The 72089-nt window shown below is 41.1% G+C and overlaps 3 long non-coding RNA genes across 3 annotated transcripts; 2 read left to right on the top strand and 1 right to left on the bottom strand.

The window, feature by feature from the left end:
• Window positions 1-42605: 42605 nt before the first annotated feature.
• LOC143741035 (uncharacterized) lies at window positions 42606-70349 on the bottom strand. Its single transcript, XR_013204933.1, has 3 exons — window positions 70323-70349; window positions 63960-64084; window positions 42606-42616 (listed from the first exon to the last, which is right to left on the bottom strand). It is a non-coding gene; the product is annotated as an uncharacterized LOC143741035 (long non-coding RNA).
• Window positions 63712-64743, top strand: LOC143741028 (uncharacterized). The gene is made up of 2 exons (XR_013204932.1): window positions 63712-64075; window positions 64361-64743. It is a non-coding gene; the product is annotated as an uncharacterized LOC143741028 (long non-coding RNA).
• On the top strand, window positions 70037-70694 carry LOC143741025 (uncharacterized). The gene is made up of 2 exons (XR_013204930.1): window positions 70037-70422; window positions 70521-70694. It is a non-coding gene; the product is annotated as an uncharacterized LOC143741025 (long non-coding RNA).
• The last annotated feature ends 1395 nt before the right edge of the window (window positions 70695-72089 follow it).

Here is a 72089-nt window from a genome sequence, read left to right as displayed (position 1 = left end):
ACAAAAAGTTTATCTCATAAACTTTATCCTCTTCAATAAATTTTTCTCTCTATTCTTCGAAATAACGATTGTATCGCATAAGTAAAAGTCTTTCGAATCTTTTATCTGACAGCCTGTTCCTCCTTGGGGTCAGAACAATACTGCCCAGGCTGAAAAGCCTTTCAACCGGTGCACTTGACGGTATTGGAGTGTTGTACTGCTTTGCAATTTCCTTAATCCTGGGGAACTTGGAGAGAACATCCCACTCAGATCCAGGCAATTTTAAGTACTCCATGACTTCAGTCTCTGCTGTGTAGGAAAACTCCTCTTCAAATTCAAAAAAGTCATTGTGACTGGAGGTGGCAGGGCTCTCAACTGCTCGACTCATCAGTGGCTCTTCAGGAATCCGGCCACGACACTCAGAGATTAGCATGGTTTTAACAGCATCTCTTCTCTTCTCATCTTTGAGCCAGCGGACCTTGAATTTGGGCATTGTGGCAGCAGCCATCAGAGCATCCTTGCTGTCCAAGACAGATGCAAATCTGTCTTTGATCGCCTGTGATATGAAATAGTAGGCTACATTAGACAAACATATACAGTTCAATTATCAGCTTTTACAGCCTCATAAATTTGGGCTACATCAGCTATATTAAACTGTAGGCCTATAGCCTACACTGCAAGCTATTATTTATGGCGGCACTGAAAAAAATGATTTTGTGGTGAAGTAAATACTACAGAAAATAAATCATGTAATAAATTTACATGAAAAAGTTAGTTCAGGCAAGAATAAAAAAACTAAGTAAATTATTAATTCAATGTTATATTGTTTGAGTTAAATGTATTAAAAAAGGAAACTTCAACTAAATAGATTTTCAACCTTTTTCTAGCCAAGTTAAATTTTCTTCATTTCTTTTTTAGATTCATTTAACGGTTAAGTAGAGTTTACTTAATTCCATATGTGAAATTTACTTTAAAAATATCCGTGCAAAAACTTGCCAAAGAAAAATTAAGTAAATTTAACTTTTTTTTTTTCGTGTAGGGCCAATTAATTGTAATATTCAATATGTGTTTACCTGTACAATAGCACCAGGCATGCCAGCTGTCATCTGGGAAAGGCCATCCTTCAACGCAAGCAACTTTGACATGAGAATCTCCAAGGTTGGCAGGAGGGTGCCGTAGTAGCAATCATCTTCTCCTTGTAGTATATCTAATGCGGTAGCAAGAGGTTTTGACACGGCACAATATTCCTTCAGGAACTGATACTCTCGCTCAGTGATGCCCTTTACACTCAGTCTAGAGAAAATGGTGTTTAAATCTCTGATTGGGATTTCTGTGATGAGAGACAAGGCGTCATGAGTCGAGTTCCAGCGTGTAGCAGTGGGTATGATGAGCTTTCTTTTTAGCACATCCTCAACCTGGTCTGAAGCCAAAGTAGATCGACTAGTTTTTGTCCAGAGAGCTGCACACTTGGCGAGAGCATTTCTGTAAACTGCTTTACAGTCATTGTTACTGGTCAGCCATTTCTCCAGGTCATTTTTTGAGATTAGGTTTAGTGTATGTGATGCACAGCGCAGATGAGGTGGCAGTGAAAATGTCTCATCTGATTCTGTGGAGAGTGCTTCAGCAACATCAGTAAAAGTGACCTCCTCCTCCTCCTCATCAGATGGCTCGTCAGAGTCAAACCCATCATCAGGATGGGATTCAAACATTCTAAAGGCTTTTACAAAATTGCTGCCATTATCGGTGACACATGCAGTTACTTTATGTGAAAGTCCAAAAGCTGAATGAACCTTTTCTATTTCGCTAGCTATGACATCGTAAGTGTGTCTTCCTCTCACCCTCTTGCAGGCAAGAGCAGCCTTCTCGCGTTTAAAACTAACGCTGTTTATCCAATGCACCGTCATTCCTAAGTAACTTTTGTTATTGGCTGACCAAATGTCCGCGGTGGTGGACACATGATCCAGGGACTCGAAAGTTCTTTTGAGCTTTGATTCCATGTCGGAATAACACTTGTCCAGGTAATGGGAAAATGTTTTCCTGTCGGACGTTGGCTTGCGAGTCGCGGGTATTTTATCGAGTATTTTTCTAAACCTGGGCGATTCAATGGTCGACAGGGGAAGCATGTCTTCTACAATAAACCCTGCAACAAGCCTGTTCATTTCATTCTGGGTTACCTGCTGCGCTCCAAGACTTGAGAAAAGCTTAGCCTGTTTAGGCGGGGTCGGCTGATCAGTGACTTCAAATGACCGGCGAGCAGGATCTTTCGCCACAAGTTTGGTATTGCCATGCTGGGCTGACAAATGCTTCGACAGGTTGCTCATTGAGTTGGCTGCAGTTGAAAGACACTTGTCGCCTGGGCATAGAGTGCATTTCACACGAATATTTTTATCCTTTCGAGCAATAAATTTAAAGTAATGTGCATATCGCCACTGGCCGAAACCCCCTATCTCCGTCTCCGTCTCCATTTCCCTCTCTCCTTCACACCAGTAGCTACGTCACTCAAATCGATCTCTATGGCAACGGTGCGCAGGCAAGCACACACACAGCACGCACGCACGCGCCACTTAAACAGACAGAACTTTACACATAGGCAAACACGGCTTGGGTAACGCAGGAAAGCGCGTTCCTATAGTATAGTAAAGTAATGTAGTTACCGATATTTTTACTGTACTGCGTTACTTTACTTCGTTACCCAAAAAAGTAATATCGTTACTGTAATCCGTTACTTTGTAATTCGTTACCCCCAACACTGCTCCTGGACAACAGTGAAAAACCACCTACTCGTCTGTCAATCAACCAGAATTAAGTATTAAACAATACACACTGTTACAATAACGTTCAAACTATTATGATGATTTTTTTTTTTTATTCAGACTGATGCATTAAATTGATCAAAAGCGACAGTAAAGACATTTAAAATAATATAAAAGACTATGTAAAAGGTGTTCTTTTGAACTTTCTATTCATCAAAGAATCACCCACAGGTGGGTGGAGGGGAAGATGATCACGGTTTTCAACACTTACAATTATGGAAAATATTTATTTAGCACCAAATCCGTGTATTAGTATGATTTCTGATGAATCGTGTGACACTGAAGGTGTCCATTAGAGGATATACAATTTTTTTTCTTTTTTTTTAAAATATTTGCAGCTTAACCAGCTAAATGCAGATTGGTGAGGCTAGAAGACCAGTTTAAATCATATAAGACCAACCTGAACCAGCTGAGACCATCTGTCTTAAGAGTTTGGCTAAAAAAACATCTATAGTAGTCAACATTTGAAGTGGATCAAAACCTTTCAAAGCTATTCATGAATTTTGAACAATACCCATTCTTGGCTTAGGAAAACTTTGATGAACTTTTTTGATCCAATTCAAATCTTTACTGTAAATAAAAAATAAACAATAAAAAAACTATATCAAGTGAAAATTGCAGAGGCAAAATTCAGTTAACACAGCTGCTCAAGTAAAATAAAAATAAGCATCCAGGTCATTATTTGGCTAAAATTAAAATTAAAACAAAAATAGAGCAACAGTGAGTTGATTTTCTTGTGTGATTTTTGCACTTATTAACATGCAGCACATTGTTAAAGTAAGCAATGTATGTATTCATGAAATCAAAGACTTTCCCTGATTAAATCTGATTGGTCACAGTAGACACATTTGAGATGCATTGGTGTAAACATATATTTTTCAATTACATGAAGTTTATTTAATCATTTTAAGGCAACAGGTTTCCTCACTTTTTTTAAGTTAAGTCAGCTGATCACTTTTTATAGTGTATCAGGACCACCCGTGTCAGATGCTAATACTGTAAAGAGAGCGATAGACTCATTTGACTGTGATTCAGGGTTTACAAACACAAACATGCATTTCTGCAAAATCAAGTCTACACTTACACATGAAGGCCATATGAATGTCAATCAAAAGCCTAGCAAAGCACTGCTGTGTCTGACTTTATAATCAATTTAGACATAGACAGACAAACAATAATCCCTGAAGAGTTGTTCACACTTCCCTGACTGGCAGTTTTTTTGAGAGAGACACATCTCACCCACTTAGATAATTGAACACTTAAAGCTAACATTTGTATTGCTTTTGTGTTAGGTCAAGATTTATGTTTCATCCTCATTAGCTAAGTAAAGAGGGACAAAATACTAATAATCTCTCAGATGCAGTCGTGGTGTGATCACTTTAATGGTATTTGACCATAAAGAGTAAATTCATTTGTGGTTATGACAAAGCTGCGCTAAATTAAAGCAATTTTGAAAGCATGTAAATATGAGCTTTTCGGTAACACTTTACAATATGGGTGCACTAATAAGCATTAATTCATGCTTAGCTAATGCACAGATAATACTGAATTAATGTGTAACTAATGATTATCTAAGCTATTCATTAATGATTACCACATTAGGAGCTAATTAAGAGTCTGTATGGTTAATGTATTAGTTCATACATGAATTGTTATTAATTAAATATGTAATTGTGAATTAATTCCCTAATAACTAATTTTTTTAACTAATAGTGTTAATTAATATGCTAATTACCAGAATGAGCCAAAGCCTTGTATTTCAACTTCCAGATAATACAGGTACACATTAATACATGATTAATTACTTCATTGTTAGTGCAAATTCATGTGTAAATTACTACAATTACTAAATGACTAGTTAATAATGATGTGGCTCAACAAGTAAAGTCATAACATAATGATACCTTTGCAAATCATTAGCTAATGATTAATTAAAGCAGACAACTGGTAGTTGAAGTGCATAGCTTTGACTAATTGTGGTAATTAACACATTAATTTACACTATTAGTTAATAAAATATGTTATTAAGGAATTAATACACAATGACACATTGAATTAATAGCAATTCATGTATTACTTAATCTATTAATCATATAGACTCTTTTTTAGTTGCTGATGCAGTAATAATTAATTAATGGTTTAGTTCTTCATGAATCATACATTAACTCATGATTATCTGTGCATTAGTTAAACATTAATTAATGCATATTAATGCACCCGTATTGTAAAGTGTTACCAGCTTTTCTTAAAAATAACTGCAAAATACATCTCAACTTGTCAAAGATAACACAACAGAATTACAGTCTTGTATTTTCATTGAGGTCCTTAAAATAAATAGTGTCTGAATAAGATATTGTCTAGCTGAGATTAACAGATAACTTATGACTGCTCAATAATTCTGCTCTGCAGCTATAAAACGATATAAGATTAATTGGGTTCACAAAGAGCACAAACCTAGGCCCATTCTTGATAGTCTAAGTGAAAATGACGGCAAGACAATTTAAGCCTAATTTAATTAAAATGCCCTTAAGTACCATCGCAATAAAGACGAATTGTAGAAGTGAGTAATTTAGAAATATCACTTCAATCAGCAAAGGGAATTGATTCTGCAACAAAAGTCTTAGAAAACGCCCTTGGTCAAGTTAAATCAAATGACATCAGTGTCCTTTATCACAGTGATACCTACTGTAAGACAAATGTGATATTAAGTGATACAGTGGAACACAGGTCTAGTTGTCTCAGAGTCTAAGAAATACATACTTTTCTCTTGCTGGTCTTCAAGCAACAAGTTCAAGTTACTACACTTCACTGTTAAAAATAAAGGTTATTTATTGTCATCTATGGTTCCATGAAGAAACGTTAACATGTATGGAACCTTTCTATTGCACAAAACATTATTTGTAATGGAAAAAAGTTTATTTAGATGTTTAAAATGTTCTTTGTACCAAAATGGTTCTTCTATGGCATCACTGAAAAAAAAACAACCATTTGGAACCTTTAGCATAATTTTAAGAGTGTACCATTTATATTTTCTACAGAAATTAATATTTTTATTCTGCAAAGATGCATTAAATTGATCAAAGTTTACATTAAATACTGTACATTTATATTGTTATAAACAAATCCAAACAAATACTCTTCTTTTAAACTTTTAACATTGATATTAATAAGAAATGTTTCTTGAGCAAATCAGTATATTAGAATGATGTCTGAAGGATCATGTGACGCTGAAGTGCCAACTAGCCTCTCCCTATGGAGGATCCCTATACCACTCTACAGATAAAGCGTTGTGGAATTTTTCGGTTCGCGTACCTACCCAAAGTGATAAGATAAAATAAAATTCTGCATCAAAATTTATAGACAAGACAAGTAGTTTGTTTAGGCATGGTTTGTAAGGAATTACAAACCTGCACACATATATTCAAACGCACATAACTACAGAATCAATTCTTAATGCGCGTGTGTGCAAAAGTGAATCAATCAAAACTAACTTTAGCTGGAAAAAACATTTTTCAAGAACCACTATAAAACCAAACCAATCTCTGTTACCTTACATTATATGTTTATCTCTGTAAAGCTACTTTGAAACAATCTACAATGTTAAAAGCGCTATATAAATGAGGATGACTTGACTTGACTGAAGACTGGAGAAATGATGCTGAAAATTCAGCTTTGCATCACATGAATACATTACATTATAAACATTTTAAAAAATGCAGCCTTGGTGAGTATAAGAGGTTAATTTCAAAAATGCTTTAAAGATCTCACAGACCACAACATTATGAACATTAGTGTACATTATTTATTGGCAAAAACAATGGTTTGATATGTTCTGCTACCCTTCCAAATTACATTAAATTTAGCTAAAAACCCTACACTACCCATTTACCTCAAACGTTTGACACTATTGGAGCATGTTGCCACAAAAGGTCAATGTGTATTAAATCAACTTGTACTTTTAACTTACAGCACAGCTGCCATCTGGGTATGTTATCACAAAAGGTCAATGTGTCTTCAATGAACTTAGATTTATTTTCCTGAGCAGAAGCAATGGTATGTTTTAAGGTATGTACCTAGACATTTGACTGAGAATGATTCATTGGAGAGAGCACCCTATTCAATTCTATTTTTTCTGGAACCACAATATGAACATGACACAAAAGCACTGGAATGGACCATAAAATGTTCCAGTAAAAATATATAATAGGCTCTATGCACGATCGCTTTCGCGTTTTGTCTCAGCCCGCCCAGTTACATCCGGTGCTGCGTCAGAAGCCGGTTTTGCATTAGGTGGAGATAATGGCAAATTACACTCGCTGTTTACAAAAACTTCCTGCGGTTAACGTGAATGATGTTAACAACACTGTGAGGCAGTTAGCTGTCACACATAAGAGTAAGAAAGAGAAGGGCTTTAAATTATATATTTCGACCTACATCGACAACTTTGTGGTTGAGTATTCTCTCATATCGTGCGAAATCCGACTAGTGAATCAGTTTCTAAAATCGTTGTCTCCGTTTCTGAGAAAATGAATTTTCTTAAATTTTTGCCGCTATACACTTAGCTATAGAACGCGCTATGCGGAAGTAAAGATGCTGGCTGAGATCCTACCGGAAATACGTCAGCAGTGTTCGTGCATAGAGCGTATTAGGGAGAAATTGAGATGACTTAGAAAAAGTGTCCCAATCAACCTGAATTCACTCCTATACAAGAAAGCAATGAGTGCAAAACACAGCATTGATAAAGATCAACTTTGTCCATGGCACAAAACTGAAAAGTGCAGTGAAGTGGCAGTGTATAAATAGAGTCACAGGCAGCGTACATGCATGAGAGGGGGTTCTGCAGAATGATTAGCTCAGACAGCTTGAGTAGGAGTTGTTGAGCAGTGTGACAGCCTGCAGGAAGAAAACTGTTACTTGGTCTGCTTGTTTTGGTCTGAAAGCCCCTTAACCTTTTTTTTTTTCTTCCATGTAATGGACAGATCATGTGGCAGGTAACAGGGATGCTGCAAGTCCTTCATACACACATAACAGCGTAGATGTCCTTGATAGTGGGAAATCGGCGACAGTGAAATGAGTCATGTTCATCGCTCAGCTTTCCTGTTTCATAGTAAATGCTACAGAACACAGAAAACAACAATTTTTTTCTATATTCACAAATGACAGAGATAAAGTAGTTCACCCAAAGATGGAAATCCTGTCATTATTTAGGCCTACTCACCCTCATGTTGTTTCAAAACCAATATGCTGTTATTATTAGATTTTTTTTTTGTCTTGTGGAAAGCAAAAATATATATTTCAGTGCAGTTTGAATCATTGATAATATTGGTTATGAACTCTGATATGCCAATGGAATGGATGTTCATCAAATAATGACTTCATATAATATATTTATTTAATATATTAAAGAAAACATCCTGAAAGCATCATAAAAGCTATAATTAATAGCTTATAATTAATAAGTCTTCGGTCACTGTACAAGGACTTTGGACCAAACCAAAATTTGTGAATGAATCTGTCAGATTTGGAAAACCTTTAGAACAAGTACAGGTGCTGGTCATATAATTAAAATATCATCATTTATTTCAGTAGAATATTGTGAAAAGGTTCAATATTGAAGACACCTGGTACCACACTCTAATCAGCTAATTAACTCAAAACACCTGGAAAGGCCTTTAAATGGTCTCTCAGGGCACTTTCACACTTGGTTCGATTGCCTGTTCCGAACCCGAGTTCGATTTCCCCCCCATCCCCCTGCCCCCCGATGGACTGTGTTCACATTATATTATTTGTATCCGAACGGTGGTACGCTTGCGTCATCCAGCTGCAGCTGGGCGTAATCGTGTTGCTTGGTAACCGGCGCCGCTATGAATAAAAAGGCGTCAAAATGGATAGAATTGCTCGCTTCATATTTGTTCTTCTTTTTTTTTAACCTTTAGTTTTGTTTTCAAAGAAAACACACTTGCGTCTGTCTGCCGCAAAAGTACTAAAATTGTTCCAAAGACAGCTGGCTGTCCGCCCAAGACAATTTTTGCGGAGGCAAGCATTAATCATCTCTCTGCTTGCAGTGCGTCAATCATGCTTTTCCTCAAGGTAAGTGTATATACACACACACCCACACACACACACACACACTGACGACTGTCCTGTCGACCACATTATACATTATACGCCGTCAATAGCGGTTCACTTACGCGGTTTGGTTCGATTGCGTTCATATCAGCAGCGAACCTTACTGGGGTTCACATTAACCGTACCCCAGACCACCTTTTTAAGCGGACCCGAGTACGGTTCGCGGGTGCGCACCCGAGTTCGGAAGACAGCGTTCACATCATCCAAAAGAACCGAACTCTGACGTCATTCGAACCCGGGTGCTCACCAAAAGTGCTAGTGTGAAAGCCCCCTCAGTCTAGTTCTGTAGGCTACACAATCCTGGGGAAGACTGCTGACTTGACAGCTGTCCAAAAGACAAGCATTGACATCTTGCACAAGGAGGGCTAAAGAGGCTGGCTGTTCACAGAGCTCTGTGTCCAAGCACATTAATAGAGAGGCGAAGGAAAGGAAAAGATGTGGTAGAAAAAAGTGTACAAGCAATAGGGGATAACCGCACCCTGGAGAGGATTGTGAAACAAAACCCATTCAAAAATGTGGGGGAGATTCACAAAGAGTGGACTGCAGCTGGAGTCAGTGCTTCAAGAACCACCACGCACAGAGGTATGCAAGACATGGGTTTCAGCTGTCACATTCCTTGTGTCAAGCCACTCTTGCACAAGACACAGCGTCAGAAGCGTCTCGTCTGGGCTAAAGACAAAATGGACTGGACTGCTGCTGAGTGGTCCAAAGTTATGTTCTCTGATGAAAGTAAATGTTGCATTTCCTTTGGAAATCAAGGTGTATTGGAGTATTGTGAAGAGGAAGATGCAATACGCCAGACCCAACAATGTAGAAGAGCAGCTGAAGGCCACTATCAGAGCAACCTGGGTTCTCATAACACCTGAGCAGTGCCACAGACCAATTGACTCCATGCCACGCCGCATTGCTGCAGTAATTCAGGCAAAAGGAGCCCCAACTAAGTATTGAGTGCTGTGCATGCTCATACTTTTCATGTTTCATGTTTCAGTTGGCCAACATTTCTAAAAATATTTTTTTTTGTATTGGTCTTAAGTAATATTCTAATTTTCTGAGATACTGAATTTGGAATTTTCATTAGTTGTCAGTTTTAACCATCACAATTAAATTAAATAAACATTTAGTCTGTATGTAATGAATGAATATAATATCCAAATTTCAGTTTTTGAATGAAATTACTGAAATAAATCAACTTTTTGATGATATTCTAATTACATGACCAGCACCTGTACATCGAAGAGAACGATACTCGGTTACTAAACGTAACCTCGGTTCTCTCTAGAGAGGGAACGAGTATTGCGTAAGTTTAGCTTACGCTACAGGAAAGATTCATCTTCTCGAGATATTGAAGCCAAAAAATTATCTTTAATTTTGTATTCATTGTCAACGCAGTGCAGCAGCTAGCAGACCTAGAGCAGGCCATCTCGCGTGCTCATTGGCTGCCCTGCGGGCAACTGCTGCAGCCTACCAGTGAGCCCGGCGTGACGTCACGCCCAATGAAGAGCGCCCTCGCCTTCATAGCGTCACAGCCCGCCGGAATGAGCGTGGCTTAGCGTATAAAAGTAGGGGCTGTGGGCTGACTTCCCTGGTTTTTCGTCGACTGAAGCGAAGTCGCTCGTGGCGCGAGCATGGCTGGTTACGCAATACTCGTTCCCTCTCTAGAGAGAACCGAGGTTACGTTTAGTAACCGAGTATCGTTCTCTTACAAGAGGTTCTCTCGTATTGCGTAAGTTTAGCTTACGCTACGGGAACACTTTGTCAACGCCGTGCGCGCCAAGCATCCACCATGAGACCCAGAACTTTCAGGGGAACCCTATAAGTGGAAAAAATAAGGTGGCCAGCCACGCGGGCCATCACTTGTACATAAGCTCACATAGGGAATACAGAGCAGCGCGCCGGTCTGTATAGGCACATGGCACATACCCTACTAGTGCAGCTCAACCAGGAGAGCTGACTCACGTGAGAGTGATCTGAGCAGGAAGATCTGGGCAGAATACACCTCTCCTTCAAACTGACAAAAGTTTACCCTGCAAGGCATGAACTTCTAGGTTATGAAACCTGACAAAGGTAGACGGAGAGCTCCAGCCCGCCGCTACACCTATGTCATGGATAGAAATCCCACTGGACCACGCCCACGACGAGGCCACGCCTCTCGTGGAATGAGCCCTGATGCCCAGAGGGCATTGCAGACCTTTTGACGCGTAAGCAGCTGCTATAGCGTCCACTATCCATCTGGAAAGGCTCTGTTTCGAGGAGGCGAGACCCTTGATACGCCTACCAAATGAAACAAAAAGCTGTTCTGAACGCCTGAAGGAGGCGGAGCGCATAATGTAAAATCTTAGTGCCCTGACAGGGCAGAGGAGATTCACCTCACTTTCGCTGTCAGATGCTGGCAGAGCTGACAGCGAAATAACTTGCGCTCTGAATGGAGTTCCCATTACTTTAGGAACATAGCCATGTCTAGGTCTGAGGATGACTTTTGAGTCATTCGGCCCAAACTCAAGACACGATGGGCTGACAGACAGCGCATGTAGGTCCCCCACACGTTTTGCTGACGACAGTGCAGTGAGAAAGACGGTTTTCAGTGATAGATATCTCAACCCCACGGAGTCTAGTGGTTCAAATGGAAAGGCTTTCAGGACCTCGAGGACCAATGAAAGATCCCACATCGGAAATCGAAAGGATGCCAGATTGCGCCGCGAGCCTGAGAGAGGAGATCTGCCCTCACTGGAATTGGCCACGGAGCTGTAAGTGACAGCCGTGCTAGTTCCGGGAACCAAATCTGATTCTCCCAATGCGGGGCTATGAGGAGCACCGAGTGGCGCGTTTTCCTGATTCTCTTGATCACCTGTGGTAACAGAGAGACCGGAGGGAAAGCATATAGCGGGAGGCTGGGCCAAACCTGGGCCAGCGCGTCCTCGTCCTTCGAGAAGAACGTCGGGCATTGAGCGTTGTCTTTTGACGCAAATAGGTCGACTTCCGCTCTGCCGAATAGGCGCCACAGCTTCTGGACCGTTTGGGGATGCAGGGACCATTCCCCTGGGGGAACATTGTCCCTGGATAGTTTGTCTGGGCCGTCATTCAAATGGCCAGGCACATGCGCCGCCCTCAGCGAACACAGGTGCATCTGAGACCAAATTAGGAGGCGTTCCGTCAGATTGCAGAGATTTCTGGATCTGACACCGCCCTGACGGTTTACATAGGATACCACAGACACGTTGTCCGAGCGGACAAGAACATGTTGGTCCTGTATGAACGGGAGGGCTATCATTTCCAGACAGTTTATGTGAAAACACTTATCTTGGTCTGACCACTGGCCGAAGACGGGTCTGCCCTCGAACAGCGCGCCCCAACCCGAGTTGGACGCGTCTTGTGACGATGTCATCAGGAAATAAATAAATAAATTGTAATTTAATTGTTCTACATTTATTTCCTCATTATTCATCTGTTCATAACATTGAGCTCATTATTTACAAAAATCAAAACATCTCCATCATTTATGAAACTACAGTCATGGTACCTTTATGTAACTACAGTCATGTAATCTGTGTGCCGAGTCAAGATGGCGCTGTCTTTAGTCCAGCCCCTAGTTATCTGGATGACGTGCATCGCTTATGAAAACATGGTGCCGGCTATCGAGATATAGTGAGTACCTCGCGGAGCTCCTCAGAAGACTCCCGCGGCTGTTATTTGTTTTATCCGTTATTTTTCGGCGTGCGTGCTAAGCAGATCGCGTTATGGATTACTAACAGGAAATTATCCTCGTCGTTGTGTGACCTGCTGATTGTCGTTGAGATACTGCAGAGGAAACCGAACGAGTGAGTAGCCTAATTCCAAAACATGAACTGGATTGACGGATGAGGAGCCTAGAGCCTATATATTCACGTCTGAGAAGCCAGGGAAAATGTGGACAAGACTCTTAAGGGGAAAAGGAGTCGTGAGTACAATTTAGCCAGTGCTGACATGACATGACCTGACTTAACTTTGACTGTTTTTGAGTGGGGAATTGTATTCTTTTTTCCTCCTACTGACTATGTGAACTATTTTTGCTGTGGATTACTGTGGTGATTACTGATGGACCATTTATGAACTGTTTTTTGTTTTTTCACTTTCACTGCTGAATATACATCTTTGAATGCAATTCTATGTGTCCTGTCGTATTGAATGGTTGGTGGTCTATTTAAGAGTGATTATTATGGGTATTATTGTATTGATTATTATGGGTATTATTGTATTGAGTATGGGTGTATAATCTTTATCTCATTAAGTGTCGGGTTTTGTGACAGAACAAGACAGATGCACAAGATCTTTGTACGTTTCCCTAAAGTGAACTTTAATTAATGACAGAAATCCTGTCTGGCACCCCAGCCATTAAAAACCCCAAACAAAGAGTGTGGGGAAACGTTACATAAAAGTGGCACCCCAGATGGGACCCAAATATTAAAAACTTGTGAGAAAGAAAATACACTCAAACTACCCTTCATCATGCAAACAACCAATCCTACAAACAAAATGGCTGCCTCTCCAAGCAGGTCTTGCCATGAAATGGAGGGAGCTCAAAACCAAACTCCGCCCAAGGCCTTTAAAGATGATCTTATGGATGTTATGGCTTTAGATCAAGATGGAATTCAACCCTCTCTTCCTAGCAGTACCTTGGAAGGTTTTCTGGCCCTTTCATCTCAACATATTCTGCTGGATATGGACTTAACTGGAAGTTTTGCTCTCAGACCCCAATATCACCTTCATCTCAGCCCTCATTAGGATTAACTGGATTCATGGACACTCTGACACTTCAGCAATTGAGTGAAATGACCAGAACACAATACCAGAGTCTAAAAGACACCTTGTTCACTGAAGTTGGAGAGCTCAAAAATTCCATAGATACTTTCACTTTGAATGTGGATACTGCATCTGTGAAACAAACAACTGAAATAAAACAGCTTATGAGTAATCAGTTTGAGCATTTCAGGAAAGAGTTTAATAACATGCTGCATTGGCGACTAAAGAATCATCATGCAGAGGTATTGAAGGATTTCAATACAGTCATGGAACCAATGGCTAATACTCTGGATCTTATACAAAAGACCACTGATCAATATACTCAACAAATGAACATCTTTCTAGCTCAGAGTTCCGATGGGGATTTACAGAATGAACTCCACCAGTGCACGCAACATTTTCAGCAATTGGCTACAGACATTGAAGCTCTCAAGTTATCACAGCAGAGTTCAGTGAAAGCAACTGTTTCTGTACCAACAATTCCGTCACCATCTGCTTCTACTATGGTGGAAATGCCGGGGGGGAATACCAGATTACAGCGACCCCATTCAACATTTCAAGGTGGACTGGGTGACTCTGATCTTAATCCCCCAAGTGAAAGGGTTACTATTGTTGAAGGCAGAGGACGTTTTTTGGGGAAACAGCCTGTGAAAATTCAGTACCCCTGCTTTGGTCGACTAGAAGACTGTGATGATCCTTTGATCTTCTTGGAGAAATGTTATGATTTCATGGCTCTCCACCCTCTTTCTGATGAAGAATTAATAGCAACACTCAGGAATGTGCTCCATGGAACAGCTAGAGACTGGTGGGATGTTGCTCGACTTGAGACAAACACTTGGCAGGAGTTTGAATCTAAGTTTCTTTCTGCGTTCTTGTCAGAAGACTATGAGGATGAGCTGGCAGAGAGAGTAAGAACACGTGTACAGCAGGGTGGTGAGAGCATAAGAGATTTTGCTTATATGTACCGAGCTCTCTGAAAACGCTGGAAGCCACAAATTGAAGAGGATGGCGTTATTAAGCTGATCTTGAAGAACATCAATCCTCAGATGGCAAGTCAACTTCGAGGTAATGGAGTTACCTCTGTGGATGGTTTAGTCCGTCTTGGACAACAGCTAGAAAAAGACAAGGAAAACCAGCTACAATATGAACAACGGAAAAAACCTTGGAAACTTAGAGTATCCAGCCCTGCTCCGGTTCAGTTGAATAACCCAGTAATCGCTTCAGTACCACAGGACTCTGCTAAATCTCCCTTCTGTTGGCGGTGTAAGGGCCCTCACGCTCCGAATTCTTGTCCTCAGGGCGGTCCTGCAAAGAACAAAAACTATAAAGGTCAGCAAAGTTCACATCCTGTTAAAGGTAACCATGATAATCATCCTACTGTTAGCACTGTCACTCATATGGAGTCTGTATCCTCACCTACTCATCCATTTTCCGCATCTCTACCACAGCAGTTGATTGTTCCTGTAAATATTGACTCTTGGCAAGGTCAAGCTTTGGTTGACACAGGATCTTCATATACACTGTTACATGAAAAGCTGTGGTTAACCCTGGGTTATCACACTCAACAGCTCAGACCCTGGACTGAGGGTCCCATTTATCTGGCTGATGGAGGAGCTCGGCAACCATTAGGATGGGGTGAAGTACAAATTACAGTGCAAACATTAACAGTCACCTTACCAGTGGTTGTCCTTGCCCCACAGATGCTTGCCTTTCCTGTTGTGTTGGGATTAGATTATCTTTTCTTCAGTGGACTGCAAATGGACATCCGGAACAATGTCTATTGGTTTCATCCTGATCAAAAATATTATTTTCTGAAAAATGATGATCACTTCCATGATTGGCATAATTCTTCTCCTCTTGCTCTTTTTTCTGCTCTTCCCCCTGGTACAACAGAGGAAGAACCAAACCATCTGCATGTAGCATGCCAAAACACCTGCCTAGATGAAAGGGGAAAGGAACGTTTTCTGACACAACTCAAACAGAATTCTGATGTCTGCACAGATGTTTTGGGTAAAACAAGTGTTTTGACACACAGAGTTTATGTTACCCAAGATGTTCCTATAAGACAAAAGCCTTATCGTGTTTCTCCTACGAAGCAGAAGGTTATCAAACAGCTCATTGATGAGATGTTAGCTGCTGATGTCATCGAGCCTTCCTCCTCAGCATGGTCTTCTCCCGTGGTATTGATTCCTAAGAAAACAGGAGGATATAGTTTCTGTGTAGACTACCGAAAGGTAAATTCAGTCTCTCAATCAGATGCCTATCCGCTTCCTACCATCCAAGAAATCCTTGAGTCCTTGAGTGGTGCTGTCGTTTTTTCCACCCTGGACCTAAACAGTGGATATTGGCAGGTTCGTATGGAAGAGGAAAGTCAAGATAAAACTGCCTTCATTTGCAGTCAGGGGCTATTTAATTTCAAGGTCATGGCTTTTGGCCTCAAAAATGCACCAGCGACCTTCCAGCGGTTGATGGAGAGAGTCCTGGGAGTGCTACAGCGTAAGAACTGTTTCGTCTATTTAGACGATATAATTATCTACTCTTCATCAATGGAACAGCACTTCCAGGACATCCAGGCTGTTTTGGATAAACTCAAAGACGCAAACCTGACTGTTAATATGAAGAAAACACATTTCTTCCGTACTTCTCTGAAGTTTCTTGGCCACATTGTGACTGCTACAGGAATTAAGGCCGATCCAGAAAAGACCAGAGCAGTCCAAGAATTTCCTGTGCCAAAGAACATGAAGGAAGTCCAGAGATTTTTGGGCATGGCCGGTTGGTATCATCGGTTTGTACCGAACTTTTCTCAAGTGGCCGAACCCCTGAATGCCTTAAAAAGAAAAGGTGCCCAATTCCTTTGGACTTCGCAATGTCAATTTTCCTTTCAAGCTCTAAAACAGCTCCTTGTGTCTCCACCTGTGTTGGGACTGTCACGACCTGGCCTAGAACTCAGGTCTCTGGTGTCAGAGCTAGGCGGTAATACCACTGAGCCACCAGAAAGCAGGGGTTGGATCCAATCGAAACACAGGATACGAGGTCTCAGGTAAGATAGTTTAATAAACAAAAGATGGTGTCAAAAAAAATTACAACAAAGAATCTTCTCACAATGGAGGTATAACAGAAACACAAAATAAAACTCCATGAGGGGAGAAAAACAAACAGATGCAAGAGAACTTCTAAAAATTACAACAAAGAATCTTCTCACAATGGAGGTATAACAAAAACACAAAATAAAACTCCACGAGGGGAGAAAAACAAACAGATGCAAGAGAACTTCTTCAAATAATTTAAACAACAAAAACTTTGCTTACTCACAGGGGCTCAAAAATCCAAAGAAACTCAGGACACCAGGCAGACACCTCATGCAAAGACCAAGTAACAAGAGAGAACCAAGACAGAGCTAAAATACACAGGGGGAAACGAGGTGCAGGTGAAGATGATTACACAAATGAGAGGCCACAGGTGAGTGGCATGACATCTAGTGGTAAAACGAAGGAAACAGCAGTCCCAAATGCTGACAGGACCCCCTCCCCTAGGGACGGCTCCTGACGTTCCTTCCAGAACACCCCGGTCTCTGGGCACGAAATTCCCGAATCAAGCTGCGGTCCAGGATGTCCTTGGTCGGAACCCAGGAGCGTTCCTCAGGCCCGTAACCCTCCCAGTCCACCAGATACTGCAAGGAGTTCTGGACCCTTCGTGAGTCCAATATCCGGCGGACCGTGAAGGCTGGCTGGCCGTCAATGATCCTGGGGGGCGGAGGGGGTCTGCATGGGGGGGCAAAGGGAGAAGACAAAACAGGTTTTAACAAAGACACATGAAAGGTAGGGTTAATTCTAAAGGAACGAGGAAGGTACAACTGGTAAGACACAGGGTTTACTTTCCTGGCAATACGGAAAGGGCCAATGAACTTCTGGGCAAGTTTCTTAGACTCAACCCGAAGAGGTAAGTTCTTGGTAGCCAGCCAGACCCGTTGGCCAGCCCGGAAGCTGGGAGCCCTTTGTCGATGACGGTTGGCCTGATGCTGGTACCTCCTGGAGGTCTGCAGAAGAGCACGTCTAGCCTTCTTCCAGGTCGAATGGCAGCGTCGGACGAAGTGTTGGGCAGATGGGACACCGACCTGTGCCTCATCCTCAGGAAACAGAGGAGGGAGATAGCCAAACTGACACTCGAAGGGGGACAATCCCGTGGCAGATGATCGGAGGGTGTTGTGGGCATATTCTGCCCACATGATGAAGGTAGACCATGAGGTGGGGTTGTTGGCCACCATGCAGCGTAGGGTGGTCTCGAGGTCCTGGTTGACCCGTTCTGTCTGGCCGTTAGACTCAGGATGGAACCCAGATGACAAGCTGGCAGACGACCCGACCAATTTACAAAAGGCCCCCCAGAATCGAGATGAAAACTGGGGACCTCGATCGGAGACGACATCCTGAGGAATTCCAAAGACTCTGAAGACGTGATTCATCAGGAGCGCGGCAGTCTCCTTGGCTGAAGGCAGTTTGGGTAAGGGGATGAATCGGGCGGCCTTCGAGAACCGGTCCACAATAACCAGGATGACAGAGTTGCCCTTGGGATGGAGGAAGGCCTGTGATGAAATCCAGAGATATGTGCGACCACGGTCTATGGGGAACAGGCAAAGGGTGCAGGAGTCCTAAAGGCCGCTGGCGCCTTGACTTCCCTTGGCAGCACACTGGACAGGCCTCCACAAAGCTCCTTACGTCCTCCTTGATGGAAGGCCACCAGAACCGCCGCTGGAGGAAGTCCAGGGTACGTGCAATACCAGGGTGGCAAGTAAGGGGAGAGTCATGACCCCACTTAAGAACCCGGGCTCGGACGGTTCGAGGAACGTAAAGGCGACCTGGGGAACCACCTCCTGGGACTGGTTCCTGGGCTTGGGCCTCAAGTATCTCCCTTTCCAGTTCCCAGCGCAGCAGCGCAACGATCCTAGCCTTAGGGATGACAAGTTCTAGAGACTTCTCATGTGACTCAGGAGAGTAAGCTCGGGACAAAGCATCGGGCTTGACGTTCTTGGTGCCGGGCCTGTAGGACAGAAGGAACTGAAAACGATTAAAAAATAAAGACCATCTAGCTTGGCGAGGATTGAGTCGCTTAGCCTGCTGCAGGTACTCAAGGTTCTTGTGGTCTGTGAGAACCTGAAAGGGGTGTTGAGCCCCCTCAAGCCAGTGGCGCCACTCCTCCAAGGCGAGCTTCACCGCAAGAAGTTCCCGATCCCCAACGTGCTAATTGCGTTCTGCTTCTGACAGGCAACGGGACATGAAGGCGCAAGGGTGCATCCTACCGTCCTCCCCTCTCTGAGAAAGGATGGCCCCAACTCCTGCGTCCGATGCATCCACCTCTACCACAAAAGGTCTTTCAGGATCGGGAACTGAGAGTATAGGTGCCGATGTGAAGCGACGCTTGAGGTCACGGAAGGCTCCCTCTGCCTCTGAGGACCAGCGGATCTTGGTGACACCTCCCTTAGTCAGTGCAGTCAAGGGTGCAGCCACTGAGCTGAAGTTCTTGATAAACCTCCTATAGAAGTTAGCAAAGCCGATAAAGCGCTGAACCTCCTTGACTGTAGTAGGGGTAGGCCATTTCAGGACTGCCTCGACCTTCTTGGGATCCATCTCAACATGACCTGGGGTGATAATAAAACCGAGAAACTGAGCCTGGGTGACGTGGAACTCACATTTCTCAGGTTTCACATAGAGATGGTTATTCAGGAGGCGTTGGAGAACAGCACTGACATGCCCTTCATGCTCCCTGAGAGATCTCGAAAAGATTAAAATGTCGTCCAAGTAGACAAAAACAAACTTGTTTAGCATGTCCCGGAGTATGTCATTTATTAGGGCCTGGAAGACCGCTGGAGCGTTGGTGAGCCCGAACGGCATCACCAGGTACTCATAGTGACCCGTGGGAGTGTTGAAGGCCGTCTTCCATTCATCCCCTTGCTGAATCCGCACAAGATGGTAGGCGTTGCGTAGATCCAGTTTGGAGAAAATGGAAGCCCCTTGAAGCAGCTCAAAGGCGGAGGCCATCAGAGGAAGGGGATAGCGATTTCGAACCGTGATTTTATTAAGTGCCCTGTAATCGATACACGGCCTGAGTCCTCCATCCTTTTTCCCCACAAAGAAGAAGCCCGCTCCTGCCGGGGAAGTGGAAGCACGGATGATGCCAGCCGCTAGGGACTCCTTGATGTACGTGTCCATAGCGATGCGCTCGGGCGGAGACAGGGAAAAGATCCGACCTCTAGTGGGACAGGTGCCAGGGAGAAGGTCGATGGTGCAATCATAGGAGCGGTGTGGTGGTAAGGAAGTGGCTCGGGACTTACTAAAAACAGCCTGGAAGCAGTGGTAGACACTAGGGACTCGAGACAGGTTGATAGCTTCTTGAGACTCGAGACTCGGGTCTGGGGGACTCGAGAGGGAACAGGTAACCTGGCATGCAGTACCCCAACTCAGGATGGTTCCAGCTAGCCAGTCGATGCAAGGGTTGTGTTGGTGCAGCCAGGGATAACCCAAGATCACAGGGAACTCTGGAGAGTCAATTAGATAAAACTCTTCCATTTGTTGATGTTGGAGAACAGTGAGACGAAGAGGGTAAGTGATCTCCGTAATGCAGCCCGGTTCCAAGGGTCTGCCATCAAGGGCAGTAACGGTTTGGGGTCGAGGAAGTAATTGGGTAGGTACACCAAGTCTCCTGACCAGAGACCGGTCCAGGAAGTCGCCAGCCGCCCCAGAGTCGATCATGGCTCGGACCTGATGTTGATGGCCCTCCCAAGAAAGAGTAACAGGAACAGAAAGCACTGCATTGGGAGGAGGAGCACTAATCTTCCCCATCACAGCCCTCCTGTAACTGGGCGGGGACGATCGTTTCCCGGAAGCTCTGGACAGAGGAGACGGAAATGCCCAGATGCACCACAGTATAGGCAGCGATTCTCCCTCATGCGGCGTTCCCTCTCGGCAGGTGAGAGTCTGGAACGCCCCAATTGCATCTCCTCCGGGGGCTCGAGTTTCTCAGAAATGGGTGAGGAGAAGCGTGCAGGATAGGGTTGTCTGTTTCCAGACAATTGGGGCGGAGACGTCTTGCGACGGGTGGACTCTCGCTCTCTTAGCCGATTGTCCAGACGGATAGCCATGGTTATCAAGGACTCGAGATCAGTTGCGGGTTCGCGAGTAACTAGCTCGTCCAGAATGGGTCCGGACAACCCTCCCTGGAAGCAGGCCATTAGGGCTTCGTTGTTCCATCCACTACCGGAAGCAATGGTCCGGAATTCTATAGCGAACTCTGCAGCGCTACGTGATCCCTGCTTAAGGGTGAGTAGTTGCCTGGAAGACTCCCGACCACTCCCTGGATGGTCGAACACCCGCTTGAACTCCTCCACAAAGAGAGCATATGTGCCACAACAGACATCCTGAGATTCCCACACCGCAGAGGCCCAGGAAAGTGCCTTATCTGCAAGGAGAGTGATGATGTAGGCAATCTTAGAGCGGTCAGTAGGGAAGCTTGAGGGCTGGAGTTCAAACGTCAGAGAACACTGAGTCAGGAATCCTCCACATGAATTGGCGTTCCCTGAAAAGGGCTTAGGAGGTGGAAGCCGAGGCTCAGCAACTACTTGGGGTCCACCAATGGGAGGCGGATGTGGTACTGGAGGAGGTGAACTCTCTGGGATCCGTTGAAAAAGCTGGCCAATGGATTTCATCACATCAGCGAGAAGGTCAGAGTGCTTGCCCATCAGTTCCTCCTGACGGGTGAGAACCGCTTCATGGCGTTGGTACGCCACCTCATGCTGAGCCATCACTGCCACCAGGTCTTTATAGGTGAGTGTTTCTGGATCCATGAGTGACTTGGTCTTTCTGTCACGACCTGGCCTAGAACTCAGGTCTCTGGTGTCAGAGCTAGGCGGTAATACCACTGAGCCACCAGAAAGCAGGGGTTGGATCCAATCGAAACACAGGATACGAGGTCTCAGGTAAGATAGTTTAATAAACAAAAGATGGTGTCAAAAAAAATTACAACAAAGAATCTTCTCACAATGGAGGTATAACAGAAACACAAAATAAAACTCCACGAGGGGAGAAAAACAAACAGATGCAAGAGAACTTCTAAAAATTACAACAAAGAATCTTCTCACAATGGAGGTATAACAAAAACACAAAATAAAACTCCACGAGGGGAGAAAAACAAACAGATGCAAGAGAACTTCTTCAAATAATTTAAACAACAAAAACTTTGCTTACTCACAGGGGCTCAAAAATCCAAAGAAACTCAGGACACCAGGCAGACACCTCATGCAAAGACCAAGTAACAAGAGAGAACCAAGACAGAGCTAAAATACACAGGGGGAAACGAGGTGCAGGTGAAGATGATTACACAAATGAGAGGCCACAGGTGAGTGGCATGACATCTAGTGGTAAAACGAAGGAAACAGCAGTCCCAAATGCTGACAGGGACATCCTAATCTGAATCTGCCATTTGTCATCTAAACTGATGCAAGTGAGGTCGGCTTGGGAGCTGTCCTTGTGCAGCAAACAGGACTGGGCACGGAGGAAGTCCTGGCATTTGCCAGTCGTACCTTAAATCCGGCAGAAAGAAATTACACGACCACCGAGCAAGAATGTTTGGCAGTCGTGTGGGCCCTTGAAAAATGGAGGTACTACTTGGAAGGAAAATTCTTCACGGTCGTCACTGATCATTCTTCCTTGATGTGGGTGTTCAAAACACAGAAACCTAACACTCGTCTAATTCGGTGGGCTCTTCGACTCCAGGAATTCAACTCCACAGTGGAGTACAGGAAGGGGAAGTACAATACGGTTCCTGATGCTTTGTCCCGAGCCCCTGTGGACATTAATGAACCGGGCCTTTTGAGTTGTTCCACTGCTCTATCTTTGAGATCAAAGGTGAAATCCGAGGAAACAGAAGATCTGCCAATCACCACTCATGACATCTGGAAAGTACAGCAGACGGATTCAGATATTTACCATCTGTACGAACAAATAGTAGAATCAGGAGAAATCATTGTCAATTCCTCTACAAAATTTTCCATATTAGAGGATAAAGTCTACAGAGTCGTCCAGTTTACACACAAAATTGTGTATCAAGTTTACTCCAGTCAACTACTCCAGTCTCTTCATGAAGACCCTCTTGCTGGTCATCTTGGCAGATTCAAAACATTCAAAAGATTGCAAGCTTTGGTCTACTGGCCTAACTTAAACCAAGATGTCAAAGAGTTTGTACAAAACTGTCCCATTTGTCAGCGTTACAAGCCTGAATGTCGTCGACTTCCCGGCACCTTACAACAAACTATTGTACAACGTCCATGGGAAATGCTGGGAGTGGATCTGATGGGTCCATTCCCCAGGAGCTCATCTGGGAATGTTTATCTGATCGTTTTTGTGGATTATTATTCTCGTTGGGTTGAGCTTTTTAGTCTGCGCAAAGCCACCGCTGAGACTGTCTCACAAATACTTGTCAGAGAAATTCTTACCCGATGGGGAGTTCCAGATTACATCTTGTCTGATCGAGGATCACAGTTTGTCTCCTCTGTGTTCCAGGAGCTCTGTAAAAATTGGAACATCGGACACAAAATCACAACTGCATACCATCCCCAGACCAATCTCACTGAAAGGGTGAATCGTACACTAAAAACAATGGTGGCCTCCTACGTCAGTGACAATCATAAACATTGGGACAAGCTCCTACCAGAGTTCAGGTTTGCTCTTAATTCTGCTGTCCATGAGTCCACAGGAGTAACCCCAGCCGAGTTGAATCTCAATCGCTCACTCAGAGGGCCCATGGATGTGCTCTTACAACCACGAAATGTGTCTCCTGATGATTCTTGCCATGGAAAATTTACAGAATTAAATCTAATGAAGGAGTACGTTGAGAAGAAACTACTTTCCGCTCGTCAACGTCAAAAGCGTAACTATGACAGAAATCGTAGAGAAGTGGTGTTTGAGGAGAAGGACAGAGTATGGATGCGCACTCACCCTTATTCCAAGGCAGTTAAGTTTTTTTCAGCAAAAATTGCTCCAAAATGGCAAGGGCCCTACAGGATAGTTCGGAAATTAGGACCTCTGAACTATGAAATTGTCCTGGAGGACACTGGAGAAGACTTAAGAGTGGTACACGTCTCCAGGCTTAAACCCTGCTTTCCCTCTGCACAGGAACTTGAAGCACAACATCGTCCATTACTAGAAATCTTTAAGGAGGACAGTGATGAGGAGGAGTTTCTTGGATTTACTGAGTAAGACATTTGAAGACATCTGATTTGACGCCTTACCCTAATGGCCGGCTTTTCTTAAGGAGGGGGGAGTGTGACGATGTCATCAGGAAATAAATAAATAAATTGTAATTTAATTGTTCTACATTTATTTCCTCATTATTCATCTGTTCATAACATTGAGCTCATTATTTACAAAAATCAAAACATCTCCATCATTTATGAAACTACAGTCATCGTACCTTTATGTAACTACAGTCATGTAACCTGTGTGCCGAGTCAAGATGGCGCTGTCATATAAAAACCCCAAACAAAGAGTGTGGGACAACGTTACAGTCTGTCGAAATGACTTTTCCGATAAGAGATGGTTCCCATCATCACTCCCCGCTGGTACACGTCGGCTACTAACCAGGGCTGTTGAGCCGCTATGCAGGTCTGAGTCACTCTGATTATCTGGCCGCCAGAAACCCAGGCTCGGCGGGACTCGCGAGCATTCTACTAGAGTTGGAGCAGGTGCATGCGCAGTAGGCCCAGCTGAAGCGTCGCTGCAGCTGACGCAATACAGCCCAACATCCTTTGAAATGTTTTCAAAGGGAGAAAGCTGCCCTTCTGGAAAGATGCGGCTAGGTGGCGAACACGGCGCGCGCGCTGTGTCGATAAACGAGCCGTCATGGTCACCGAATCCAGTTCTATTCCTAAAAAGGAAATTGACTGGCTGGGCAGTAATGAGCTCTTGGTCCAGTTGACCGTGAGACCCAAGCTTTTCAGGTGACTGAGAAGCACTGTCCTGTGAGATAGCAGTTCTGTCTCTGACTTTGCCAATATCAGCCAATCGTCCAGATAGTTCATTATTCGCAGCCCCTGACTTCTCAGGGGGGCGAGCGCCGTGTCCATGCACTTCGTAAATATACGGGGTGCTAGGGACAGGCCGAACGGCAGGACGGTGTATTAATATACCTGACCGTCGAAGGCGAATCTCAAAAATTGCCTGTGACGGGGTATTATCTGAAACTAACTAAAAATAGGCATCATTCAGATCTAGAGAAATAAACCAGTCCCTCAGGTGAACGTGCGTGAGGATTTTACTGGTCGTAAGCATTTTGAACGGTCTTTTCGCAAGCACATTGTTCAAATGTCTCAGATCTAGGATAGGTCTGAAGGCTCCGTCCTTCTTGGGTACGAGAAAATATCGGCTGTAAAAACCTGACTCGATCAGAGAAGGCGGTACCTTTTCTATAGCCCCATTCCGCAGCAGCTTTGCTATTTCGGCGTGAAGTAGGTGTGCTACTTCCGCATTCACTATCGTCACGGTCCGGGCTTGAAAGCGCGGGGATGGCGAATGAATTGAAGTGTATAGCCCTGCTTTATTGTGCTCAGCACCCATTCTGAAATCCCTGGGATAGTTTCCCACGCAGCTATGTGAGCAGCTAGGGGGCGAATGGCCTCCGGGTTCAGATCGCCGGCATTTGCGGGCTTGTGAAACTGAACCGGAGCCGAAAGCGTGTCGCGCGCGCTCTCGGTTCTGGGCAATGGCTGCTTGCTGAAAGCCGAAACCGGCTGATGTGAGATGTACCAATCATAAGGGAATGGGAACATTCTTTTTTCACTTTTTGACGCGCGAGCAGCGCTCCGGGCGGAAAAGCTTCCTGGAAGCGTTAGCGCGTGTGTGCCGGCACGAGACTTACAAGTGTATTTGACACCCCGATCATAATGGATGGGGAGCATCTTATTAATGCCCTACGTTTCGTGATAACACATAAACGCGTGGGCGGAGCCCGGGGGGAGGTTTGTGTTAGCAAGCGTGAAAGCTCTCTGGCGGGCACGAGACTTACATTCATAACCTGCTTTTTTGCTCGTGTAACAGAGCGGGCAGATAGTGGGCACAGACCTGTGGACACATTTCTTACATTCAACACTCAAGCGGCTTTTCTGCGCTTTATGAGAGTGTGCTCTGTGATTGACATGAGATTCGAAGTGCTTGTGTGTAGGGGAGAACACTGGGGCGTGGGCACTTTCACTACACTTAAGTGAGCCGTAAGTGAGCCGTGAGCCGTGAGCCGGACCAGACATTATACTCTTTTTGAGATTTCTCATTTGTGTGCAGGCGAGAGGGTGAACAAACCGGCTCGTTGGCTGCTGAATTAACCACTGCAGTAGCCTGTTTGAAGGGGACTGACAGGGAAATAAACTTTGACGGCGGTCCGGCCGCAGCGGGACACACGGCTGCAGCGGGACACCACTGGGGGGCGGCGGTATGTGACGGCTGTCTGAGCGCGACATAGGGCGGCCGCCCTGAAGTCGCTGCGAAGGCTGAGGCTGTGCTGGATGCTGGGCGCTGGCTCGCACAGGAGGTTGGCTTTGTCTCTCGCGAGAGCGGCCTGTAGCGGAGCTCGAGCGTCGCGGCAGGAAGAGGTTCATGGCCTGCGTGGTCTTCTGTACCTCAGAAAAATGGTCAACTATCCCGTTCACCGCTGGGCCGAAAAGACCAGTGGGGGAGAGCGGCGCGTTCAGGAAGGTGGCTCGCTCAGTTTCCTTCATATCCGCGAGCGTCAATCAGAGGTGCCTCTCTGTTACAGTCAACGCGGCCATGGCTCGTCCAATGGTTTGAGCTGCGTTTTTAGTGGCGCAGAGAGAGAGATCCTTCACACTTCTCAGGTCTGTAACCGCAGCTTGATCACCGCCCTTCTCATCCCATTCACGGAGGACGTCGGCTTGCAGGATCGGTAGCACAGCCATGGAGTGGAGAGCAGACGCGGCCTGGCCGGAGGCGGCATATGCGCGGCCGACCAAGGCGGACGTGGCTCTGCAGGCTTTTGACGGGAGGGCTGACTGTGACCCCCATCTCGCGGAGGGCGGGCAAAGGTGCGCTGCGACCGCCTCTTCCACAGGGGAATAGCCGTGTACCCTTTCTGGCAGCGCCGTCCACTTGGGAGAGCGACGCGGAGCCTGGGACTAAAGTCTCGAAGAAAATGGTGCATTCCATGACTTCGTCAGCTCCGAGTGAAGTTCCGGCAGGAATGGAGCGGGCCTGCTTGCTGAAGCTGCACGGTGGCGACTTTGAAGGAAACAGCCGTCGAGCCTGTTCGGCGTGGGTTCCTTCGGCAACGACCACTCGAGCCCGAGACGGTCAACAGCCTGCGTCAGCAGGCGCATCAGTTCCGCATCAGCTCCAGCGCGGGTACGGGTGGATTCCTGGATCGACGAGGAGGCGGAGTGAAGCAACCATTCCTCGCTGTCTGATGCCAGGATGGAGCAGCAGTCTCTCGTGGCGTGTCCCTCGGCCTCGTCGATCAGATGTGACGGCAGTGAGGCTCGTGAGCGGCAGCTGCGCGTCGGTGAGGAGGGGCGGGGAAGGCGAAAGCAAGGCTCGAGGGAGGTTCTCCGGCGAGCGCGTCGCTGTAGCCACAGGTTCCGGCTGTCTCAGGGAACGGTGCTTCTTCCTGCGCGGTCCCACAGAAGGCGGAGTGACTGCTGCGGTGTTGAAGGCTTCGAGTCGAGCCCGCAGGGTCGACAGCGGAAGCGCTTCACAGTACTCGCAGCCCCAGGACGCGAGTGCGAGCTCTGCATGTTCCTGGCCCAGGCAGAGAGCGCAGATCAAGTGGCGGTCTCCGGCGCTGAGCGGGGCTCTACACGAGCCACAGGAAGCGCAAGGCATCTTTAAAAAGACACTCACTGATCTTTTAGAATAGGTTAGCAAGGTAAAGGATACGTCGCCGGATAGCGTAACTCGCACGGATGGCTGAAGGTGGCGAAGACGGCCGGCTTCCTCAGCGCTGTCCTAAGATGGCTGTTCGCTGTACGACGGCGGCGGTGGCTTCTCTCAGATCCAGCGATGCGAAGCGCCTTCATTGGGCATGACGTCACGCCGGGCTCACTGGTAGGCTGCAGTAGTTGCCCGCAGGGCAGCCAATGAGCACGCGAGATGGCCTGCTCTAGGTCTGCTAGCTGCGGCACTGCGTTGACAATGAATACAAAATTAAGGAAAATTTTTTGGCTTCAATATCTCAAGAAGATGAATCTTTCCCGTAGCGTAAGATAAACTTACGCAACGTGACAGAACCTCTCGTAAGAGAACCAGAGAAAAATATCCTTTTAGGAAACGTTACAACAATGATGTACTAAGAACAGAAAAGTTTCTCTCTGTTTTCATGTACAGACGACAAAATTGTCAAAACGATCCCCATTCACAAGGATACATGAAAGCGACTAAAAATGCTGTCTTGTTGGTTGAATTGTATTGTTGGCGATGGCACTTTGTTTGCATTTTCAGGCACCACAAAACGCCATTGTCGTCTAAATGAATGGCCAAAACACATACAAAGTGTTCTGTTTTTAATTGAAAACGATGTTGTGTACTGCTGTTAAAATGTAACCATTGATTCAAGCTGATGTAAAAAAAAAAACATTCCACCCACTGGCAATAAAATACAAGTGCATTTTTTTTATTCTCTGTGGCCATCATAGTTAAAGAGATCATCTAGTAATTAACTATGAGTTTCAATTTGATTTCAGAAATATAATATAGAGCACGTTCAACTGGAAGCTAGAATAGATCTAATAAATGAATGTACTAGCAACTGTGTACTTTTATAAGCACTGTGCACTCATACAAAACGATTGCCAAATGTGAATGACTAGAGGCCTTGATTAGTGAGGTGCTATTTAAAATGCTATGTCCTTTTCATAGCACCACGTCTAATTGAAAAAGTTTGCAATTCTAAACAAGGAACAGTCAGTGTAGTTATGGAACTTGTTGCTTGCCTTGCCTATAATGAAGACACACTTTTTTACAGCAAGCTCACAACCCATATCCCTTAATAATAGCGCTCTAATAATTGCACACACAAAGGCTGCCTAGAAAACCCACATAGAAAGTGTTTGTTGTGAATAAGCCATAAAAACATGATTATGAGTGTATTGCTAATCTTAAACTTATTTTCTAAAAGGGACAGTTCACATTATTTACTCACCCTAATGTCATTCATACCTGTATTACTTACTTTATTACTAAATTACTTTAACAAGAAAATAATAGTGTTTTTTTTTTCCATATGCCACAGCTAATTTTGACCAAAAAACCCTAATACATGTATATTCCAAGTCTTCTGACACCATAAAACAGCTACAATTAATGAATGGTAATTTCTGAACAAAATCAACTGGTTCACTAAAAATAACCAGCTCAAAAGAATGAGTTAAATTATTCATTCACAGACTCACTCGTTCAGCTAGACTTCTTGAGTTAACAGCTCATCTTAATCGGTTCTTCAAACAAAGGAAGGATCACTTCAGAAGACTTAAATCATTCTATTGACTACTTTTAAAGTGCCATAAAAGTATTCCATATTATTTTATATGGCATTTCATTTATTTGTTCATTGCGAAACACCACTGTATGGAAAATATCTTCATGAAAATTCTTCAAACATTCTCTTTTGTTTTACCTAGAAAATCAAACAGTACATGGGTTCGGAACAACATGAGTGAGACATAATTGTAATGAGATGAACTATTATTTTAATTTCATGGGAATATTTTAGAACTTCAGTGAAAACTATGAGATGAAACGTCCGTTGGAGGGGAGGTGGAATGTCATGACCTTCATTCTGTTTCATGCAACTGCCAGCCCAATCTGTTCGTTCATGTTGCTACGGAGACACGGATAAGGTATTTTGACAAGGTCAAACTCACGGTCCCATCCATTCATCATCATAAACTCCCAATATAAATAATTCATGATTTTCGCTCTTGAGGAAATCTGTTCCTCTACAAGGTGCAATTAAAACCATAATCCCAGAGTTCCTCTGGGCCATATCAAAGCACTAGTGTATCTCCGCATGTCTGCTGAAAAACCACCATATTTTAAACTGATGTCATTAAATAACCTTGCAGCTATTTTTGAGTCAGTGGGCTTATTCACCTAGATATTCAAAGTGTTCAAAATCAATCATTCATTCATATACATTCATGAAACCTCTTGGAGAGATCCCTCCAAAAAGTCATAATTTACTCACCCTCATGGATGAATATGAAAAAGAGCTGTATATTAATATTACATTTACATTTATTTATTTAGCAGATGCTTTTATCCAAAGTGACTTACAAATTAGAACAATAGAACAATGATATGCAAGTGCTATGACCCTTCCCAGTTTAATCTAACTTAAAAAAAAAAAGAAAAGAAAATGTAATAGATATAGAATAGAAGATAAAGTGTTAGTATTAATGGATCAAGTGTTGCCGAAAAAGATGCGTCTTCAGCCGTTTCTTGAAAATGACCACCGACTTAGCAGCTCTGGTTGAGTTGGGCAGGTCATTCCACCAGCATGGAACAGACCAGAAAAAGTTCAGAGAAAGAGATTTTGTGCCTATTTGAGATGCAACCAGAAGACGGCGTTCACCTGCAGAGCGCAAGTTTCTGGATGGCACGTAAGTCTGAAGTAATACATTTAGGTAGGAGGGAGCAGAGCCAGTGGTTGTTCTGTAGGCAGAAGTCAGTGACTTGAATTTGATGCGAGCGGCAACTGGCAACCAGTGCAATTTTGTGAGGAGAGGAGTGACATGTGCTTTCTTCCGCTCGTTAAAGACCACTCTAGTTGCAGAATTTTGGATCAGTTGTAGAAGTTTGACAGTGCAAACTGGAAGACCTGCAAGGAGAGCATTACAATAGTGCATAGAACAAGTGCTTGGACAAGGAGATCTGTAGCATGCTCTGATAGCAAGGGCCTGATCCTCCTAATGTTGTATAAGGCAAATATGCAGGAATGGGCAGTTCTAGCAATGTGGTCTGTAAAGTTCAATTGATCATCAATCACAACTCCAAGGTTCCTGGCTGACCTTGATTGAGTTATGGATGATAAAATTAGCTGAATGGAAAAATTGTGGTGTAATGTTGGGTTGGGTTTGGTTGGGTTGGCCGGGACCACAAACAACTCTGTCTTCGCAAGTTTTAGTTGAAGGTGGTGGTCCTTCATCCAGCCAGAAATGTCTGTCAGGCAGGCTGATATGCGAGCAACAAACGTCGAAACATCAGGCTGGAATGAGAAGTAGAGTCGTGTGTCATCAGCGTAGCCGTGATAGGAAAAGCTATGTTTCTGAATCACCTATCCTAGTGATGATATGTAGATGGAGAAGAGAAGTTGTCTAAGCACTGAGCCCTGAGGCACCCCAGTAGCTAGATGTTGGGTCTTGGACACCTCACAACTCTGTTACACCCTGAAGGACCTACCTGAGATGTAAGACTTGAACCATTGTAGTGCGGTTCCCGAGATGCCATTCGTCTTTAAAATTGACAAGAGGATCTGCTGGTTAACTGTGTCAAAGGCAGCAGAAAGATCTAGCAGGATGAGAACTGAGGTTTTGGAAGCTACTCTTGCCAGTCTCTGAGATTCAATTACAGAGAGCAGGGCAGTCTCAGTTGAGTGTCCGGTTTTGAAACTAGACTGGTTGTTGTCCAGGAGGTGGTTCTGTGTAAGAAAGGAAGAGATCTGGTTGAAAACAACTCGTTCAAGTGTTTTCGCGACAAATGGAAGAAGGGATACTGGTCTGTAATTGTCCAGATGTGCTGGATTTAGAGTAGGTTAAGCAGTGGGGTTACCCGAGCCTGCTTAAATGCTGTGTGAAAAGTATCAGTGTAAAGAGAGGTGTTTATGATGTGCGTGAGTGCGGTTACAACTGAGGAAGAAATGGCATTAAGTAGATTAGTGGGAATAGGATTAAGCGGACAGGTTGTAAGGCGATTGGAAAGGAGGAGATTGATGACTTCTGCCTCTGAAAGCAGAGAGAAGGAGGGTAGAATGTGTGTGTTAGCTGGTAAGATGTGTGTGTCAGTTTGTGGTTTGGTAAATTGGCTGCTGATGGTGGTTGTTTTATTTATGAAGAATGTGTTAAAATTGTCAACTGTTAGGGTTGATGGAGGAGGAGGAGGAGGAGGAGGAGGAGGAGGGTTGAGAAGAGAGGAGAAGGTTTTGAAAAGCATGCAAGAGTCAGAAGAATTGTTAATTTTGTTGATAGTAGTAGAGATATTAACATAGAAGGAAAAGAGGAGGGATTGATAAAAACAAAGTCAGTAGGATCTTTAGATTTGCCACTTCCTCTCTGCCCACTTGAGTTTAGAACGATGTTCGCAGAGAACATCAGATAACCAGGGGGCAGAGGGGGTTGCGCGGGCTGGCCTGGAGGAAAGGGGCCAGAAGTTGTCCAAGCAGGATGTTAAAGTGGAGAAAAGAGTAAGTTGCACTGTTATTATCTAGTGTTGAGAGCTGATCAGGTGGAGAAAGTGTGGATGAGACCAAAAAGGATAGGCGAGAGGGTAAAAGTGAATGAAGGTTTCACCGAAAGGTGACCTGTGGAGGAGTGTGTGTTGTGTTCTGAGGCAGGTTGAGAGTGATATGAGGTGTGAAGTGGAGTGACCAGTGTATGGTCAGTGGAGCAGTAGTGTGTGTAAATAAGGTCTAATTGGTTTCCTGATTTGTGAGTAGCCGCAGTAGATAATCGTTTGAGGTCGAATGAGGCAAGCAGAGTGTGGAAATCAGCAGCCTGAGGCTGTTCTAGGTGTATGTTGAAGTCTCCAAGAACGACGAGAGGAGTACCATCCTCAGGAAAGGATGAGAGTAGCACAAAAAGCTCCTCCAAGAAACTGACAAGTTGACCTGGTGGACGATAGACAACTACAAAATGGATTTGAATAGGCCTAGTGATGGTAATTGAATGCAATTCAAATGAGCTGTTGTCACACAGAGGTGGTAAAGGATAACCTTTCCAATTGTTTAAGATGTGAAGACCAGTACCTCCACCCCTTCCGGTCAGGTGAGGGGTGTGCAAGAAAGTGAAGTTAGTGGAGAGGGCAGCAGGTGTGACAGTGTCCTCTGGTATGATTGTCATTGATTTGGTTTTCAAATGGTGATTTGTCAAAGGGGATTCTCATGTGATGTGATATGTGAAAAGTGATCCGTGCACATTGAGGGGAATGAAATTCCAGTAAACAGTTACTGTTCAGTGATCTGATTGGTTTATCTGTTAATTCATTTCATTATCATTTATTAATTCATTCTATTTCATATTTAAGGTTATTCATTGGTTTACTTAATATTATTTTCATTTATTTAATTGTCCAGTTGGTATTACAGACATTAATTTAAACAAGTGCAGACACACATTTAATTTGTTTTAATGCAAGGTGTGAGACCCCGAACCTGGGACTCCAGATACTATTATAAACGGTGAATATAGTTTTTTTTTTTTTGTGAGCTCAGACCCAAGGAGATATTTTTCCTCCTTTTCTTTTTGCGGTGTTAAATCCCACTAATGGGTTACACGTGCACTATGGAAAAATAAAAAAAGCACACAGGTTTGAAATAACATGAGGGTATATGTAAATGAAAGAATTTTTATTTTTGCCAAACTATTCCTTTAATATCTTTCTGATATGACTTCAACACTAGGAACATCTTGAATTCTGCAATGGCAATGCTTTGACATGCGTGACATGACTTGTGACAGACGGTCCCACAAAAGGATTTACACAAAGTCACTGAACTTCATAAAAGTCACCCTCCATATTTCCTGTCATCACACTGGGGTTTTTCCTCGAGCATTGACAATGTAATGGCAGCATACTCAAGAAAATATGCACTACGATAAAGTGCACAGTTCGAGATCCGGAAACAAAACGTTCCATCGACTCTTAGCACGGCGGCATTTCAAAACATCCTGTTTTTTTAAAAGAGCAAAACTCAGGGCTATTCAGACTATAGAGCTATTGTACTCACTGGTACCATTTCATCCGGTAGAAGTGGAAAATAATAAAGCTTTGATGCCCACCTCTCAAAATGATAAGCATGTTAGGGACAGGACTAGCCTTCCCCTTCTAATACTGCAGGCATTTCAGCCTTTTAGAGGAACGGGGACCCCTTTTAAGCCATCAGTCAAGACAGATTTAGCGACTTACAGCAGGTGTTGTTTGCTTGTTCTTCCACCCTGTCCTTTCTACTCATTGTCACTCTCTCTCTCCATGAGCTTCAGAAAAAAATGGCTTTTGGATTGCAGATGAAAATGTTTCTTTTGAGACTCATCCCCCACTGTTTTGTCTGTGAGCCATTGTGTTGTAATTATAGCGCTGTCTCTGACATCTTTCTGAAAGACCAAAGAGTTCTCCTCTTGCATCACTTCAACATTAAACTGTGTTATCCATTAGATTTCAGCTGCTGTGAAACATGACAAATGTTGTGGGAGAATGGTTTTAACATTCTCTCGCTAAGGAAAAATATTATCTAAATTATCAGAGATGGAGATAATAATGACTGGTCGGACCGAAAATACTGTCTTCTCGAAAATACAGTTATGCATTGGATGATACATTGGATATTAGGAAACATATTTGATATAAGCTACATACTTATAGCTACACTAGTTGCTGCTCTGACTGGCAACCACAGAAATAGTTGGTTGTGACCCACAAAAGATTCATAGGTATGTCTTGATATGTACAGAAGTAAAAAAAAAAAAAAAAAAAAGTGCTAAAATCAAATAAGATGCCACTAATGCTAGTCAACAAATATAGCTAGCAAAGGAAAAATAAAACCCAATTCAATATTTATATTATGAAGTTAATGTAGTGTTATATTGCACTCCGCTGCATGTTGTCTATTTGCAAAACCCAAAATAATAATAATGTCCACTTAATGTCACCAAAAGCAAGTATTATATGGTTTTGCATTGTACGATTTTGCAACACTTTTGAATTAAGTCTCTTGTGCTCACCAAGGCTGAATTTATTTGACCAAGTACAGTACTATTGTGAAATATTAGTAAAAAAATAAAAAACATAATGCATTTTAAAATGTAATTTATTCCTGTGATGCAAAGCTGAATTTTCAGAAACCATTATTCCAATCTTCAGTGTCACATGATCATTCAGAAAACAATAGGCTTTGGTGCAAGAAACATTTCTTCTTATTATCTGTTTTGAAAACAGTTGTGCTGCCTTATATAAACACTTATATAAACTGTTGAAACTGTGATATTTTTTTTTTCCCCCAGGATTTTTTGATGTAATTTGATGCCCTGACCAAAACATAAATTAAATTCAGTCTAAGAGCCTAAGACATTTCCTAAAGCATTTGGATGGAGCAAAATGAACACAATATTTGCATTCAGACATGCGAACATTACATATCTGTAATTATCTACTCACCCTCAGGCTGCTCTTATCCAAACAAATTGTACACTATCTTCCAAATATTCTGTAGCTATACGTTTGTGAGGGACAGGTCGGAATTTAGGAGTTGTAGCACTTTAAGTGTCACTCAGTGCACACTTTACCTGGAAACTGCAGGGATTTCTAAAATTGTATGAATATTCAAAAGGTTTTCCCCCGATTTTTTTTTAATTTACAATGATTCAATGACAGACTAGGAACATATTGTTCTGGTCTTTGATGGAAAGGGAAACATAGATTTCTCTGATTGATGTCTGCAGATACATTTGAAAATGTCAGTAAGTATCTCTCGTCTGTGCCTTATGCATTAATTAAAACTTTCAAGTACATTATCCAGGTTGGTGGCCAATTCAGCACACAGATTTGATGGGGAATGCTCTCTCTCTCTCTCTCTCTCTCTCTCTCTCTCTCTCTCTCTCTCTCTCTCTCTCTCTCTCTCTCTCTCTCTCTCTCTCTCTCTCTCTCTCTCTCTCTCTCTCTCTCTCTCTCTCTCTCTTCCTCTCTCTCTCTCTCTCTTCCATCACTGTCAACAGAGAGTCACATATGGAGACAGTTAATAACCTTTAATATTTTCCTGCTTGTCATTTTCAGACCACATGCCAACACAACATTATGAAACACATTCGCTGACAGCAAGACTGCGTTGCTTCTTTCACGTCGGTCCCATTACACAACGTGCGCACGAGCTCTGCACCTGCACTCACACGCATCCAAAACCACAACATGACAGCCACATCAACAATACACCTTGCCATTCTCAATTCAATCGTTTAAGAAATTGTTCACCCAAAAATGAGCATTTCGTCATCATTTACTCGAGATTTTAGACTGAATAGACAAGTTTCAGTTTAGCAATACAAATAATTATGATTTATACATGATTTGTCTTCAAGGAGAAGAAACTGCATCAAATTTTAAATTATTAATACCATATGGTTTGATACTTGTGTCCTACGAGACAGATTATGGTCTTAAATTTTAAAAATACAACTGCAAATGAGATTTGTCACATAATGGTATTATAAGGTTTAGAACAATTGGAATATAGTACATTTATGGAATTTTTAAGGTGTTTTGGAGCATGGCTGTATAAATCACCTTCCACTTTTGTTGCATGGAAAAAAATAAGGACTTAATAGCATACATGGAGACTATTAAAAACATAATGGAGGTGAGGATATGATGACAGAATTAGAATTTGTTTGTGAACTTTTTGACAACACTTTACAATAAGGTTTGATGGTAACAATTTCGATAAGGGAACACTATTTACTAGGAGTTTTCCCGCAATTAACTCATATACTGCTCATTGACAGTAAGTAAGGTAATTGTTGTAGTGATTATGTTTAGATTTAGGGTGGTAGGGTTAATGGATCTAGAATATGCATCATGCAGAATGAGACATTCATATTTGCTTAATAAGTACTAATAAACAGCCAATATGCTAACATGCATATTGATACATGCAAGTTATTTGAATTAAATATTAAATATATTTGGACAGCATTTATTAACCTTTGTTAATGTTATATAATACAATATTTCATATACATGTTCACAGATCATTAACTAATGTTAAACTTTTGATTTTTAAAAATGCATTAATACATGTTGAGATTAACATTAGCAAAGATTAACAAATTATGTAAAAGGATTACATGTATTGTTCATTGTTATTTCAAGTTAACTAATATATTTAACTACTGTTAAGAAAAAAAGAAAAAAAAACTTATTGTAAAGGGTTACCGACCTTTCCTGAATCAGCATTTGAAATATGTTACAGAAACTTGTTCCCAACCGGTATCTGTGACCCTAAACGTCTGGAATATGAATGGAATATGAATTCCATTCAAAAAGGTCTTTGTCCTTCAATGAATGAGCTTCTTACTGTATCTGAGTTATCTGCACCTCTATATGGGGATTGTTTGCCGCCGGGCTCTAGTAATCTCACATCTAAATATCCCCTGACTTCCCTCCACAGCTGTCTAAGATGCGCTTGAGTGTTGTTTTGAGCTATTAACCAATCTGGGTGTCTCTAATATGGATTAAAAGATAATTATTATAAACTATACAACACTTTTAAATGAAGTCTGCGCTTGATTAACCATCTGTGCAGAGGGTTCGGAAACTTTTTCAGGGCCACGTTGCATATGTTCTGTTAAAAAAACACACACTGTGCTTAGCATGAGCGAATAAGACAAGCTTGTCAGTTTGAATTGTATTCTTGAATCAGGTGGTTTAGATGTTGTCACTGTGTCATACTATTTCTCTCTCCCTGAAGCCAACTGAAAATATTTTGTTCCTCTGATTTGCAATAAAAATATTGTTTGCACACCAACTATGTTATACCAAAAATCCATCTCTATTAAATACTTCAGATTTTTTTTTTTGTAAGAAATCTATATTTTTTTTCAGCAAGGATGCATTACATTTTTAAATATTTCATGATATTACTATTTAATGTAGTTGTGTTTGATCAAATAAATGCAACATTAGGAAGCAACAAATACTTCTTTCAAAAACATTAAAGGTGAAGTGTACAGTATAGTTTCTGCAACATTAGCGGAACCTAGCGGAATTACAAGAATAAAGACATATTCCCAAACAACCTTGCAAATGCCTCTTTCGCACGTCGCGGCTCCCCCAAGTCAAACGTGACAAATACAACTCTAAAAACTGCTTGTGAAGGTATGTCTCATCAGGTAAAAGTACTTCAATAACAGGTTCAATGTAGGAATACTTTTAGCTGTGTTGCTATGTGTCATGAGAAAGCAACTGAGTAGCTAACACTGTCTAGAGAGAATGCAAGCATCTCGCTGAAAATAATCCTAGGGTGTCCAATCCTGCTCCCGGAGGGCCACTGTCCTGCAGAGTTTAGCTCACAACTGTTGGAGGATATCTACACTTGAACAATAAAAGAATATACCCTGGGGCGTGACCAAAAAACTTTGAGAATCACAGCTGTATGGCATTGAAGCATCCATTGTAGGACGTAACATCACAATACCCTGTTCGCTTTGATGTTTGCATGACCTGTTAAATCTTTGAAGGTCTAAATGCATTGAATTTGGCATGCACTTCTGTAACCAAAGTTGAATGTCCTTTTCAATGTAATGCGTCAGCCATGGTCCCGCACTGGCTAAACATCCTCTGGCTACTACTACTGTAGCCACACCCCAAACTCTTGCTATTGGTTCAGCGGGAAAGAGATTTACAGGTCTGAGCGGATAGCTCTCAATGTTTTGATGGTGCCAGGGGGCTCAATGTTTAAACTTTGAGATAAACCTATGAATCATGCTCAATGGGTTAAGAAAATTTATATTTTAATACCGAAAAAAAATAATAATAATTCATACATACTTCACAGATCCCAAACTTTTAATCAGTAGTGTAGTTTCAAACTTAAAATGACAACATATGGCATTAAAGAAATCCATACAATCCCTACTTTTAAAACAGTAATCTATCATATTTTTCAGAAAACAGGGCATTCAATGTGAGAAGAAGAAGAAGAAGAAGAAGAAGAAGAAGAAGAAGAAGAAGAAGAAGAAGAAGAAGAAGAAGAAGAAGAAGAAGAAGAAGAAGAAGAAGAAGAAGGGATTTGCTTTTATCCATCAGGGACTATTTAAAGCATTGTGCATGTACAAATTCTTATAAGTAGTGTAAGCATTGTTTCCAAAGTTGATTTGTGCACATTTGATGAAGATATCGATTTAAACCCTTACATTTTTAAACGGGCAAATTTGTAGAACTACTAAATAGTAGCGTCAGAAAACGTAAACAAAACACCCGTCTCCTTGACAACCTGGCACGTCTCCCTGACAACAAGCATTGTTGATACTGTAACATTGCCGTCTTTATAACTAAATCCTGGTTTTTAAATAGGCTTTATATTATTTTTGTCTACACCGAGCGTTATTATACATTGTGCACTTACCGTGAGAAGACTGTCACTTAATTAATTTACATAGACCGCAAAACAACACAACGAATACGACAATATGAAGTGTTGTATACATGTTGCTTCCAAGGCAAAAAGACCAATAACTTTGTTTTCTGAAACAAGTTGGGCATCATTTGTTCAGTGTGCCCAGAAATGGGTTAACTTCAACACTGCTGAGAGTTTCGTAGCTGAAAAAGCCATAGCAACATTTAACCTAACAGAAACCTGGAGAGACCACGATGTGCCAGTTAATGTGGGCTTCCATAGGGAATGCTACATGCTCTTCACCAATAAAGATCACATTGCAAGACCATGTAGGAGGAGAGAAAAGGCAGCCAAAGATACTGAAGGTATGTATCAAATCCATCAATTCTCTGTTAAAATAATTGTGTATTGGTGCGTCATGCAGGCTATGTATGTGTGTATTGTACGTAGTTTAAAAATGTGATTTTTAATTAATGTACATTTTTGAACACTTTGTATCTTAACATTTTTATTTGAATTGAACACAAAAGTAATTTTTTTAATGAATGTTTTATTTGAAACAAAGTCATTACATGATATTCTCCCAAATCTAAACAGTGAGATTACTAGATTAAAAGTAACCACCTTTGATAAACACATTATTTTTTCCCTATGTTATGTCCTCTACCTGGTGTCCCATAACAATGTAGATGAAGGCCAAATGCTGTCAGAGGAAGTCGATGATGACACTGTATCCAAGGTTCGGGTTTTGCGTTCTGCATCAGATGGCCCAAGCCTCCCAAAAAGAGCTTCCCATCTCCTGCCTGTTGGATGCCTCATATGCAGAAAGAACCAATACATAACTGACAGTCACAGCAGAAAAAGGTCAAAAGAAAAACTTGCTCAGTGTGAAACATTAACTGCAGGTAAGCTACTTTTTGCTGCAGAGGAACGGAGGGATGAAAGTCTACTAATGCACATACGTGGGAGGGATCTTGTAGCTTCAGAGGCTATGTATCATTTGAGCTGCTACAGACATTATACAAAACATCTGCCCAAAATTCCTCGAGAGGGAAATCCAAAAAGCAATCCATATCAGGCAGGCTACACCCATTTCTGCAAGTCAGTGGTGGAAGAGAGGTTGCTGAGAAACCGTGAGGTGTTAAGGCTGTCCTGGCTAAATGGCCTTTTTCAGAAAATAGTTAAGGGAAAAGAAGGTGTTTACATTTCATCTTACAAAGCTTTTTCCTTAAAAGCCAGACTTCAAAAGTCTCATCCATTTTTGAGGTTTCTGAAATCCTCAAGAAATTATTTAGTGTATGTTGATGATTTAACTGCTGATTAAGTAATCCATGATGAAGCTACACAGCCATCATCATCAGACCATAGTGAAGATGACACAGAAGAGGACACAGAACCAAGTCATATAGGAGCAGGGCAAGGAACAAAAGACTCAAGACTTCTGTATCATGCAGCCATGCCACTCAGGGAGATTATAGAGACCAAGTGCAAAACTACTCCTAAACTGCCATGGCCGCCCACAGCGCAAGACCTTCAGATGGATCTCAAAATGGTACCAAATATGGTCTCAAATCTGGTCTCAAAATCTGGTACCAAATTAATTATACAATGTCCTGTCTTGGACAACAGGTATGACTATAGAATTTTGAACTGGTGGTTTGTGTGCCAATGTTAGTGTGGAGAACAATCTGAAGATTGTGTCATTGTGTCAGGATATCATGAATCTTACAATGAAAGGACGCTGGCTCATGCCAAAGCATTCCTCCTTAGCCATGGCTGTACGACATACGACAGGATCAGCTCAGCTGATAGGAATACTGAATGGTCTAGGGCACTGTTCCTCCAACTCACAAGTACTGGAACATGACACCGCTCTAGCAGAGCTGCAATTGCAAAAAGGTGATACATACATCGCACCAAACATTACAGTTCAAGTTCAAGCAACTCTTGTATGGGACAACAACGACTTTGGTGAAGAAACACTATCTGGAAAGGGAACAACACATAACACAAATGGTATTGTAATTCAGAGGCCAATTACCTGTGGTGTGTCTACTTATGAGACAGTATCTCTGCAGAGAACAAGGAAAAGGTCTCTTCAACCACCTCACGCCCATATTGACACCAACATTAGAGGAAAGAGGAACGGTCAAAAACCTTTTGGATCAGAAGTTGAACTGGGACAGGAGAAATACATGTATACACAGGACTCTGCACGAAGACTGGATGGTGCCTACTTTTTCATGAAGACTCAAGAAGTCCATGGCATTATTTTACTTGGATGGACTGGTCACAATACACTGCTACAGAGAGGTACAATTCCACAGCAGTCTAACATTGGTTACCTGCCCGTCATTGACGCCAGTCCAACAGACCTAGACACAGTACACACCATCCTCACTCGTTCAATAGAAATAGCAGACAAACTGGTGCTGAATGAAATTGTGTTGGTAATAGATCAGGCCATATATGCAAAAGCACAAGAAATTCGTTGGATGAACACCACATTTATGAAACGACTAGTCCTGAGAATGGGGGAATTTCATACAGCCATGGCATACCTGTCCTGTATTGGGAACCGCTTTGGGGACGCAGGATTTCAATATGTCATCATTGAAGCTGAAGTTGTTGCAGCAAGATCTATAGAAGAAATCATAACTGGACATCAGTACAACAGAAGCATGCATACCCACAAGTTAATGTGTGAGGCACTTCAAAGACTCCGCTGGCAGGCATACCTTGACATCCTTTCAGAAGATGACTGTGAAGCTGCTATGAAGATAGCTGCTGATCTGCAGACAGCCTTCCCTGGTGAAGACTTTGATGTTTTGGTTATGTTTGAGAACTTCTTGACAGTTATGAGAGGCTATGAAAATTTTATGAAAGACAACCCCACCAACAAGACATTCCACTTTTGGACCACATATATATCGATGGTTGAGGACCTTCTCCTCTTCATCAGAGGAAAGCGAGAGGCAAATTGGAGTCTCCATCTGTCAAGTGTCCGTTCCATTTTGCCATGGTTCTTCTCTTATGACAGGATCAACTATGCCCGATACCTATCAACATACTGGATGGAGATGATCAGTTTAGGGGACACTCATCCTAGCATAAACCACCAGCTCCAATTAGGAGATTTTGTTGCCCAGAGACAGCAGACCTATGGCTTCGCTTATACTGCATGTGACCAAGTGATTGAGCAGACAACAAACCGTGACTCCAAAACAAAAGGTGGACTAACTGGGTTTTCACTCAACAAAAGTGCAGTTCATAGATGGACACTCAACACAACATGAGCGCGCAGCCATCACTATGGGGTGCAGAGACATGGCTGGACACAACACCACAACAAGGCAACGAGCGGAACTAGATGATGCGCGAAGAGAATATGACAAGAAGGATGTAAAGAATATCATGTCCACCATTCAGAACATGATTAATCCATTTGATCCTTCCATAGACAGAGAGGTCCTTTACCACATCACATCAGGTCATGTAGCATCAGAGCGCATTTTCACAGATCTGCATTAAGCAAAAGAGAGAGGTGAGAAAGCCTTCTTAGATTTTTGTGAAAAGAGGCTACAAACTGATGAGGTAGGAATCTATGAACCAATGAAAAAAATTAAGCTCAAGACTTTCAAAGACACTGCAACTACAACTGTGACAAAAGCAAGAGGCAGAGAGATAGCCCTAAAAGCAGACTGTGATCTGCTCGCCAGACTAATTGTAATTGGAACCTCTAGAACGATTGACATGAGTGAGATGCTTGTATATAGTTTAGGGCCCTTACCCGCATCACTGGCTTATTATGACGGTTCCCTCATGAAAACCGACAAAGCAAAGCTGATGCACTCTCTGGAAGCAGAGGTCAACCCACCGGCGACAGTGGACAACATTCCAGAGGGTTCAACTTGGGTGTGGGATGCTATGGCACTAGTGCAAGTCATGAAACCCCAAGCAACATTTGGGATGTTTGCAGACAGTGCTCTGAGGTTGATTGTCAGTGTGGCTAAAGCAAGCAAGTCCAAGGTAGTGCATTTTGTACCGGACACCTACAAAACCATGAGCATCAAGAATGCAGAACGAGATTGACGTGCTGTGAAGGGCTCTCAAGTCACCAAAATATATTCTGAAGAACAAAGGACACCAAAGCAATGGGTAAAGTTCTTGGCATGTGGTGAAAACAAAGAAAATCTCCTACAGTTTTTCTTTGAGAGATGGTGCAAATCCGGAAATTATCAAAAGACAAAATACAGCTGATCTGCAAGTCTTACCAATGCCAGATCTATTCACAGTACAGGAAGAGGCAGACACCCGACTTCTGCTACACTGTGCACATTCTGCTAATTACAGCAGACATGTAGTCATCAGAAGTCCTGACACTGATGGGTTTGTTCTGGCCCTTGCTTTTTACAAAGAGGTTGGGGCTCATCTGTACTTTCACACTAGAAAAGGAGTCAACACTCGCACAGTTGAAGTTAAAAGGATCCATGACCAACTAGGAGAAGAAGTGTGTGATGCGCAGATTGGTCTACATTGCTTCTCTGGCTGTGATACAGTGAGTTCCCTGTATGGAATAGGAAAGGTGAAGACAGTCAAGACACTCCTGTCTAATCATGAACACTGTGATACATTCAGAAAAATGGGCACAGCTTTCACTGTACCACCAGAGCTCTACGAGGCAGTAGAAGCATTCACATGCAAGTTCTATGATCAGAAGGGTATAACGGATGTCAACAAGGCAAGGTGGCAAATGTTCAAATCAGGGAAATGTTTGGAGAGAAGTCTTCCTCCAAATAAGGACTCCCTTCACCTTCACATTCAGCAAGCAAACTACCAGGCTGCTATACACAGGTACGGAACCTAGGAACAGAAAAATAACTAATTAGTACTGTAAGAACAAGGGATACCAAGAATTCCAATATTACTCAGGGATGGGCAAAAATACATCAAAATGTATTTTGAAATAAGATACAAAATACTCAAGCTGTAAAGGTATATACATTAAAAATACAAATTACAGCAAGCATGACATGTATCAAAATAAACAGTATTTTATATTTTAAAAATACTAAAATGTGTTTCCAAAGCAACATTTGATCATAATTGACAGCTCTTTACTGCTTAAAAAGACGTTAAAAATCTGCTTTGAGAAGCACTGTATCATAATGGGGATTATTTTAGCAAACTAGATGACTGTAGCCATGTCAAAAAATATACACCCAATTTTTTGTTCTCCAATCAAAGAGAGCGACAAAAATTACAAACATTACATAGCCATTTTTATGAGGCCCGTCAAATTCAAATTACAAAAATACTATTTTGTATTTCAAATACATATTTTACATACATGCATCAAAAATACTGTCCATGTCTGCCTGACTTTATACTGGAATACCAAAATACTTTCTATTCCTCTGTTCTACAGGAGACGTTTGCAAAGCCTGCCAGACATACCTCCCCCAATGCAGCATGGATGGAGGATCGAGGGGGAATTCTATGCAGTTCATTGGATGACACTTCCACCAGCACCAAAAAGTGTTTTGGAGTTTGTATATTGCCAGTGCAAAGCATTACAATGTGTGGGGGGAAACTGCACATGTAGAAAGCACCAGCTACCATGCACAGACATGTGTCTATGTAGGAACTGCTCCAATGCTGTCTAAAGACGCAACACACAACATTTTTGTGAGCGTGCAGCCATAGCCTAAGTGCGTCTTCAAATAACATGACATTAATAAAGTTAATCTGGTTCAAGTTCATTTTTGTCTGGTGTTGTTAATTCACTAAATAGCCCTAGTTAGCCGTTGATAATCAACTCAGGGGTTTTCAAAGTGTGAGGAGGAGGGGCTCCAAACAGTTCCAGGTGTGTTGGAGCAGGTAGATGTCTAAAAAAGGCAGGACAAGGTGTAATTTACTCCTGGAGATATTTGGGAAACACTGTCACCACTACATAAGCTTCACTTCATACAGCAAGTCTACACAGAAGGGGATGAACAATGGAAACAAACTTTAAATCTTAATTATATCTTCTTCTGGACGACAAAAAAAAAAAAAAACTTCAGCTTCATAATAAACATTTTAAGACAAATGCTAATATGCCCTTGCTAAACTCTTTACAACAATAAAGCCAAACACAAAGTTAAATAAATAATTAGCTTGCGGTATCCACAGAAAAAAAGCTAATCCTACCATACTAAGTTAACATACTTCAGGTGCTAAAGCTAGCCAACTTGCCGAATGCTACATTTAAAACAACAAATAGCTTAACATTACCCACGTGTAGCATCCAGTACTTTGCTTACATTAGTTGTACAAATACTGATAGCGGTAAATTAAGTTAGCTATTTTGACAGTGAACATGTGCCAAGACCCATGCATTCAGACTTTTTACAATGTTTCGGATAATGCTAGTGCTGATCAGTTACCTACCGTTTCCACGTTGTGTGGCGCAGCCATACACTGTAGGCAAAACAACGGAGAAGTTACGTCCTTTCGGAGAAGGGGAAAAAAAAGTAAGTTTATTATTTCCTGTCTGGCAGCAGAGCGGAAGCGAGAGGGAGTTCAGAGCGGCGGTCAGTTCACATCCGGGGCTTCGGGCACCGGATCAAATAATGACGTGATTGGTCAACTCAAGTTGACAAGGTAACAACACGAGCTTTGATTGGTTCTTACTCCGGCTAACATTTTGTGGTTAGCTAGCGAAATTATATTACGTTATATTTTTAATGTGCAACAATTGACGTTGGAAACAAGAAGTAACGTGCTGAACAACAATTTATATAGCCAGTTATAAAAAAATAACCAGTTCCCGGGAGGAGATCTATCAAATTGAAAACTAAACGAGATAGACGGACTTGGCCCGCTGCCTATTGGTCCTTTTGCAAACTTTTGTTATACTTATTTTGTTCTCTCAGCAGTTCATCTAAAAAAAAAGTGAGAACCTTGAGATCTCCGACAGTCAGCAAGTCCAAAAGCCACTCACAAATCCGCTGTTGGTCCGGAGGTGGAAAACACCAGAGGGATGTGCAAGATGTCACGGCAGTGAGAGGTCATTATTTGGTCACTTTGATTCAGACAGGATGTTGACCCCAGAGAAATGCTTCACAGTTATGTTTGGAGCGACTAGCAGGTGTTTACCTTCCTGCGGCCTGTCGTCATGGACGATCCATCCATGCTGTGTATTTGATGATGTGCAGTGGTAGTTCCCACGACAACAACAGCAACTGTCACTATTACTGTGAGGGAGGCAAATGGAAAAGACAATCAAAACAGAAGGAGATAAAAACAACCTAAATATCAGTCTGGTCTTCACATAAATCTATTGAACTGTTTCGGACAATTCATAATGTAGTGCAAAAGTCAAATGAGCTATTTTTATAGTGGTTTTATTGTGTTTATGAAACTTATCAGTCATGGCTGCTTCGAACTGTCAGTTCAAAAAATATATTTTGTGTTTCACAGAAATAAATAACATGCAGGTTTGAAACGACATTATAAGTGAGGTCATACTGACATAATTTGTATAGTTTGAACTATTCCTTTAAGTGCTGATTTAAATGCCTTAATGGTGCGTTCACACCGGACGCGAATAGCGCGTCAGGCGCGAGTGATTTCAATGTTAAGTCAATGCAAAGACGCGTTACGCGCGTAAAGAATTCCTGCGGCGCGAATGAGGCGTAGAGTGCGGCGCGGTAGACGCGAATTCGCCTCATCCGCGCGTCAAGTTCGCGCGAATGGCGCGAATTAATCGTCTGGCCCGTTAAGCGCGAATGATTTAGTTAGTGCTATTTGTGCATTCACGCGTTTGCCGCGAATTCGCGTCTGCCGCCCGAGTTGAAAAATCTGAACTTCTGCGTCAATTCTCGCCGCGTTAACCAATCCGGAGCCTAGCTGCATGCTGCTGTCACGTGGTGAAGTATCTGGAGGCTTCAATAAATTATTTTGTAATATGACTGGTTCTAATGCACAACAAAGCAAATATTTTATCACATAAAACTTGACTTCAATATATGAGACAAAATCCTTTCTGTATTTAATGCTATTTATTCCATATCTAGATATATGAAATATTATTAATGTAAAGACAACCAACATACTGCATAAGTTCGTGCCTGGACAGTGTTGTTCGAGAGAGAGAGAAAAATCACAGGACAGATTAATCACTTTTGGAGGCTGGCTCCATTTATCATCAAAACAAAAATAAATTACAGATTAGGTGGATGGGGGCGAGGGTGCTCCTCGCTCCGATGCGGGACAACAGGTCATCAAGCTGGGCGCGGTACAGGCGGAAGTACCGCTGAAAGCCGCCGTCATCCAGGCGCAGCTACTGGAGCGACCCAATGGTGAAACTCGCCACACTGGGTTCGCCTTCGAAGGGTCTGATGAACACAAATAAAGCGACAATTACCCCTACGCCACCGTTCTGCTCTCCAGAGCAAATACAGAGGGGTGACTCTCCGATGAATGCTCGATCAACATAAAAAAGATGGCCGCCAATGGGTTCACTCTTGACACGCGAATTAACACAACGTGGTCAAGCGTCAAAATAGACGCGGTAGACGCGAATTTGACGCGCTATTCGCGTCCGGTGTGAACGCACAGTAAGAGTTCTGAAACTGGCTTTTGACAGTACAAAAAAAAAAAAAAACTTTTTCTTAACCAAAATGAAGTGGCAGTTTTAACACTTTAAACCACTTCATTTGTTAAAAGACCAGATAGAAACTTGATAGAAACTTTTAATCTTGCTTTTTCTCCAACATCTAGTTATTATTGATGTCAATAGTGCCCTGTTAATATGTTGCACAGCACAAAATCACAAAGAGAAATTTAATTAGATACTTTTCAATATTAAAAGGGTTATATATATAATTAACATTTGTTTTGAATGTGGATTTTTTTTGAATTTTTTGAATTTTTTATTCCTGCCCGTTTTTTAAGGTCAAAGGCTCAAAACAAAAATATGCACACTAGTACAGTTACCAAAATAGCATATTACATAATTCTAGTCAATAACAGTAGATGCATCGAAACCGGAGCCGTTCTGACATTGCTGTACGAGTGCATTTTTAACAACAGAAAAAGGAAACACTAATGGGTTGACAGCTTTCACGACACCCTACCATCAAAGGTGATGATAAAGTAACAATTAGCCCCGATACTAGCCGCCAGCTCCGTTTGAACCTTTGGGTGAAGATAAAAAGGCTTGAAAAAGCAGCAGCAAAGGTAAACAAAGGAGAAATTACACAGGAGCAGAGCTTCTAATTGAGAGAGATTTCCTTTTGATGTAACTCCAGAGATCTGAGAGACACTGCCTTTGTACTAATTACAGAGCCATGGCAGCAAGCTAATTAGCACAATGCTAATGATCCTTGTTTGCGACTATCTGATGTCAAAATGCCATGGATGAAAACCTAAAAGAAAAGCTCGGGTGCAAAGACTTGCCAAATGTGATAAAGACCTGCGAGACTAAGATCAAGTGTATTTTGATCCACTTTTTCAGATGCATAAACAATAATATATATGCATGTATTCAAGTATTCCCAGCGTAGGCTATGTTCTAACGGGAAGCAAAAATAATGGTTTTATGTAAAAATACAGGGTCACATGTATATGCCTACATTTTTAGCCATTTAACTGACCAATTACTTAAAAACATGGAAATGTCTTAGCATTAAACATACAACAAATCATGTGGAATTTCATTTTTAAAAACGTTTAAAGCAAAACACTTTAAGAAATGAAATGTGTTGTTTTAATTTTGTGTCACTTCAACTTAATATCCCTTTTTGTCTTATTTTCACTTTCCTCTCAATATTCTTTTTAACATCAATTGACAATAATGAGTTTTATAAACTTAGGACAAGCATATCTTAAACATAAAGGACACATGCTGCAGAGCTAAATCATTATTAAAATGAATGACAGAAAAATGAAAATATTAGGATGTGCTTTGCTCCTGTCAATGCAATATTGAGAGGAAGAACAGAGAGCGGAAAGAGCGGAAACAATGAGGAAATTAAGTCGATTTGGCTACAATACAATAGAGATTGCCCCTACGGAGCTTCTCAGAGCCAAATTGCATTCCTGACACTTTCTTTTATATTAGATTATCAGCCATTTAAACTGGATGTCTGGGGTCTCAAAAGAGTTCCGTCTCTCCAGGGTATGAGCCTCCACTCAAAACCCATCAGAATGTGGAGCAGTGCCTCCTTTGGGGGATTTTTTTTTACATGAAAATAGCTTCGAGGTCTTTCAGAATATCTCAAAAACCACAACCTGTGGTAGTTTGTTGTTTTAAAATCAGCTCTGAAACATTTATTTTCTTCTATAGTCTCATCCACTGTCATTCATTTTAAGATACCAGACTCTTAAGGTACCCACGCAGTTTACCACCTTGTAATTCCACAGTAATCCCTCTATTTTATGACTCCAATGAACAATGGGATGGATTTAAGTCTAAATGCACAGGAGATTGAGTAGAGCATGAAAAGGAGGAGTGAGCTGAGAAGCACAAAACACATGGAGAAAAACCTTCTTTCCCCAAGAGGGATGAACTGAGCCGGACATCAATAACAATAGCAGAAACCCTCCCACGGACCTCACAGAGATGTTTCTCGGCCTTTCCCCCCTCCTTCCTCGTCTTTGTCTGTTGTACACCTACAGACTTGACATTATCTCATGGTAAGTGAACTAGGTTGAAGTGAGATTCAAAATGTAAAGTAAAGAACTACTGTATTAAACTAAAGCGTCAGTGGGACCACATTGGCATCCATGTCTTTACAGTACTGTGCAAAAGTCTTAGGCATGTTAGTATTTTCACCAGAAAAAAAGGGGTTTTAAGCTAGTTAATTATATATTTTGCTGTAGTGATTTGTTATGAAATTTCAGTTTACAGTTCCAAACATTCCTTTTGCCGTTAATTGTAATAATCCAGTGAGATTTTTTTGTCTGACAACAGCCGGTATGATCCACACGGAGATCTGATCTCACCATCATCGAGTCCGTACAGTACTGCACGCACGCACGCACACACACGCATGCAGGCACACACACACACACACACACACACATATATATATATATATACCAAACAACAGGTGAGGTACCCTTAACAAATCATGTTCTCTTTGTGAGGAACGATAGATAATTTTGGATGCATCAGTGAAATTATTTGACTTCTTTGAGCTAAAAATACATGCGTTATAGTGCAAGATATTTTTACGTGTTTTTTTATGTAACCATGACACCTTGTAATAGTTTGGTGCTTCCTAAGAACATAAGCATTTATGATAGTTAAAAAAAAGAATGCAATAATATTTCTTTATGGCTGACAGAAATGACAGATGATGGTGGTAAAAATAAGAATGAGGAGGAAAAATGCAGGCTCCCATTGGGCGAGGGATCACATTATAAAATAATCTAATGATTATGGTGAATAATGACGAAGCTGATGGGACAATATGAAAACCATTTTTTGGGTCTATATTTGGATCAGAAAAAAATTCTAAAATCTAATGGAGACATTAGAGCAATGTCATAGAGCTAAACACTGCTTGAATAATTTTGTGATCAAACTTTCTTTACAACTTCTGCTCTTTAAACAAATCGTTCATTGGCCAAGAATCAATACTAATTTTTAAACACCTTGTTTAAAGTGCTGTCTATAACTTCTGTAAGTGCTCATTAATTATGCAGCAATTAGCATGATCAAGCAATTACAACAATATCTCCATGATTTAACTTTGATTGATTGAACTTTATTCTGTTTTCACCGACCGGAAATTTTTCTTTGACACTGTAACACATCAACAGCACAAATAAAAAAAAAGAAAAGAAAAAAAAAGAATAATATAGTTAAACACTGTAAGAAAGACAAGAAAAATTTAAAAATATTAACAGTCGTTCTATTGTTTCAATTAAAACACTATACGATTTAAGATAATCACTGCCATTGGAAGAAAAGATATTTTATAGAATTTTTTTCTAGCCAAGGGAATTTTTAGTCTACGTCCAGATGGGAGCAATTCAAAAGCAGTTACTGCTTTGACATTTATCAACACAAAGCTGATTCTATAATGTAATTTATGCTCTTATAGTATGTAAACGTGTAAGACTTTCACAATATCAACTAAGGAATGTTTGTCTTGTGTAACGATCTGTATATATATGAAGACCTCCGTTGCCTCTGAAAAGCCACCTCTGTCAAAAATGAGATAATAATATTGAGTGAATGCTCTCTGCACATAGTATACATTCATTAAATGCTTTCACTTCAAACTCACTAAATCCTTCCCTCAGCCAATTCAGAAATGTCGGTACTTGGGTAGGACCCTATATATAGGAGCCTGATAAAAATGTTAATATTATAATAAAATTTAAACATACTTCTTTTGCATCTGAAGTCTATATATATATACATTGTGTGTGAGTGTGTGTGTGTGTGTGTGTGTGTGTGTGTGTGTGTGTGTGCGTGTGCGTGTGCGCGTGTGCGTGTGCGTGTGCGCGTGTGCGTGTGCGCATGTGCGTGTGCGCGTGTGTGTGTGTGTGCGTGTGCGTGTGTGTATGTGTGAATTTGTAAACCTGTTGTTTGACTATATAGTTACTACCCACTGTGCAATAATATGCATTTATATGATAGGAAGCTGCATTGGGAAGTGCAGGAATATTTTACTTTAAATAAGAAAAAACACTGGCATTAATCAATACGATCTATTCTTAAATTATAGACACTCGTGCTTCATATCATGTTTTCTCAAACAATTTTGAATCAATGACCCCTTTCATGACAATGACCCCTTTCATTAAAATCTTGTGCAGCACACTAACCGTTTTCAACTTAAATGTTTTTCTGTTGTTGTTTTTTTTTAAGTTCCAGATATCATTGTAATACGCTGATTTGATATTCAATATTTAGCCCCATGGGTGATTACTATAATACATATAATATAACAATGTAAAGTAATGTAGGCTAATATAATATACTACTGTATAATATAATATAATATAATATAAGATACATATAATATAATATAATATAATATAATCAGTGTTCTAATGTTGTGATTCATTAGAGCTGGTTTAGTTAATGTGGTCTTTACAGAAGAATTTGTTGAAGTACTTGGAGAGTAAATGAAAATGAAATATATATAGTACTTCCAGAACTAAGATAAAGTGAAAATAGTGCTTTTCCCCCTCAAAATTAAAGGGATGTGTCACACAAAAATGAAAATCCTGTCATTGTGTACTCACCATCATGCCGTTTCAAACCATGCCTTTTTTTCTTTTCTTTTTTTTTTCTTGAAATTTGAAGAACACTGGGGTTCAAAAATCATCAACTTGTATTGTATGAGCTAAAAAAAAGAAAAAAAAAAGAAAAAAAAAACATTTTCACGTGACATGTTACACAAAACAAAGAAAGTCATGCAGGTTTGGATCGATTTTAACAATTGTAATTTTTAGGTCAACAGTCCCTTTAAGCTGTTTTGTTCTAACTATCTGAGATTAAACTTTTGATTAGATCTACCTCAGACCTTTGTATGAGGTTATTAGTTATCAGACTACATGAGACACCATCATATTTGCACAGTCGCTGCTCTGTTGGTCCGAACAGTCGAACGTGAATCATGTTTGTCAGATCCAAGTGCCTGACTACAAGCTGACATAACATTGTATCCCACCACCACACCCTAAAACACAGCGATACTCAATAGGTAGATGATCAATGAGTGGACCTGGAATGAGAGATAAGGCCGTCTAACAAATCGCTCACAGTCTGCATGTATTGAGGCACTCTTCCACACATCCTTGTGATTTTGACCTTGAAAGTTTTCTGGCATCTAAAACCAAATGCCAAGGGAAAAAAGGCCTGCCAAGATATGAATTAATATATCTTGAACAACAAATCCATCGTTCAGAAAAAGACCACGCTCCCTTGATACACTCAATTCAATTATGAGAGGACAGAACGCATTAATAAGATCCAAGGATCGTTGAGGAAGAGGGTGAAAAATGGAAAGGCAAATCATGTCATCACATCTGCCAGCTTGAATCTTTCTCTGTGGCCTTCTCACATTGCCTGTTAAATTTTATGGACGTTGTTTCATGGTTGTTGGCCACCAAACATGACTATATGCTATAACTATGCCAAATAGGCAACGGGTCACATAATTCATTTTAGTTTAATACAGCAACCCGCCTCGAGGGCCAAAACACTTACGTGGGCAAAATGTCAACATGCTAATCGTCATAAAACCTGAAGTTGTCAGAAGCGAAGACTTCAAAAGTCCTCAAAGTCTTTGGGGACATCGAGCAGCGTGCCTCACTCAGGAATTACGGCCAAGACAGATAAAAAGCTTTTGAGGATTAAGCGGTCTAATTTGGCATTGTCCTCGTAGTTAGTCCAAAAGCCAATAATATGTCAGAACTCCTGTGTGAGCTGGAAGTCTAATGGGAAGGAGGACGGAGTGTTTGAGTTTTCTCAGCCAGTGTACAAACATATGTGGGACATGGCAAACGTTATACTGTGACACGGGACAGTCATACCTGTCCTCGGGACAAACATAGCTTCATTTATCATCCGCACCCAGCGTAGTGGCAGGCGGGCCTTAGCGAACTCAACCAAATGAAATACTGGTGATCCACGTCGCATGCAGTGTGTGTAGTTGCATGTGTGTGTGTTTTTGGAGCGGGAACACAAGGAGCCGGGAGATTTTCTACAACCTTGACATCCTCAAGAACTGATTTTTATTTTTAAGACGTGAGGGGGGAAACAACAACAAAAACAAACATGAAAAATGACTCTGCTGGGAACTTGAACAACCTATTTGGTGGCCCTAATGGCGAGACAACTGCCAAACTAAAGGTGGTCTCCTTGTGCACACCGTTTCAAAACCGTTTCTTGTTTTCTGTTGTGTTGCATACACTGTTAACCGCAAGATCTTTTTTTTCCACCCAACTGTTGTTACAATCCTGAAGTTTGTTCTCATCCACAGAAACCTGAGAGCCCTGAAACATTAACAAACAATATGGAGGAAGTGCCTGTGGTCAGACAAAAAGGCGAAAAACATACAGAAAATAAGATCGTGTAACACTTTACAATAAGGTTCAATTCATTGACATTAGTTAAAGCATGGGCTATCATGAACAAACAATGAATAATATCGTTACAGCATTACCAATATTAATAATATATGTTCCGAACACATTAAAGGTGCAGTGTGTGATTTTTAGCGACATCTAGCGGTTCGGCTGCGAGTTGCACTAAGGGCTCAGCCCACTGCTCACCCCTCCCTTTCGAAGAAGCTACGGTGCCTGAAACTGGACAAACATATCGTCGTCTGAGACAGCAGAGAATAGCCAGAGTAAACCAAGAGTGTGTAACATTGTCACTGTTTCTGTACTACAGTCCATTATAAACCACATCATGGATAAAGTTTACAAAGCCATAGTCAGGTGAGGATCAAGGGTCTTAATACGTAATATAATAATAGTAATTAGTAGATTGTCTCACGAACGTAACCAGCACATTTCCCCCCACATAGCAAACCCATAATACAGTGAGGGAGAAGACGCACATGGAACTATGCAACTATATATTGTTTCTAACAGGAAAGTAAACGTTTAGCTGGCTCAACATTTTTTTTAGAACTGCTTTATCGATTAAATTAACTAATTTAATAATTGATGATCTTTACAACGGAACTGGACAACAGTCGAAATGCATAATTTTCTTGATATCAAAGCTGCTTTTTGAGCAAATCAGTTGGCTAAATGATCCAATCACTTACAAAGAATACTGATGTATTGGTGTAAAAAAAAACTCACTGCAACATCACCATTTATGCTACATAAATAAAATGCTGTAAAATGTGTTGTTTATTGTTAATTCATGACACACATCAATGAATTGAATTGTACTGTAAAGTGTTACCATGCATTTTTTTCTATCAAAAGCAATGAGCTTCGAAAGTGTGTCTTACAGACTTTCGCAATGAAAGTCAAGGAACTAAGATATTTTCTACACACTTAAGACTTGATTCTCACATTTTTAAGAAGTGAAAAAAAAAATGGAATATGCATGCAATACTGATAGATGAATGAGTCATCATGGTTGTATGTGTACAATGTCATACAATATAATAATCACAATCTTAAAATCTTATAGTCATAAGTATATTAGCATCAAACATGTTTATTTCTTCAAGTACACACATGGTTGAATGACAATACAGTTCCTTAAGTCTTCTGCATGTCAGGTTGGAATGCAACTTATTTTCAATATAATGAATCACCTGATTTGTGGCTGTAATCTGACTTTGACCAAGCATCCTGGCAACCAAAGCTCTCAAGGCTCCTTATGGGTCTTGACATAATATATAATGACACTGCAGTACCATCTATCACAGCCTTATACTAACTAGATCCCTTAAGCAGTATTTTCTAGAGTGTGCCATGTCATGAAATGACTTACGCCATAACCCATACATGATCTACTAAATCATTCCACTATCCATGACCGGTATGAGAACCACATTACATGAACCATTTCCTGCATCTAGGCTCAATGGTCTCCATTCTCCTAGTGTAATTAGAGCCATGTTCAGCCCACATGCATTACCACTTTTACCCGGGCATATCCTTGATGTCTTCCCACTAAAAGGCATGTCAACTAGAACATAAAGGAGACCCCATTAATGTGACATGATTTGGTATGTGGCCATTGACACAAGGTTCCATCCCATAATTCACCAGCAGATTGATGCATTCACGATTGCATGTGTGACATGTGCCTATTATGTGGTTGGAGACGCGAGGACAGAACATGGCAGTCGTCATTAATCAGGACATCCCTGCAGATTAACAGCAATAGGGATTCGTCTTCTTAACCTCTTAAAGCAATATTGCAAAAGCTCAGAGATTACAAAACCGCATGCGTGTAATTATTGTTCTGAGATAAACGGAGCTGTGACTTCAAAAGCCCCCCAATTAGAGCAGCTAAACTGCCTGTCAGACATCCGTTTATGTTTTTCATACTCATTATGTGGGATTGTGAGGTGAAAGGAATTCCAGAAGAAAAAAAAATCAGGTTAAAAGGAGGATTATTTGAATGAATTAGGCTGTAAATTAATGACGCTTCAAAACATTTGTTCAAGGTAATCACAATGAAGGTCTTTGATGCTTTTTCATTAATTGCAAACCTCAGTTTAATTCTACATGCAATTGAAATGCTTTATAAATGTCTTTATCATAGAGTTTGAATCTAAAAATGCTCATTGCCAAATAAGTTCTGCGAAAACATTCAATGAGGTCACACAAATGCTAAGAATAGCTATAAATATCACATTATGTATTTTGAGGGTTGTGTATTGATGGTGGCAATCATGTTGCTAATGTCTGAAAATAGACAGATTAAACAGATTAAGATTCTAAGGCAGTTTCCTAAGTTTGATTATAAAACTTGCTGTAAAAAATGTTTTCAACACTAAAATCACAACATTCTTTGGAACATAATTTGCATATTGGGCCACTAATGATGATCACAGACCAAATATTACTTTGCAAACATATGAATTCTCAAATTCCCTTTCCACACACACTCTAACATGTCTTCTTAACAGCCCAATTACAATCTTTAAGATGAAATATGTTTGTTAAGATTCAAATAGAAACATTTTTTAATGAATTATATATTAATATGAAGCATTAACTGCCAATAGTGAGATTTCAGTCATCATTTACTCAGACTGATGCAATTCCAAATCTGTATGGTCAACTGAACAGCCCTTGAATGGAAAAGAACTGCACTTTTTTTTCTTTTCTCTCTCTTTGTGTTCTGTTAAAATGAATAACCGTATACTCGTTAGGAGTGACAGCAGGGGGAATAAATAATGACAATGAAATTAATTTTGGGTGAATCATTCCAGTAAAAGCATGCATAAGCATTATGACAGCGGGAATGCTGCCCTTCTTTGCTGCATATTTGATTCATATTCATGTTTGAAGAAAACGGCTTATCTTGGCAGGGGGTAAGTTGGAAAAAAGAGAGAAAAAAAGCCAAACACAATAGTTTATTTTAAGAATTAAATCAACACACTGTGTCAGTGCTCACTAGTCCGACAAGACATGGATGTGTGGGATCTCAGCAAGTGATTCCTACGTATATCAGAAAAACAACAAGCAAATAAATAAATCAGTGAAAAAATCCATCATTCACTCACCCACAGAGCAGAAACAGAAGAATAGCCTTCTTTAAATTATAATGTTATCTGAAAACAATTCTAAACTAAACTGTACTAGTGGTGTATGATTAATTTTGGGTCAGTTTGACAATATAGGTTAATTGAGCCCGTTCTCATCCTTTGGCGGCATTTGTGACGCCATATGACAAAACGGCGAAATACTACGCACATGGCACCCTTTAGCGTGAATATAACACGCGAACCCAAGGCGTCATAAAGTTGACTGGCATCCTTTAGCGTGAATATGAGACGCAGACCCTACCCCACACCTAAACCTACCCATCACAGTGCGTGTTATATTGACGATAAAGGGTGCCATGTGCGTAGTATTTCGCCGTTTTGTCATATGGCGTCACATATGACGCCAAAGGATGAGAATGCGTTAGTTAGTTAGAGGTCTGACAAAGAAAACAATGGAATTTGTGTGGATATGTCACTAATCAAAAACTGGATAGTGTGCAGTTTTAATGGAGCTCTGACAGTGTCATAAGGGAAACATTTGTATCCCCAAACACCAAAACATCAAATATGGATTTTTTTTCTAACAGTTCTTATGTCATTTTTTTACTAAAACAAGTTTTGAACAACATGAGGCTGAGTAAATGATGACATCATTTGAGTATTTACACAAAAAGCTTAGTCTTGGATAAAGAGCTGAATACAGCACAAGAGTTGGTGCTACCAAATAAAAGATGCTTGACTTACTGATTGTGTTGCTATGTGTCCAACATGGACCAAGAATTGTCTGACTGCAAAGTTCACGGCCTTCCTTCTCTGAAGCCACCACTGTAGATATGCAAAGCAGACAATGAATATGCATATAATCAAATCAAAAACATAGCTCTATAAAGAATGTAATTCTGTAGAGCTTTTCTCACTGGAAATAGTTAACCCTGGGTCATTCTAAACCATTGTTTCACACTGTACTTGTTTGGCACCGCAAAAGCACAGAGCAGTGCTAAACCCCCATCTAAATTACAAGTGTAAAACTTTCCTTTACCCGGGGTTAAAAACAGTATGAAAAGCCCTTTTGAGGTTTGACTAGATTGTTCATTTATATTTTCATCTGAGCCACTGGTTCATATCTGTGTGAATCTTAAAATACTATGGTAAACCAAGTTAGTCAGAGGGAGTTCACCTGCTGTGTCTTACAGTTTGTCTGACAGATGGTCCTCAGGATCTCCTCATTTACATATCACACATCATATTTAGAAAACAGAGCCAAAAAGATGGAATCTGGGAGTAATTAACTTCATTTGATTCATTGATGTTGACTAACATTACAACATGCTCAAATCAACCACAAAACATTCTGAAAAAGCAGGATTCATTTTCCTCCTTGAGTTTTAGTGTTTTTACTTATTACACAATTGCTTATGTTTTCCCTACTCTAGTTCTGACTCAACCAAAAGAAAGATTGTAAAAGCCCAGAATGGGCTTGTTTTGCAAAGTCATGCCTGTAAGTATTTGCATTCCATGTACCTTATTACCCAAAAATCCCTCTGTGTATGACATTTCATTTCAGCTGACTGAAATTGCATTCTAAATGATGCCTGGCACTAAAGTTTAAACCCATTTCTTGTTGACAGGTTTCCAGGGAATTATTTAACAATGACATGTGTTCTATCTTCACCCCTTTTGCATGTGCATAGATTAAGACCAATTAATTGTGTGTGTTTACTTGTTGGGTGCAGTGATAGATAATATGTTACTTGGCTTGAACGCAATTAAATGACTCAACCAATTCAGCAGAATAAATTGCATTTAGCAGCACAAGGTGTTTACAGAAACAGTCTCTTCATAAATTCCCCATTTGTTTTCAACCTCACCAGAAGATTGATTATTACAGTGCCCCATAAAGAAGGTGATAATGGCCAACTATGAAGGTATGATTTCATGCTAACTATAATGAAGAGGTGAATTGACAATTGGATGGGAGTATATCAGACTCAATGCCTGTGGGAAATCATAGCCCGTTACAATAAAACAATTTGAGGACAAATATACAATAATTTAGAGATGAAAGCACTCAGATTATGACCACAATCCATGATAACCGTACCAATGCATTAAAAAAAGCTTTAACTGCAGACTTACATGTTATATTGAAACAAATATCCTGAAACATAATGTAAGTTATTGTGTTTGACTTTATTTTGTTTTTTATCCAAGTCTAAAGACCTCTAGAGTTAAATGTCCTTCTGATTTGTTTAACACCAACATTAAAACACTAGCAATTAATCAATCTATCCATCAATCAATCAACCAACCAAACAACTAATTTTTTTCTTTAATTTTCTTTTTAAAAACTAAACCATGAAGTCGTCACATGCAAAGACAAATGGTTGTTTTTGAGAGACCCCAAACTTTTGCATGGCTACTAACATATTACACTGATACATAGTTTATTATATTCTATTTTGTGAGTAGAAAAAAAGAATTCAGAATAATACAAGAAACATGAAATTTGACCAGAGTAGAAATTATGTTGCTCAATTGTACAGCTTATTGTCATTATACACAAATATTTGCCACAATTAACCAAAATCAAGTATTTCAGAGTCTAATAAGCTTTGAGGACCAAATAATTCAGTTCTTAATGTTTCAACAACCATCAAATAAGTGAAAGGAAACATTTTGGGGTAAAAGCCCCCTAAAGGCCCTAAAGAAACAACATGTTAAATGCAAAATACCTGTAAACAAACTGATTGCTTTCCATGACAAACACTGTAGCTCTAAGTCAAATCTAACAAGCGTTCTTATTATATAGCCAATTCAAGAGATTGTGAAATGCCTCAAGTGATTAAACAAATGGCTAACTGGCTCAACATTTGCTAAAGCGATCGTTTTGAATAAGTTTGTACTTATCTTGCTATATCAAAAATATTAGCATATGGTGACAAATTGTATCACTATTTCTCCTATGACTTTTTAAATGTTTGCATGATCAAAAACAGACCTTTTACATTTCAAAAATGTATCCTCCAATAAATCAATAAAAAATACTTTTAAATATATTTACTTTTTTTTATGACAATTTAGGACCAGAAAATGTATATTTTTTTCTAAAGGGATTTAGAGATTATTTTACTACTGCTGTTGTTATGAATGGAAACCTTCTAGCATCAGTAAATGAGCTATCACCCTGTACAAAGATGAAAAAAAAACACTGACCACCAAAAAATATATATATAAAAAACGTGAGGGTAGTGAGAGTCAGCCAGGGTTGATGAATTCCTGCTCTCTCTGTTGACATTGTGTTAGAGAGAAGTCTTCCAATCTGCAACAGAGTTTTTGGACATAATGGTATTTCTTAGCCTTCGCCCTCTGGTCAGTGAAAAAAGTCTTCAGCCCCAACCTCTATTTTCTTAGCTTAGTTACACACAGTCATCTGCAGAGGCGGATTTTTCTCCCTCTAATCTGGTTCCAGACTAGCATACTGTATCATAGCTGATGTAATGTTCCTTCTGATAAGAGTGAACAATTTTCTCCAGGTGTGAAAATGTGAGAGGAATTCAGATTGTGCTTTGCATTTCTACAGTGTATGGCAGTATACATCCTATTTATCCTGTATGTACAATAGGAATAGTTCATTTTTAATATTCTAATAATCTAAATAACTTTTTTTTTTCTCCATTATGAATAACCTTAAGTGCATTGGAAAGTTTCTTCATGGAACTGTAGATGCCAATAAAGAACCTTTATTTTTAAGAGTGAAGGACAGTAACTAACACAACTAACAACTTCTGGTTTGTTGTCTTTGATGCCAAATAATTCAACATTGTACACAGTTCGAACATGTAAAAAGAGAATTGAGAGCTCTATGGTAAGATTTACAGTGAAAACCAACCTATGTTTTGGTCCATTAATCATGCTGTACATATACAGAAGACTCAAAATATAGTGATATGAACTACAGCATTTTTATGGTGCTTTTATGATGTTTCCCCATAAATATTTGCTTGGTTTGGAATAAGTCAAGTCAACTTTATTTATATAGAGGTTTTTACAATACAGATTGTTTCAAATCAGCTTTACAGTGATACTAGGAAAATAATGCAACAAAGTTTGTTTCGGCTGTACAGCAGATCTAGAAGATTGTGTCATTGTCCAGCTTAAGTAAGTTCAGTGTTGATTAACTTCTGTTGTAAACAAGTTATTTATTTAGCTATTTTATCTTTACAGGCACTCTGGACAAAACAGTGATGTCATCGTCCTGCTCAGCTCAGTACTCATATAATGGTGTCAATGCAGGCAGATCAATAATATTAGGCTTGTTTGAGATGCGCCTTGCCTTGCCTGAAATGTAGTCGAGAGTAGGCGGCTGCAGTGAGAGGAGAAGTGAAAAAAGCGCAGGCAAGCCGGACAGTTCTCGCTTCTCGCAGTGGATCTGACACCTGAGAGATCAATGATGGATATCGCGGGATTCACGGGATTCACGCTCGTGCACAGTGTTGCTAATAAACTGGATGTAATTTAAGTTCTGTTGCTTTTATATGAAAATGAATATAATGAACAATACACCCAAAGTACTTATTATTTCATTCCATTCCAAATAAGTGTTTATCAATCATTTTTTCTTTAATACAGACATAGGCTATGTGTTTATATATATATATATATATATATATATATATATATATATATATATATATATATATATATATATATATATATATATATATAATAAAATGACATTGCATAACCCATAGAGATCGCACTGTCCGAGAGTTTGGGAATAATCACACATAACATATACACATAAAACATGATATCCGAGTTTTAAAATCAAACATTTTAAAAGAGAACAATACATCACGGTTATTTAAACCAGGGGTTCCCAAACTTTTCCATTCCAGGACCCACCTAGACAAGAATAATCTATCTCAAGACCCACCAAAATGATTTTTAAAAAGCATGAATGTGGGGTGGGGTGGAAGGCGTTAGATCTCTTCAGAGCAGTTTTCTCCTTGTCATAGTATGAAAGACATACAAGTTTAACTGCAATACAAACTTATGGTACATTATCAAAATAATGTAGAATTAAAATAGCAGCCTAATGGCTGTTGAAATAAAGGGAAGAATACCGAGTAGTTCTTGTCTGCTGCCTTAACTAATTTACCCAGACACAAAGAAATTAAAGATTAAGTAATTTTAATCTTAACCAAAGTTTTGATATAACAACAAATAATTTTATTTTTTAAATTATTTAATTTGACAGTAGGCCCATGACCTAGAATTTCAATACTAATATTTCTGCTAAAAGTGTTGTTAAACTCACCACGTTGTTCAGCGCAGAAAACACTTTCGTCCTCGTGTGTGTACATGTGAAATACGTTTTACATAAAAAATTTCCTTGTGTTGGTAGGTAGCAAAATGCATGCGAGGGAATGCAAACAACGCACTCTTATGAAGACCATATCTGAAAGACAACAGCGCTGTGTTGAACAGACGACAGATTAAGGGCCTGTTCACATATCGCGTATTCAAATGTAGGCGCGCGGTATGCGCGCTCATACTGGAAGCTCGCGGTGCGACGGTGGAGAGGGCGGTGGAGAGCAACTGCGCGCGACTGCAGAATCCGATACTTGCGCCTTGCACTCGCGAGAGTTTTTTGACACACGTCAGCATGACATCAGAGGATGCGGACTGCTCTCGGACACATTTCAGCGGTGATCGGTTCCGCACAGATTTTGCTCATCTCAAACAAGCCTATTGTTGAATATTAAGTGTCCCCAACTAAGCAAGCCATAGACAACAGTGGAAAGGAACCCAAAACTCCATCAGGTGACAAAATGGAGAAACAAATCTTGAGAGAAACAAGGCATAAGCGGTGCAAGGCATTTCATTTTTTTGTGACCTAACTATTCATATGGCAAAGTGTTGCACAAATCAACAAATATTTGTTAAATATCGATCTTAGTTTTCTAATTTAATACTCCAGAGTTTTTAATATAATGAACCTCATTCACATAAATCCTTAGATTATCACATACTGAATTCTGCTCCCATGAAAGTCTAAGTACACATTTATTTTTATCTATAAAGAGACTGAAGAACATTGCTACAAATATTTGAAGGATATATGAGTTTAGAATAAGAAAGATATGAAAAGCAGCCATAAGAGCTGCTAAATGAGGCAGAACTGAATTACACAATATAATAGTTAACACCTGTGAACTGCACACAAAAAGAGCAAGCACTCGCTTAAATCAGCAGGTCCAACACGACAGGCTTTACATAGCTTCCGTGACTGAGACCACACAGGTATTTCTATCATGTAAATGAGGTAACAGGTTGATATTTATGTGGCAGGAAGGGCGTTTCTGTCTTTCTTCATCATTGTGATCGATGGCCAGTCTAGCCAATCATATGTGCTCCTGGGCTTTAATACAGTCACGCAGTTACCACTAGTCAGGCGTCACGGTTGAATTGTTGCGTCGCTAATGCGCGCCCGTTATTGCCTCCTGGGAACCGGATGTGAGCACCCGAACCGAAACCCCGTTTTGCTCTAGAGAGCGTGCTGCTGTCTTCTGCGGCACAAGCTCGCTACAATTGTTATTGTTTGTGTGTACTGGATGTGGACGCTGGAGGAGGATGTGTCCTAATCCATACCCTTTCTCGGTGGTGAGAACCTGAGTTCCCCACCAGGGAAAGCTACGTTTCACTTTCTTCGACGATCGGGCCCTGTTATAGGTCCGTAAAGGACTGTAACTACATTCCAGTCGGGGTGCTCCGCGTTCAATTCCGGCCGAAGTGCTGTCCTGTTTTGGTTTTGTTTCGACCCTGTTTCGACGATGTTAACTGTCAACTGATTCCATTGCAATTTGGGACTTCAGTTGATATTTTCGTTAGTTTCTTATTTGGGTTTTTTTACTTAGTTTTCATTTTCTTTTGAACTGATATTAGCTGCAAGGATTGGTGCTGGATTCTGAACTGTAATCCTTGTTCTTCTCTCATTCTAATTTATTTGTATGTTTCTATTTGCTTTCTCATTTGTATTTGATTTTGATTCCGAAGTTGAATTATTTATTTTTTTCAATTATTTCTCTGAAATAATAGTTAGCTCAGGGCCTGAGCACCGGGGGCTGAGGGTTCTTATTTGGGTGACGGGACCTTTCTCAACGTGTGCAGTGCTTAGTATTAACATCTGTCTGTGTGTGTGTGTGTGTGTGTGTGTGTGTGTGTGTGTGTGTGTGTGTGTGTGTGTGTGTGTGTGTGTGTGTGTGTGTGTGTGTGTGTGTGTGTGTGTGTGTGTGCGTGTGCACAGTGAAGTGCAGTAGTTCTGCACCTGGGGGTGGCATGCTACGATTCTCTCCCTCTGTGTCTCTCGTCCTTGTTTGGACCTGGTCCCAAACCTTTAGGGGTTCATTGAATTTGGACTAAGTGCCTTATATCCTTTTTATACTGCTTTTAAGAATTGTTAATAAAACTTATTTTTGTACGACAACCCATGTCACTGATTCTATTAGGTGATACGAACCTGCGTGTGCTTTTTATTGGGGCTTACTCTAATTCTTTGGGTGAAATTCCCAGAGTGGCGTGGTCGGAGTGTGAATGATACAATTCTATTATTATAATTCTTTAAGAGCCCCCCCCCTCACTGCCCTTGTGTCGCACGCCACATTTTGGCGTAGTCGGCAGGGTCACCATAACTTTGCGTCAGAGACATTGGTCGTTTTTGTTTAGCTGTTGTAGTGACAATGAGTCTTACATTAAATTAGCTCAAATTATATATAGGGAATTTGAATAATTAATCAGGAATATGATTAACATATATCACATATTACAGTTACATTAAATCATCGAAGCTGCAAATAGACCGATTGTATACATGAATGATCACCACAATGAGTTATGGTTCGTCATTAATATATCAATAGTCCCATTACAGATCGATTATATGAGATAACTTTAAAGGAATTAATTTAGTTATCAAACGATCTGTCTGTGCAGCAGACGGCCGTAAGATTAACTTATCAATTTTCAACAAAAATTATCTCTTTCTTATAATTCCAAAAAAGCTATTTTCTGGCCATGAAAAATCACCTTCTTGTTATTATAAAATGTAGGTTACTGAAATAGTAACGAATTGAAAAGCTTTGTAGCTAGATCAAACATTTCATTTACTTTGTAAAAATGAGCAATTTAGACAGAAAGCAATCAAGAATATGGTTTTAATAAAATGAAACTACGGATACAGAATTCTACATTTAAACCCGGGATACATGTATGTACAGTAAACAGTAAAACTAACGAGACAAACGAATAACAACGGGAGTGAGAGAGAGAGAGATTGAGTGAGAGAGAGAGAGTGAGAGGGAGAGAGAGAGAGAGTACGAGAATGAGAAAGTGAAACTAAAGGTCAGGATTAGAGATTGCAGTACGGCACACACCACAGACAAAATGAACCTTGAGAGACACAAATATCAAATCCCCTGAATGGGGTAAACAGATCTTAAAGCATTTAGATCGATAGGAATTACGATACTTGCATGATTCTTCGTGTGGCTGAGAACCAAAGCGTGTGTGTGTGTCTCTGTCCTCCTGTCACGCGTTCACGTGGTCTTTCAGAGCGAGGGAGCGAGTTAGTTTGAATGTCCTTTGAGGTGCAGTTGCTGGTTGGTTCAAAGAGTCTCTTTAAAGTTGAAGTTGCCGATTACGTTCATTTCACTGAAAGTGAACGTAGGAAAGTCCGAAGACAAAAATAAAGAAAGATTAAAGAAAAAGGAGAAACACGGCGTAAAGCTCCCTAAGGAGCCATGGAACCGGAAACCTCTAACAGGGAAAAAGCTCTCTGTAGGGACTTCCTGGGGTCAGTCTTTTATGGAAAAACTTGGTTCACGTCTGGGTGCATCCTGGGTGTCCAGAATCTGAAGCGGACAAAGTTTTCTTTGTCCTGTGGGGGGATGCCCACGGGACTGAGGAGATTGTGTTGAGCCGTTCGGCTCCAGCACTATGAAATGTGTAAAATAATGCACATTACTGCATTCTGCTATCGGAATTCGGCTCCGTTAGATTGAGAGAATTACAGAGATATCAAACACGTCACATGAAGATTATAGGAATACAGAGTTACATAAGATATGCATTTTATAAGCATTTAGTTCCTTCAAAGCAAGTTTGTTCCTTCGAATAAACGTCATACATGCAGTGAATATAAACTGAGAAACACACAGGAGTATAGGAAACATTGACATGCTTATATTCTAAGTTTAATGTTCAAAGTTCGTGTATGTGTGTGCGTTAATGTGTGATTGTGTGTTTGGGTATCCTTATGGTCAGCATCTGTCCATCCGTGGTGTGCACCACGTGAGGGTTTAGTTCGCAAATGGTTGTCTTCAAGACATACTAATTGATGAGGGGAGGAACACTAGCTTGAGACCCTGAATGGATCAGTTCTTATTCTTTGTGACTGAACACAAATTGCAAGGAGTGTAAGGATTTGAGAACAACGGGGACCTGTTTCTTGATTGTGCAATGCGTCATAAATGAAGTTAATTAATGACCTGCTGGCAGACATTGGGGCACCATATCACATGATTCAAGGTTTTGTGAATTAAACATATATGTGTTCATATTTGTTCAGTAGTGAAAGGGAAACAGGATTCGGTCAGTCGCTACACTGTTTTGTGTTTTGTGTGTTGTTTTTTTGGAAACAGGACAGCAGTGCATTGTGCCAGAGTTGTTCCATTTGGTGGTTTCTTCCTTGCAGTGGTAAGTCACTTCTTTAAAATAAAAATAAATCCATTAACATCAAGCTGGAGGATGAATTACAAGAATTGAAAGATTTGGTAGCCCAGTTGAGAGCTGATAACGTAAGGTTGCAGCAGGCACGGGCACCAGCTGGTTTGCCTGGTCCTAATGTAGCCTTGCCCGGTACCTCTACTGTTTCGCCTGAGACGCCTCAACAGCTTGGCACTGTTGCGCCTGAACGATTTGTTTTTGTATCGCGAGATCGACGCTGCCCAAAATTCAATGGCAAATCGGGTTTGGATATTGACGAATGGGTTGAGGAGGCACAGGCGTGTGTGAGGGTGCGCCATATGTCAAATGCAATCAAGCTCTTTTCCTTTTTGACCACTTGGAGGGAGAGGCAAGAGAAGAGATCAGGTATCGTCCTGATCTAGAACGCGGAGACCCTGATAGGATTATTAAGGCGATGAAATTTCCCAAACCCCTCCCAGCCGGTGGCAGGCCCCTCTACAGCTGAGAATGGACGGCTGCGTTCCTCCCGGCCATTGGAAAACTAGTTCCCACCAGGTTGCAGAGTCACCGCCTGGGTGGGGAAGTAACTGACTCAAGTAGGATAGGGGTACGCAGTTCAGTTCCCCATTTAATCTCCTCTTGTCCACATGTGGTTGCCCTTATGGGGGGTGTTTCAGTGCCCTGCTTAGTGGATACTGGTTATATGGTAACATCAATCACTGAAAGTTGTTTTCAACAACATTTTGAACCATGGGGTCAGGATCGTCTTCAAAATCGTCTTCAGGATCCATGGGGACAGGATCGTCTTCAGTGCACACTGTCAGTGGCTACAGCTTCGAGCAGCCAATGGGCTTACTATCCCGTACATGGGATATTTTGAGCTAGACGTGGAGATTTGTGGCAGGCTTGTCGTCGGTTGTGGTGTCCTGGTTGTTCGGGATCCTCCTGGAGGCATGAGCGTGGATGTCCCTGGGGTACTGGGGATGAACATTCTTGGCCGGTGTTACAAGGAGCTTTTCGGGCAGCATGGCACCTCCCTCTTTGACCTACCTGTAGTTACACAATTACCAAGTGTGTCGAGTCCACTGCAATATTGTCAGCAAGTAAGTGCTAGAGAGCGCTTGGATCAAGTAGGGTGTGTACGGGTGCGTCGACGTGGGGTGTGTCGCATACCAGGTGGCACAATTAGGCTAGTGGCGGCGACCTGTTCGACCAAATATGTTGGCAGTACTGTTTTATTTGAGCCCCCTGAATCCGGCCTTCCAGCTGGGCTTTTAGCATCACCTGCTTTAGTAAGGGTAATTCAAGGGACTGTCTATGTGCCGGTAGTGAATGTCGGCACCGTGGATGTGACGCTTCGCCCTACAACGGTGGTGGGTAACCCCCTTCTGAATATGAGGTGTTAAAAACTCATATCCATCAGTTGTTGGAGGCTGGAATAGTCCGCGAAAGTTGTAGCCCTTATGCATCGCCGATTGTGCTAGTCAAAAAGAAGGACGGTAGTCTGCATATGTGCGTAGACTACCGTCCCCTTAATGCCAAGACTAGGGGTGATGCATTTCCCCTTCCTCGTATTGAGGAATCTGTGGATTCACTAGGGGGGGGGCTCGCTGGTTCTCTACACTGGATCTGGCCAGGGGGTATTTGCAGGTTCCTGTTTCCGAGCAGGATAAGTCCAAGACTGCGTTCTGTACGCCGTTTGGATTATTTGATTGGAACCGTATGCCTTTTGGACTTTGCAACGCTCCAAGTACGTTCCAGAGGTTAATGGAGAGACTATTTGGTGATCAGCGGTGTCAGTCCCTGCTCATATATCTTGACGATGTTGTTGTGTTTTCCTCTTCCATAGCCCAACATCTAGAGAGATTGGAGATGGTCCTGAGTCGGTTGGAGAGGGAAGGACTCAAGGCAAAGCTGGAGAAGTGTGCTTTCTTCAGGCCAGAGGTCAAGAACTTGGGACATGTTATATCGGCGCAAGGGGTGGCAACAGATCCAGGTAAAATCGAGGCCGTTGCACGATAGCGTTGCCCTGAGACTGTCTCTGAGTTACGGACATTCCTTGGCTTTGCGAGTTATTATAGGCGCTTTGTGGAGGGGTTTGCCAAATTGGCAGCCCCTCTGCATAAGCTAGTTGCTGAGGTGGTGGGAGGTAAATCAGGCAAGCGACGAGGGCAGAGTTTGATTCCTGTCTGGACCGAACATTGTCAGACAGCATTTGAGGCCCTAAAAATCAGGTTAACATCTGCCCCAGTACTGGCTTACACAGATTTTTCCAAACCCTTCATTCTAGAAGTAGACGCTAGTCATGGGGGGCTGGGGGAAGTTTTGTCCCAAGAATTTTAAGGGAAAACACGAATCATCGCATATGCCAGTAGCAGCCTAAGGCCCACTGAGCGTAATATGACCAATTACAGCTCAATGAAACTAGAGTTTGTATTGCTCAAGTGGGCCATGGTTGAAAAATTCAGGGAATATCTTTTAGGGCACAAGTGTATTGTGTTCACGGATAATAATCCCTTAAGTCATTTAGCTACAGCAAAGCTCGGCGCTACGGAGCAACGTTGGGCCGCAGAGTTAGCTGCTTTTGACTTTGAGGTAAGATATAGGTCCAGAAGGAGCAATGGTAACGCAGACGCTCTCTCTCGCCAGAACCCAGTTGTTCGAGGTCAGCTTGAGGGTTTGGCTGCAGGTGTTGTAGTCCCTGAGTTGTTACAGCACGCCATTGGTATAGGATGTGTGGCACAGGCAGATGTGAGGGCAGTGAGTGCGTTGCCAGGCTATTCTGCCCCTGACCTGCGATCTATACAGGAGACTGATCCTGTTATTGGACCAGTAATAAAGTTCGGGGAGCAGGGCCGGCGCCCAGGACCTGAGGAGCGGCATCAGTTGAGTAAACCATGTTTGACCCTCCTCCAGCAATGGAATCGATTAGAGGCGAGGGAAGGATTTTTGTATCGGAAAATATTTCGTCCTGACGGAGGTGAAGAATGTTACCAATTAGCGAATAAATTTCTCTGAAATAATAGTTCATTTCTTTAGATTGCGTTATTTTGCTCCAAACTGCTTGACTTGTTTTTTTTATTAATAATTTTGACTGAAGTTTGGTTTGTTTTCTTTCTTTATTTCTTTATATATTTAGCTGCCGTTGACATTTGGGTTTAGTTTCAACCAACTGTTTATTTCAAGCTATTGATTGTAATATTATTTTGGTTTCCTTGATTTGAGCGTTAATAATCCTTCCAGCTATCGAAGTGACTTTTTTTGTGATTATTTATATCTGTATCTGATGTATACCCTTTTTGTGTGTTAGCAGGACCTGAGCACCGGGGGCAGAGGGTTCTTATTTGGGTGACGGGACCTTTCTCACCGTGTGCAGTGCTTAGTATTAACATCTGTGTGTGTGTGTGTGTGTCTGTGTGTGTGTGTGTGTGTGTGTGTGTGTGTGTGTGTGTGTGTGTGTGTGTGTGTGTGTGTGTGTGTGTGTGTGTGTGTGTGTGTTATTGCTTGTGCACAGTGAAGTGCAGTAGTTCTGCACCTGCGGGTGGCATTCTACGATTCTCTGCCTCTGTGTCTCTCGTCCTTGTTTGGACCTGGTCCTAAACCTTTAGGGGTTCATTGAATTTGGACTAAGTGCCTTATATCCTTTTTATACTGCTTTTAAGAATTGTTAATAAAACTTTTTTTTGTACGACAACCCATGTCTTTGATTCTATTAGGTGATACGAACCTCCGTGTGCCTTTTATTGGGGCTTACTCTAATTCTTTGGGTGAAATTCCCAGAGTGGCGTGGTCGGAGTGTGAATGATACAATCCTATTATTATAATTCTTTAAGAGCCCCCCCCCCTCACTGCCCTCATGCCGCACGCCACATTTAGATAGTTTTAGATTTATTTAGATTTAGATAGTTCTTCTGAGAAATAACTAATCACTGAGCTTGCCAAAGTTTGCCAGATTAGTCTCATTAAAACATGGAAATATACTCCAATTGTTAACCTCATTCCAAGTGCCCTACAATAAAAATGGTCAGTTGTTTATGTATATATATACAAAACACATAAACAATGTGTGTACATTGAAGGTCTTGCATTCGGCATTCATCTGACGGCCATATCAGCCCATCTTTGTGTTAGTTGTTGACATTTCATTTCGTCAAACTGTTACATCAGCATTTTACATTTATATTTTATTTGATTAACTACAATAATTGGACACATTTTTCACAGAGCTGACAGTAGAATGAAAGCTGATGCTGGATACTCGCTGAGAGAGTGAAAAAGAGAGAAAGAAAAAATGAAATGAATTTTGAGAGGATATGAGAGCTGACAGAAGATATGCAGTTTTCTCCCCAACTCTAGCCTGAGGGAAGGGAGTCAAGCTAAGGCAAGGCTATTCTTAAATATGATGTGATTTTTCAAAGTGTCATTCTTTGGCATCATGTATTAGTGATGCATTAGTTTAGCCAGGCTTTGCTCTGTTAACTCACAACTCGGTGAGAAGACAATAGTGTCCACAAAAGCTTTAAGACTTTCTAAATAAAATAAAAAAAATAGCAGATTAATATACGGTCAATACAATGCATTGGTTTAGCACGATTAGATAAAAATATAAATTAATTAATTAATAAATAATTAAATAAGTCAGTTTTAAAGGATAATAATTTTAAACATTGCTACACTTTTTACTCAATTTGTGTAATCATTTAACAGATCACAAAAGTAAATAAAACAACTTTCATCCATATGATTGCTTTGAGGAACTATTTGTCTAATTTTTATTCAGCGATATTGTGAGCCAATTATTTATTTTCAATATATAGAAAAGAGGTATAATTGACTCACAATATCACTGGAGTTTGTTTCGGAAAAGTTTGACAAACCGTCTTTCCAGATTCCATTCTGGTGTGTGCTATTTTCAAATATATATAAATGAAAATAACACACAGCAGCCCGAGCAGATTTTCTGGAAAGACGGTTTGTCAAACTTTTCCGAAACAAACTCCAAACAAACTTAGTTTTGGCCTGATTTTGTTCGAAATGACGTAACATCAGTTAAATTTTTGCTTGAAGTATATTGTCACTGTTT

Source organism: Siphateles boraxobius, unplaced genomic scaffold (assembly GCF_051911475.1).
Source record: "Siphateles boraxobius isolate OS27281-9 unplaced genomic scaffold, OSU_SipBor_1 1, whole genome shotgun sequence".
Lineage (NCBI taxonomy): Eukaryota > Metazoa > Chordata > Actinopteri > Cypriniformes > Leuciscidae > Siphateles > Siphateles boraxobius.
The sequence above is the reverse complement of the archived record's forward strand: the minus strand, read 5'-3'. Positions and strand labels throughout refer to the sequence as shown.